Source organism: Notolabrus celidotus, chromosome 13, assembly GCF_009762535.1.
Source record: "Notolabrus celidotus isolate fNotCel1 chromosome 13, fNotCel1.pri, whole genome shotgun sequence".
Taxonomy (NCBI): Eukaryota; Metazoa; Chordata; class Actinopteri; order Labriformes; family Labridae; genus Notolabrus; species Notolabrus celidotus.
The window spans coordinates 31,545,664-31,617,752 of NC_048284.1; the positions used below are offsets into that span (position 1 = coordinate 31,545,664).

The 72,089-nt window shown below is 42.4% G+C and overlaps 1 long non-coding RNA gene across 1 annotated transcript; it reads right to left on the reverse strand.

Moving 5' to 3' along the window:
• Window positions 1-11,965: 11,965 nt before the first annotated feature.
• Window positions 11,966-13,092, reverse strand: LOC117824387. Its single transcript, XR_004633581.1, has 3 exons — window positions 13,038-13,092; window positions 12,889-12,938; window positions 11,966-12,800 (listed from the first exon to the last, which is right to left on the reverse strand). It is a non-coding gene; the product is annotated as an uncharacterized LOC117824387 (long non-coding RNA).
• Window positions 13,093-72,089: the final 58,997 nt, after the last annotated feature.

A 72,089-nucleotide genomic window follows, 5' to 3' on the forward strand; every position in this document is an offset into this window, starting at 1 on the left:
TGATCTGGTGATAACACAGAGTGTTTGATTCTGAAAATTAACCGGATGTTTTCATTTTGTTTTGGTGCCTGACTTCCTGTCCCGCTCCATCTGCTCTGTTGAGATTGATGCATTGTGCTCCAGCATCTGGCAAAAATAGAAGTCTTGTGTATCTGATCCGTAGGGCTCCGACCTGCCGGATCAGAGCTGCAGCCGGAACGCAACAGAGCGGATCCAGTGGAAGTTAACACATTGACTAGAATAGAAGCTCAGAACTGGTGCCGGGATGGATGGAAAACGGACCAGACAGCCGTAACTTCTCTCTCCCTTTTACTATCCACTCCAGGTACAGCACAGCGGAGAAGGCTTTATAATCACACCTCTGTAAGGACTCTAAAACAATAAACTTCAGTTTCAGATGGTGGTGTTTCAGGATGAAAGCTTGATGCTCAGTTTGTTTCAGGTTCTCAGACGCAGGTAGAAAAAAGACTCTCACACTTGCTTCTGTGTTCTCCATATGAAAGGAGAACTTTACTTTGTCACCAACATCACAAGAGAGTGTGTTGTTGTCTGTCTGCTGCATCAGTGTGGATAAACTGCACCAATCTAACAATCTGAGCAAACAGCAACCTTTAACCAAAAATGATATAAAGTAGATGTTAGAGAAATATTTGTTTGCTGTTTTCTTTCCCTGTTCTTAGATATTCAATAAGTCTGTTTTTAAAGATATGAAAGGATGGTCATGGTGTCCTAAGTTGCACTGGTAACCTTCAGACCATTCAGATCACTAAATATCATGAGCCTGATGAGCACTGACATAGAAGGTGAGGAATAATTGATGTTATGGTGTCTTCAAGGCTGCACATTTCCCCTCACAGACTGTGTGAAGCACAGGCATAATCTCAGCAGTGTCATACAACTGTTTCTGTAGAGGTGTTGTGAAGTCAAAGATGGCGGACACTCTACTGTATTTTGTTCTCTCCTCAAGGTTTATATAGGAACCAGTCGATGGTAATACACTGCCCGTCCAAAAAAAAGTTGCACCCTCAAATTTTTTGTTGGACCGCCTTAGCTTTGAGTATGGCACGCAATAACCATGGCATCGTTAGATAAGCTTCTGCAATGTCACAACACTATTTCAGTCCAGAGTTGCATTCATTTTCCGTCAACATTTTGTATTGATGATGGGAGAGTCCCTCTTCTCCAGCACATCCCAGAGAGTCTCAATGGGGCTGAGGTCTGGACCCTGTGGTGGGTAATCGATGGGTGAACACGATGTCTATCACTGTCCCAATCCTGCACCGAAATCCTGGTTCACTCATTTGTCACATCCTGCATCGACTACTGCAACACCCTCCTCACCGGATTCCCCACCAAACTCATCAACAGACAGCAAATAATTCAGAACTCGGCCGCCCGAAAAGCTTTCCACAACCTGGCACCCACTTACCTCTGCGACCTCCTTCATGAATACACTCCCTCCCACTCCCTCCGCTCTACCTCTGCACAACCTCTGCTGGACTGCTAACCATCCCAACGTCACACCTCAGTACCACGGGTGCCAGAGTCTTCAGCTGCTCAGAACCTAGACTCTGGAATTCCTTCCCCCCACTCAGACTCTATCACATCATTCAAATCCCAACTCATAACTCACCTGTTTAAATTAGCATATTCCCTCTTACTGGACACTCTGCACTTCACTTGTTTTTATGTTGATCTTCTATTTTAATGATGTTTTAATGATTACTGCTTTTACTCTCAGTAAGGTGACCTTGGGTGACTTGAAAGGAGCCTCCAAAAAAATGTATTATTATTATTATTATTATTATTATTATTATTATTATTATTATTGTTATTATGTCTCATGCTCCCTGAACCACTCATTCACAATATGAGCCTGATGAATCCTAGCATTGTCATCTTGGAATATGCTCATGCATCAGGGAAGAAAAACTCCACTGATGGAAAGACCTGGCTCAGTACTCAGATAGTCTTCTGACCTCATTCTTTGGGTACGTAACATTGCTGAACCTTGACCTGACCAACTACAGCAACCCCAGATCATAACGCCACCCCCTCATGATGGGTGCATCACTTCATCCGCCTTTCTTTATTCCCTGATGCACCCATCACTCTGGAACAGGGTCAATCTGGACTCGTCAGACCATATGACCTTCTTCTATTGCCCCAGAGTCCAGTCTTTATGCTCCCTAGAACATCTCTTGAGTTGTTTATCTTTGCTTGATGCAGGCCGATAATTTGATCCTTCTGAAACAGATTAACATCCTTTCCACAACCACAGGTTATGTCTTCTGACATGGTTGTTTAAGAAATGAGAAGTTAATCACAATTGTTAAATCCAGGTGGCCACATTTTTTTGACGGGCAGTGTATAATCTCACCTCCACCTGAGAGACCTCCATCAGAACTATGTACGATGTGCTACTATCCCCAAAAAATCTCCATAAGTGGTTTGGTGAGGATCCAACCTGTGCTCTCTGTCCAACTCCAGCGACCCTACAACACATCATTTCAGGGTGTAAGGCCAGCCCCACTCAAAGCTGGTATACCTGGCAGCACAATGAGGTCCTCAATAGCGTGGCGTTGTCTATTGAGAACAAGCCAAGTGCTAACAATGCATTACCCCTCAAAAAAAATCCTCAAAACACAGTATCACTCATCCAAGGTGGACAGGAAAGGCCTGAACCAGGGCACCTCAGCAGGGCCCTCGACTGGAAGATGTTGGGGGATATAAAGCAGTAGTTAACCTTTCCACCTGAAATAGCCCCCACCAACCTTAGGCCAGACCTGGTACTCTGAATGGGGTTTACGTCATAGAGCTAACTGTCCAATGGGAGGACTCTGTGGAAGAAGCCTACGAGCGTAAGAAACTCTGTTACGCAGAGTTGTCAGCAGAAGGAAAACAAACGTGGCTGGAACACCAAAGTCTACCCGGTGGAGATGGAATGCAGAGGATTTGTGGTATTCTTTTGAAAGATCTGGGAAGAACAGAAGCTGATGTGTGTCTAACATGAGTCTGGTCCTGCTGGAGGTTTCTGCCTGTTAAAGGAAGTTTGTCCTTGCCACTGTAACCTGCTAAATGCTGCAAAGTGCTCTGCTCATGGTGGATGAAGATCTTATTCATCATTTGTTGCTGTTCTCCTCTCTGCTGGAATAGTGCTTTTTGGAGGTCTTGATGAAGGCCCAGTTAGGGTAACCGCAGGTTTGAAGTGCTCCCTTGATGTGCAGCTGTTTTCTTTTCTTTCCCTCGGTTCTTGTGGGTACTTTCTGAACCCTATGGTGAAGGGTTGTTATTACCCTTAGTTTGTGTTCCAGAGGACAAGTGTGTCCTGGCTAAAAGATGTGACTCCATCTTGGGTCCAGACAACAGGATGTAGAGAGGGGATATTGGGTTATGTTGTCGCTAGGTCCAGACAGGACTTGTCACTAGGCGAGGGGGACACGGCTGTTGTTAAACCATCAGAAATAAAGGACCTGTCAGTGTGTTAGAGAACACAGTTTTTTGGATATTTGGTGAAAATGATGAATGAGTGATTGGTAAGTCAGAATTGGTGAAAGGATGTGGACTAGTGTTAAATCGCTTTGGATAAAAGCGTCTGCTAAATGACATTGTAAATCAACCAAGTCTTGCTGTCAAGGAAGGAAGGCAAGAAACGTAGGGTTGTGAAGTTGGGGCCCTGTTCCGCTTATTTACTCTGCAGACCACATAGCTCATCACTGTCAATAAACAACTTTGCATCATATATGAAATGCTGACTCCATCTAATGTTAGGCAAATCTAGAAACATGTGAAGAGGTGGAGTTGAGGGCGGAGCCCAGCTGTCTGGCAAACGGCTCATTTTTCATTTAGACCAGAATCCAGTATACAGTATTATCATTATGTTATTTGTTGATTCAAAGGAAGCATTGAAGACATTTTGTTTTCTCTCCATTCTTTGAATCAGTTCAGGCAGCGAGTGAAGACTGACTCACTGTCTCTGGAAACTTCTCTGATCTGATTTAGTTAAGTGTTCAAACTTCCATCGCTGTCTGTGACCTTAAGTTTTCACATGTGAGCCAAACAAAGAGTGTCAGGTTCATGATGATCCTCATTACCTGCTGCACAGGAACTCAGAGCTCTGACGCCGAAGTGGAGACATGCGGTGTGAGGTGTGACTCAGGTTGTTAAACCTCTGGTACATCATTTCACTTCAGTCAGATTCAGATAATAACTCTGTCTCTAAACTTTCTGCTGGAAATGAGTCTGACCTTTCTGTCTCCAGCTGTGCAGACGGATTTGATTGTGGTGGTCTGTGAGGAATATTTAAAGGCTGACGATCATCATCACAACAGACTATGCTACAAAATGTCAAATTAAAACTTCAGATATGTTTTTAGAGTCCTTAGAATTCAAAAAGGTCAGCTTTTAACACAAAGATTAAAGAAATGACTCCTGTCATTACACCGTGGAAACTATCAGAGTCTGTGCCAAAACAAAGTGATCAGTGCATATCGCAAAGATAATCAGATTAAAATGACCTTACACATCTATTAAAAGAGAAAGTTATTGTTTTTTTAACAGCTGAAAAAGATTTTTTTTAAAGAACGTATCGACATATCCCGTGTTTATTTCCTTCTTCTTTCCTTCAGTTCATGTTCATAGAGGGACTGGAGGAAGACTTCTATGTGCCATTCAATGTGTGAAGGTTTTCTTTTTTCAAGTGTTATGACTGTGGGTCATATATTGTAATCAATCTGGTTATCATGCCTCCCTGTGTGGTGTGGTGCTGTTCTCCTTTGTGTGTGTGCTTTCTTGTTTTATCATGTGCTGCAGGTGTCCACTGCCGATTGGATGGAAAGCTGATGGCCCTCAGTTTTAAGAGTGGAACTATAGACTGTATAATAAATGGACGTAGTGTTCCTGGCATCACCCATCTGTTTCTGAAGCGCTGTTTTAGGCCAATCATCATCTTTCCATATTGGAAAGGCTGAACTCAACCTAACATAGACACAATCAGGAAAAAGGCCCAGTAGAGGATGTACTTCCTGCGTCAGCTCAGGAAGTTCAACCTGCCCAAGGAGCTGCTGATCATGTTCTACACCTCCATCATCCAGTCTGTTCTGTGCACCTCCATCACTGTCTGGTTTGGATCTGCAACCAAACTAGACAAACACAGACTGCAACGGACTATAAGGACTATAGAAAAAAATCATCTGTGTCGACCTGCCCCCCATCCAGGACTTGTACCGGTCCAGGGCCAGGAAACGGGCAGGGAGCATCACCACTGACCCCTCACACCCTGGACACAAATTCTTCAGGATCAATACTCTTTGTAAATAAACATATAAATATACAATGTATATATTTTTTATTATTATCACATACTATACTCTTTTAAAGTAAAACAACCTCTGCACTACTCACCACTGCACTATTATCATATCATTTTTTAGCCTGTACATATTAGTCATGCCTATTTGTTGTTCTTTTTTTGTGTTTATAGTTGATGTTATTATTATTATATTTATGTTTTTACTTGTAGGCCTTATTCTCATGCCTTTGCACAAAGAGAGCACAGTTTACCTAAGTCAAATTCCTTGTGTGTTCAAGCATACCTGGCCAATAAAGCTGATTCTGATTCTGATTCTGAACTGCTGTCGAGCTAGTGTGAGGTAAAGAGGCGAGCTTTGAGCCTCCTCTCCAACAGCTACAGTGTTCCCGCCTGTCAGTCAAGTCAGCTGTGACTCTCATTATGGAAAACTCATAATCTTAATATCTTCAAAACTGCAGCGTATGGAAAAAAAAAAAATTCACTCACATTGGTGTGTATGTGGTTTCCGGTACCTCCAGAGCCAGCCTCAAGTGGACTCTCGAGAAACTGCAGTTTTTAACACTTCTGCATTGGCTTCATTTCTTGTGGCTGGAGGTTGCCACTTGAGTGGAACACAGGACAAGTCTTGGCCCCCACCTTCCTTATTTCAAACATGTCAGTGTAGTTGATATGAGTGTTAGATTTTTGTGAATGGAGACCTGTTTTTTAGTTCCGGATATGCCCATATTACCTTGAGCAGTCCGAGCACGGAGGTAGGGGAGAGTTGCCTTTTTCTTTTGTGTATTTGTTTTCTCCTGTTCTGAGGTAGGTAAGGGTTTTGTCTTTTTTTCTAACTATTGTTCTGTGAGTAAGTTAGTATGCTGAACAAGGAGATGTTTTGTGTTTTGTGTTGGCTTTTACTCTCCCTGAAGTTTTGAGTGGAGGCTGATGGCAGGTAAAGAAAGTAAATTATGTACAACTATCTGCTCAACCTGCACAACACAGGTGTTTATGTGTCACCATGGGTTTAAAAGGTCAAACAGATACTGCATGACTGTGGTCTGTCTTACATCAGACTTCCACCAGATGCATGTCCTGTCCGTCTCCGTGCTCTCTCGTCCATCAACACACAGGAGCAGGACCACCGGACAGCTGGAGTCATGTGACCGAGGTTTTCCCGTGGTAATCACTGAATCAAGGATTCTCCTCTCCTCATCCATGTTGTCTTTCTGATCCTCTGAAAACCTCTGACCTGTTGACTCCAGGCCTGGCTCCGCTCATCATGACGGTTTGTTGTTGTAGTTAAGTGAAATACGATCTGGTGATAACACAGTGTTTGATTCTGAAAATTAACCGGATGTTTTCATTTTGTTTTGATGTCTGATTTATTTACTCATTTATAAATAGCCACAAAAATGTAGCCACATTAAACCCTCCACCTTTCTGCTGGTAGCTGCAGGGGAACAATGCCTGCATGTATGATCCATTTCCTGTCTGAAGACCTGTTCCTGCTCAAACAGGGTTTTATGAAAGTATCAGTAGTCTGCAGAGCTCCGGGTAAAATGAAGAGAACCAGCAGACATAAATACCTCTGCAGAGGTCGATTCTCTCCAAAATGAGCCTCAGACGGATGGAGCAGTTCATCTCAGGTGGAGGAGTTCACTGTCTGCAGACACACAGAAAGCAGAGATATAAATAGACTCACAAGAACTCAACCTTTCCTCTGTGCGGAGCAAGGCTGCTGAGTTCTGGGTCAGTGATACAGTCTGACTGCTGACTGTTGAAGACCTGAACCTCCTGTTAGCTCCCGGTTTGTCACGCTTTGAATCCTCACAGAGGTGGACCTTTTTTTTCGTTAAAGAGGAAGATGTTCTTTTTTTTAAAACAGCTCTAGCAACATCACTCTAGAAAGACACCACGCTGCACTGAATTAAAGACTAATTTTAACCCCAAAAAACAAGGCGGTGTTGTTCTACCTCTGCCTAGATCTGTTATTTGTCTGTGTCATGGTGTTCAAATTGTTTAATCAGATTCAACTGAGCGGCAACCTCTAGTCTCAAAATATGAAGCCCATGCGGAAGTGTTAGAAACTGCAGTTCATCGGCACACACTCACAGGGGGTGATTTTTTTTCTGATGCAACAGTTCAGGAGATATTAAGATTTCGAGTTTTTTCCCAAATAAGGACATGACTGACTTGATTGACAGGGGGAAAACTGTAGCTGCTGGCAAGGAGGCTCAAAAGCTTTGAGCCTCCCCCTCTTTCCCTCACACTAGCTGGACAGAAGTTATGTTGAGTTCTGCATTTCCAATATGGCTGCCGCCCACTATCGGCTTCAAAACAGCGCTCAGGAACAGATGTGTGACGTCACGGCTACTGCGTCCATTATTTATACAGTCTATGGTGCCAGCAGCAAACTGAAATTTCTAAACTTAATAAATTGTTTAAAAATTATATTTAAAGTCTAACATTAACATTTAAACGGTCTTGGGGCGGCTGTGGCTCAGTGGGTAGAGTCGGTTGTCTATCAATCGGAAGGTTGGCGGTTCGATCTCAGCTCTGACAGTCACATGTCGAAGTGTCCTTGAGCAAGACACTGAACCCCAAATTGCTCCCTCTGTTGTTCAGAGGTGTGTGAATGTGAATGAATGAGATTAGCTAACACTGATGGTCCCTTACTACATAGCAGCCTCTACCATCAGTGAGTGAATGGGTATAAATGATAGTGATGTGTCGGTCGTGAACGATCCAGCTCTAAGAGCAGGCTCTTTGAAGTGAACGACGGGAGTCAGCTCCTGACAGGGAGACGTTTTTTTTTTTTTCCCTCGTCTTTTTCTGTTTAAGCCTCACGTGATTGGTCAAGACATGGTGGCGTCTTGACCAATCACGTGTCTACATTGAGCAGAACGGGGAGGGGAGGGGTTCCAGACACACACAGCACAGTGAGCACACCAACAGGAGGGAGACAAGAGGGAGAACATGTGCGACACAGAGAACGCACTGGAAAGGTGTATGTATAAATAATATACATACAATCAGAAATTGGACCTTTTTGTCTAATTGTGATGAGTCTTGTTTTTGTACTTTATAAATTAATTTCTGTAGAACTCTGCTCCATGTTGAGAATAAAAATAAAGCCTTTTAAATGATTAACATTTGATATAATGTATGTTTTTTACATTAGTAATTCATTTGACATATAATTTAACATTATTTTAGGTAATACAGTCATTCAAACAAGAAAAAATCTGAGGAGCCACTTGGGAGCCGAAAGAGCCGGCTCTTTGTAGTGAGCCGAGCCAAAAGAACCGGCTCTCTAAAAAGAGCCGGAATTCCCATCACTAATAAATGGGTGAATGTGACGAGTAGTGTAAAAGCGCTTTGAGTGGTCAGACAGACTAGAAAAGCACTATATATGTACAAGTCCATTTACCATTCCATTACCATTTAGATCAATATATAAGCTGAGTCCTCCTCTCTTTCTTCTGAGTTGTAATGCAGACAATGCTGAAGATCAAGTCAGTCATCAGTGCCCGAGTCCAAGCAGAGTCCTAAGTCCTGTTGGATTATGTGGGTGTTTTTGTTATTTCCACTTCAGACGAGTGGCAGTTTATATTTTTCAAATTTTATTTGAGAAAATAAAAATAAAGATATTTATAAAAATGAAAGTCATTAAGGCAAAAATCAATCCAGCAGATTTCAGGGGAGACGCTGATGATGCCAAAAGCAATGTTGATTAAAAAGACTTTGATCAAGTTCAACTCACTTCAAGTGAAACAGGAAAAAAAAAAACTATACAAAGACGAGTAGAAACAAAGTAGGATGCATGATATTTATCGGGAGCCGTTGAAGTGCTCAGCTGGGGGAGGAGAGTTTTACAGACTGATGACTGCTGGGAGGAAAGATGTGCTCAGGCTTTCAGCGCAGCTCTGAGTTTGTAAGTGTGTAATTCAGTGTTTTATGATGTCGCTACATTAGAGCTCAGAGAGTCACAAAAAAGAGAAATAAAATGAAGAATGATAAAGAGAGCAGAATAATATCCTGACTTCTATCCCTCATGACGGATCACACACTCAAAACATCGTCAGTTTTCCATTTAGCAGCTCGACAGCACATCCTGTTACATGCTCCATTGTGTGCTTATTACATAAACTAGGGTCGTTAAATGAAAGGGTTAATTTTGGTTGACTCATACCGATCATATCCATCTACAGCTGCTTTTTTACCCGTACATCTCCCTTTGATCTCTACTCCTCCCATACCTGTCGTGAAGAAGGTCTGCTCACACACTCACACACTCTACTGAACTGTGGGACACACACACACACGCACACACACACACACACACACACGTAAAGAGGCATGCTCACATCCAAACTCTACCTGCATTGACAAGTTGAAACCTTTCGTGTTTGTTTGTAAGAAGTTCCCATGTTTAAGGTGTTTAAGGTGTGTTTCCTCATTAAGATGACATGAGAGCGTTTCCTCAGTTCGTTCAGCAAATTTTTATTTTTATTTTTATTTATTTATTTATTTTTTATTTTATTTATTTTAGTGTTTTTATTACTATTGTTGCATATTGTGTTGTTAGCCTTAGGATTATGGGGTGGGTTCGGGGTCGGGGCTGGGGCTGGGATCTTAATTTATTCTATTTTAAGCTGTTTTTCTTGTACAGCACTTTGTGTTACAATGTCATTGTATGAAAAGCGCTTTATAAATAAAGTCTGATTGATTGATTGATTGATTGATTTACACCACAGGGTCTTTACCCCTTAACTACGTTCTATTCAACCAGAGGAACCAGGGTCTACATTTGGTTCAGGGGTAGTTAATCTCCCCCCTAAAAAGCCCGTGCTAGGAGGTAGTACTTTTCAAAGGTCCTGGGGCTTTCGGGGGGCAGGGCCTGAAATGCTGAACTTGTCTGATTGGTAGATTAACCGCAGTGTTTTTATTCTGCCCTCCGTCCACAATAACATCACACACATCTGTGATTCACTTGATTTCTCTTTCTTTCATTAGTTTTTATTTGTTCTATCTGTTTTGTATGTGTGTGTACTTTTCAAAAGAAGAAGCTGTGATTCTCTTGATTTAGCAGCTTGTAACAGTAGTCTTCTCTCAGCCCACCATGAATGCGTCTCTCCCGGTGTTATGGTTTGAAAAGTGACCCTGTAATCTGGAGACCTTCAGCTGAACGTGACAGTGTAAACAAAAGGCCTATTTTTCTCACATATTGTTCCCAAATTTGTGAACAATATGTGAGAGAAATAGACCTTTACATAGAAAAAGTGTTAGATCTTTGAGTTCAGCTCATGAAAAATGGGTTTCTATTTTTGTGCAGTGTAATTTGGAACACAGTTAAGTCTCCGCCTGCATAGATGCATAACAACCCCAGGTGTTATGCCAACTAAAATACACCAGGATAAAGTCAGGATTAGTTCGACAGGACATCTTTATCTGGTCTTTATTTGTGAACTGAGCTCTGATAACTTTTGAAATATTTGTAAATTTCTGAGGCGTTTTGTTGATTTTAAAGACTCAGTAGAACAAAGCGTTAATGTTTACTGCAAAACAAAGTGCTTATCTTTATTTCAATCCTTCAAAGTGCTCAGCTGTTTTCTATGTTCTGCTCTTATAGACGATTAAAAGACAAACATATGAAAATAGCAGAACAGGACAAGTGAGGAGAGTGACAGGGACTCAACTCAGGCTCACTGTAGCATACACTGAGTCTGTATTTAACTTGTGAGGGAGCAAAGAACTGAATGTTAAATTCTGTTTCCAGTAGATTTTTCTATTCTTCATATTTAACTTATGTTGCAGAAATAATAGATGTAAGAACTTTTTGGAAATATTTAACTAGAGAAGTCTAAAAAATACATGCCAAAGAATTTCCCCCAATAAGTTTGCGTGGATCAAATAACCAAGACTATTTTAGTCTTTAAAGGAGACCAGGAAACTGGAAATGATGTGGAAGACAAGTTTTATTTTCATATATTTATCACTTAATATTTGAAAATAAAGCACCTAAGTGTGAATTAAGTCGACATAGATGTGAGAAAAGAAAAATACATGGACCTGTTAGTGACAGGTAGTGATTCAGTGCTGTGGTCATTTCATCCATGTCAACGTTGATGGTTTGTGACTGTTTAAGTTCACTGAAATGAAAAACACTGTAATGACTGATACCAACGAGACCGGCTTCACTTCGCTCTTGTTTCCAGGCTGTGATGTCACGTTAGTCCCTCCCTTATTTTTATACAATCACAAACCTTCACAGGGACACACACACTCACTCTCACACTACAAGTCTGACATCATTCAGGTCTGTGAGGGTTCAGTGAGATTTAGTAGGGTATGGGTTAAGTTCTGTCTCTGCAGGCACACAGGCGTTTTCTTCCTGTATGTTTCTGAATGCTGTCACCACTCAACTCAGGCCTCGTCCGCATATATAGTGAATTTGTTGATAACATAGTGTGGCAGCACAAGGGTAGGGCAACGCTACCCTGGGAATTTCACCCAGGGAAATGTTAAAGTGCCGAGAAAGGCGCCTTTAAATAAAATTTATTATTATTAAAGACAATTTAACACACTTAAATTACACACTGGTTCGATACATGTATACACAGAGGAGCTTGAGACGAGGTTTACGATAAGACAATTATTTTATTACCATATTCTTAACATGATTCTTTAAAATGATTAGACAAACAAAAAGCATCCATTCATAAATTGGGGGGGGGGGTAGAATGGATGTGGCTGAGGCTCACCAGGTGCGATGGGTTGAGGGGAGGGATCCCAGTGAGAAAAATCAGATTGAAAACACCCCAATCACACGTGAAGAACCTACACACACACACTCATGGAAAACTCAAATGGGGCACACAGCATACAAAGAAGGAGGGAACCACCACCCAGGTCACCAGTGCCACCACCAGGCTCTCAGCCACTGAAAGAAAGAGAAACAAACAAACAGTTAATAGAACTGAAAAACACACTATAACTAAAATCAAAAATAAGCAACTTAAATAACTTATTCAAATGGTAAATCAAGTCAGCAAATGAAAAAGAAAACAATACTAATGGCAGTAACACAAAATACTCAAATCCCAAACCCCCAGAGTCCATTCAGTCCAAATCCAGAAAAGGCGGTAAAATAGTCCCAGCTCGACGGGTTGCCGCAGAAGAAGAGCAGCCGCATGCAGCGGTCCCACGAATCGGTCAGCCTGCCTCAGCGACCCAACAGCTGAAGTGCCCACGCTGGACCCACAGCTGGGTTTACAAGCAGGGCTCCAACCCGAGGCACGTACAAGGCAGGCAGGCAGGCAGGCGAGACGGCTTACAGGCAGGCAGATGGGCAAAGCCAAGCAGTGTCACCAGACACCAATGACTGCAGTACAGCCAAACGGTAGTTCAGGAAACGGAACTAGGCAAAACAAGGGCTCCACAAAACAGGGGCTCTGCAAAACAGCAGTGGATCCCAGCTACCCTCCCAAATCGGCCATAACAGCATCTAAATAGCAGATAAAACAACATCCATCTTAATGAGCGCTTCATGATTAAAAGGCATAAATTAATCAAACGCCATTCGGCGTACATACCAGATCGGCGCTTCACGGCATGAACCAAGGGAGAGGCAAGCTTCCTGCTCCTAAAGCGGGGAGTTGCAATATCGCCAAAGCACAAACAAACTTTGGAGCATGCTGACAAACAATTTACAAAAAGACAACGACGGCTGCTACCAACCTACCTGGGTCGGTGACCACTTGTGGAAGTGAGGCAACAGGATGGGGCTGATCCCCCTACCAAAGAGCAAGTTGGGGCAGACTAGCCTCTGCCCCCCCTCTTATAGGGTGCCCCCAGGCGGCGATAGGCCAGTATTACCCAGAGGTAATAAGTTGCAGGGTTCATCCTGCTACAATAATTACCTCCCCACATAGGTGGAGGTATAGGTCACTGAAAACTGACTTCTTCGACAGCAGCTTCCAGGTGGAGATTTATAAGTGCTCAGTTTTGTCTGTTTTTGTGGAGACAGCAGAAACTGACGTCATTACCTCAAGTGTTTACAGCACTGGTCACATGTGTGTTAATCCGTTCATTATAGGCGTTACTTTAAAAAAAAAAATTTAACATGGACTCAACATTAATCTGAACAGTGATTATCAAAACCCTGAAATTCTGTCAAATGAAGGTTTTCTAGCGTCAACATTTTCATGTTGCCTGACTTCACTGCAGGAACACAGCACTGTGGCAGCAGACAGCATATACACTAAAATGGGGAGTAGCATATGTGTGGTTCTTCAACATCTTGGCTCTAAGATTAGGCTCTTGTTAGACAAACTGGTACCATGCCAATGTTAATATAAGACATACGCTACCAGTCAAAAGTTTGGACAAACCTTCTCATTTGATGTTTTTTATTTGCTTGAATCATTTTCAGCATTGTAGATTAATACTGAAGACATCAAAACTATGAAATAATCTGGTTTTGCCATAATCTGGATTACAACAGCAGTCAAATAGGACTATCCATTGTGCACTTTTGACTGGTAGTGTACGTGAAACTATTAAGGGTAATCTCACTGGAGTGAAACCAAGCAGCAATCTACAGCCGCGAGAATTGAAGACAATGCAGAAGTGTTAAAAACTGCAGTTCCGGGGCTCTGGTGGCCTAGCGGTCTACGCGCCCCACGTTTAGAGGCTACAGTCCTCGTCGTAGAGGTCGCCGGTTCGACTCCCGGCTGGTCAACCATTCACTACATGTCTTCCCCCACTCTCTACGCCCCACATTTCCTGTCTCTCTTCAGCTGTCCCCCCCACAGAAAAAAGCTGGCTGGCTCTGGAAGTACCAAAAAAAACAGATACACTCATTCAAAGAAGCCGATCTTCACAGCAGAAATAAACATGTTTACAGCCTGGTACAAAAAATCAGTGTAGTCTGGATAGCTCATTTTTCTATAAGCACACAGTATGGGGGGTGATTTTTTTCAAAACACTGCAGTTTTTTTGATATTTAGATTACGAGTTTTCCATTATGAGAGGCACAGCTGACTTGATTGACAGGCAGGAACACTGTAGCTGTTGGCTAACAGAAATTAGGTTGAGTTCTACATTTCCAATATGGCTCCCACCCACTTCAAAACAGCACTTCAGAAACAGATGGGTGTGTCACAGTTATCACCTGCCACACCTGCTCAGCCTCTCAGCCCACTACATTTCCACTCCCCTTCGTTTACCTGAACCACACTCTCCTCATTAAGCCAACACAAATCACCTGTTTCTCATTACCTGCTGCCAGTATTTAAGTCCCGGTTTCAGCTCACTCAGTGCCAGATTGTTCTCACTGCAAATGCAAGACTCTCCAGCACTTATCCTCGGACTGATCTCCCGGTTTCGACCCTGCCTGTCCCCGACCTTCCTTCCTCGTTTCTGCCCTGGTAACTACCTCAGCCTTCTGTCCCCGACCAAGAGATTTGCCTGCTCCTCGTCTGTTTCCAGCCTGATCCTCCACACAGCGAAACCAGCATCTCAACAGACATTGTGTGACCGGGTTAGTAAAGACCTGCAAAGACTTGTTACCTGCTGTTTCCTCCGGGCTCCAGTGTGCTGCTTTTGGGTTCACCCTCACAACCGTAACAGGGTGACGTCAGGGATACGTCCATTATTTATACAGTCAGAGTGAAACACAAAGGAAGGACACTCACAGAACTACACAATAAAACAGGAAAGACTTTAAACTTAAAGAACATGACCTCAGGGAAAGACAGTAACTCGGGAGACACGAAACAATCTACTTAGAAACATGAAAGAGAAAATACACACAAGGAGAACAGGGACACAAGATCTCTACATAATCAACTGAACAAGAAAAACTCATGACTACCAGTTTGTTTCCGCTGAACAAGCTCCGAGCTCTGACTCCGTGACAGACCGGATATTGTTGTTACGTAACAAAAACACGGAAGTCTGAAACAGCTCGTTTCACACACATTTACAGAAAGGTGTAGAAATCAGAACAGGGGCAGAATGGATTTTTTTCATTCTTGGGGGGTTTGTAGACATGCCAGGGACACATATTTCAGGTAAAAAACCATTAAAAAGTCAATTTTGCATGATATGTCACCTTTAATTCCTCCTGGTCTCTGTGCTTCAACGGGTAACATCCAACCGTCACATACACATGACATTGGATCCTGACCTGTGTCTTTAACTAATGAATGTGGAGCCACTGTTTATCCCCTTGTTCTGTATCAGAGGTAGGAGCAGTGGATCTGAGGTGATGATCTGCCTTTGAGTCAGCAGGGACGTTAGAGTGAAACAGTGTCTAAGAATAGTAAAGCTGCCATGATTCACAGAGCTCTTACTTCATGGTGATGTTTGAAATGTGGGACCCAAAGTCAGCAGCTAACTGAAGAAACCAAAGCGGTTCATTCTGGAGGGAGGCAGATCCTGTAGCTGTGACAGTCTGAGCGGAGATCAATAAACATGTTATGAAGGGTAAGGGACCGCTGTCGTTGTTCAGGAAGGTAGAGGTGGGAATCATCAATTTTTATTGATCCTGAAACCATTATCCAGCCTCCCTAATGATCACAGTCTTTATTGACTCCACCACAGATACTTCTCTCAGGTTTGGTGGAAAGATGAGATGATACAATGTTTTGAAAATATCTGGTTAAGCTTTTGTTGATCGTGTTTTATTTGCCTGCACCTAATGCAGTCGTCATCTTACTGAGCCGGCCTTGAACACATCATAATGTCACGTCATGTAAGTGGGAGTAGACATTTTTTTCAAGGAAGGAACAGCATTAAGGTTTGATGAATAATGTTGTTGTTAAGGTCGTGTTCCCTCTCTTGCAAGTAATTACTTAGAAAAATTATTTACATTTTGCTTCCTCCTAATCTGTTGCTGTATGTTTTGGTGAAATGATGCCAAACTTTACATCGGACTTTCACCGGGTCTGTCTCTGATCCGCTGTTTTATGGCTCCGTGCTCTCTCGTCCGTCCACACCCATCGGTTGCATTTTCAGAATGCAGCACGGAGCAGGACCTCTGGACAACTGGAGTAATTACTGAATCAAGGATTCCTCCTCCTCCTCTCCTCATCCATGTTGTCTTTCTGGTCCTCTGAAAACCTCTGACCTGTTGACTCCAGGCTCCACTCATCATGACGGTTTGTTGTTGTAGTTAAGTGAAATACGATCTGGTGATAACACAGAGTGTTTGATTCTGAAAATTAACCGGATGTTTCATTTTGTTTTGGTGCCTGACTTCCTGTCCCGCTCCATCTGCTCTGTTAAAATTGATGCGTCTATATATAGAAGTCTTGCGTATCTGATCTGGAGGGCTCCGACCTGCCGGATCAGAGACACAACCAGAATGCAACGGAGTGGATCCTGTGGAAGTTAACACATTGACCAGAATAGAATCAGAGCTGGTGCTGTGACAGATTGGAGAGGGACTGGACACGGATCTGGTGGAAACTGTATAAGTCAAAGGATGTTTGTGTGCATTAGTGCTTTGATTTAGGACCTGACTGGACTCAACAAGACTCTATAGAAGAATGTAACGTCCAACATTTGCATCACTTGACTCATCACTCCTGTCCTCGCTTCTCTTCACTGGCTTCCTGTGCGTTTTAGATTTTACTGACCACTTTTAAAGCTCGCCTGGGTCTCGCCCAGAGCTACATTGCAGAAATGCTAATAAATGATGATCCATCTTGCGGCCTTAGATCCTCAGGTGGGGCATTTTTGGTTGTTCCAAAGTCGAGGCTCAAATCTAAAGGGGATCAAGCTTTCTCCATCAGAGCCCCTCGACTTTGGTAAGACCTCCCTGAGGAGATGAGGCTCGCAGAGTCAGTGACATCTTTTAAACCACTTCTTAAAACCCATTTTTACAGACTCGCTTTTATGTGACTTCCTCCTTCTAACCGCTCTTTCATCTATTTTATTAATATTAAAAGTTTTTATCCAACTAATTTTTGTTTTAAATTGTATTTGATTATTTATTGTTTAATTTATTATTATCATTATTATTATTATTATTTATTTATTTATTTATTTATTTATTCTTTTTCATTTCTTATTTTAATGTTCCTAATTTATTCTTTTCACTTTTTCTAATTTTCCCGATGTGATGTTGTCCTCTCATTCTGAAAACCTCTTTTACTGTCCTGCTTTTATTTTCTTATCCATTTTTATTTTTATTTATTTATGAAAAACCTCTTAAACAATGATTTATTGGTTGGTTGTCACACCACTTAATTCTGTTTAATTAAGTGTATTCTTTTTAACCTCTTGTGTTGTATTCTGTTTTGTTAAAATTCCTCTCCGTCTGTCAAAAGGTTTTCTTTGTTGTTTGAACCATGCTTTGGTTGTGATAGCACTCTGTAAACATTTGTTTTTAAAGGTGCTATATAAATAGCATTGTATTATTATTATTATTATTATTACTTTGAAATGATACAGGTCCAGTAAAGCAGAACCAACCCAGTGGTGAGGCTCTCCTGTATGATATGGGATCTCTCTATGAAAAGAGCTCAGCACATTGGAACCAGAAAGGTGTCATAATGCTAAAGCGATGTCCACAGATCATTTCACTGTCAGATCCTGAACTTACTGTCTCACCTCTCCACAGGGGATGTGCTCTGTTTGGATTTGAGGGATAAATGCTGCAGGAGCCCCAAATGCTTTTGACATCCAGCATCAGTCACAGTGTTGGCCGTCATGGTGGCTACAGTCACTTCAAAGTCACACATTTGTTTCTGAGCGTCACATCTGGCCTCAAGTTTGGCATTTTGGCTGCTTTAGAGAGCAGTGACATACATCGCTTTACCTCTGTGCTGTTTAGAAGGTAGCATCTTGTTCTTCATGGTCCAGACCTGAAAAGTCTTCTGCTCTATTTGACTCTAAATTAGACCACAAGTTACCAGATGAACATCATGCTGTTCTGAAGAGGACCTGAAACGTGACCGTAAAATTGTCAGGAAAACATTGACTAAGAAAATGAATCAGAGGCAGAACCCATATACAGAGGCTATCGATTCCAGCCTCGACCATTTACTGCATGTCTTCCCCTACTCTCCACATTTCCTGTCTCTTTTCATTTGTCCTATCCGATAAAGACGAAATAAAGGCCCAAAAAACACATCTTTGAAATACAAACAAGCGTTGGTTTTTATAAGCTGCTGTCCATTTCTGACATAAAAAATGTTGAACTTTATTGCACGAGCTAACAAAGGAAATGAGCAAATCTTAAAGAGATGGTTACTGTTCAAGTGTCAAAGTTTAAAACAAAGAGTTTCTGTCCATGTTAATCCAGAAGAACCCAGTGGAGTCGCCCCCTGCTGGTCACCAAAGACTGCAGGTTTGGAGCTCTGTTGGCTTTACTTTTAAAACCAAGGAGTCCAAGATGTCCACTTTTTTATTGTCCGAGTAGTGTTTGCAGTTTTTAAAAATGATGCAGACTCAGTTCATTATTTTGGGACAGAGTTAAGCACAAGCGGCAACCTCCGGTCTAAAAATAAGAGTCCAATGGGGAAGTGCTAATAACTGCAGTTCATCGAGGATCCACTTGAGGCTGGCTCCAGGAGTACCGGAAACCACATACACACCAATTCAAAGAAGACGATCTTTACAGCAGAAATAAACATGTTTACAGCCTGGTTCAAGAGACGAGTGTAGTCTGGATAGCTCATTTCTCGATCGCCACACATTGTACGGGGGTGAATTTTTTTCTAATGTGCCAATTCCGAAGATATTAAGATTCCGAGTCTTCCAATGAGAGGCACAGCTGACTTGATTGACAGGTGGGAACACTGTTGCTGTTGGCTAGGAGGCTCAAAGCCCGCCTCTTTATGTCACAATTTCTCAACACCAGCAATATGGCTGCCGCCGACGATTGGCCTCAAAACAGCGCTTCAGAAACAGAACGGTGATCATACGTCCATATTTTATACAGTCTATGGTTCAGCAGCTGGGCATGCAGTAAGTCGACCTAGCTATGACCAAATCTTTTCCTTGAAGGCGCTACGACCGACTCTGTGACTCAAACTCGCACAACACAAACAAACCAAAGCTTTGGACAAGGAAATCAGGGAGGTCTGTGAGCTGAACCATCATTATATATATTTCATAGAGAATTCCCCCTCTCTCTCAGCACTGACAGCTCAGAGCTGACAGCCTCATTTCCATAAAACCTGAGAGCGGTCAGCTCCTGCAGGGCGGGGACAGCTTTGTGTTTCTGACACATGCCGTAGGTTAGAGGAGAGCTCTTTAATTAATTCAAACAGGCCGTACTGGACAAAAGCTTAAAATTAGCCACTGTCTACGTAGCATCCCATCGCGGATTACCGTCGGTGCACTTTCATCAATCATCTTGTAAACAAGACGCTCCTTTTTAAGCTCTGTGATGGTTACTCTTTCAGTTCTAAACCTTAAATAGACCTTACACTCTGACTTTCTGAACATGATCAAAATGTATAAAAGCTACACCCATGTGTAACACTGACGGTCTAAAAGGCTGCTGCTGGAGTACTGACTAGAACCAGGAAGAGAGCACATCTCTCCATTGTTAGCTTCTCAACACTGCCTCCCCATAAAATCTAGACTATAATTTAACACCCTACTTCTGACCTACAAAGCTCTTAATGATCAGACACCTTCATATCTTAAAGAGCTCATAGTGCCCTATTACCCCTCTAGAACACTATGCTCCCAACATGCAGGCCTGCTCATCGTACCTAAAGTCTATAAAGGTAGTATGGGAGGTAGAACCTTAAGTTATAAGGCCCCTCTACTTTGGAATCATCTACCAGTCAGGGTCCAGGAGGCAGACACCTTCTCTACTTTTAAGAGTAGGCTTCAAACTTTCCTTTCTGATAAAGCTTATAGTTAGAGCTGGATCAGGCTTGGACCAGCTCTTAGTTGTGCTGCTATAGGCTTAAACTGCCGGGGGAACTGACACACTGGGATCCTGTCTTTCCCTCTCTCTCTCCTCTCTCTGCCTGTCTCTTACTTTAACTCTTCCTGTCCCATTAAAGTTACTAACCATAGAACTTTCTGGAATCCCTGAGCTCCCTTGTCTCGTAGGTTCCTCTGGATCTCTGCCGGACGTGCCAGACTCCAGATTCTTTGACTTCTACTATCCGTCTCACCACTATCATCTCTCTCTCTCTCTCTCTCTCTCTTCATCTCTATCTATCCCTCTCTCCAACACGGTCTCAGCAGATGTGTGTCTAACATGAGTCTGGTCCTGCTGGAGGTTTCTGCCTGTTAAAGGAAGTTTGTCCTTGCCACTGTAACTTGCTAAATGCTGCAAAGTGCTCTGCTCATGGTGGATTAAGATGAGATCAGACTGAGTCCTGTCTGTAAGATGGAACTGGATCTTATCCTGTCTTGATGTTGGGTCTTTGTTAATAATAGAACATAGAGTACGATCCAGACCTGCTCTGTTTGGAAAGAGTCTGAGGATAACATTTGTTGGGATTTAGCACTATCAAATTAAAGATTGGTTGATCGATTCACACAGCTCTAAGTCAGACTTAAGGTTAAACCCAGGCTTACGCTTAGCTGACTCTGCAGGCATCTTTAATTTAGTTACCTGCTATAACATTCATACACCAACATCCTCTATTGTCACCGTTGCAGTGCAGCTTTTGAACAGACCAGCTCAAATGAGAAACTGAGCGCTCTTCACTTGGTAAAGTCTCTAACTCTGAGCACAGCTGATGAAAACGTGATGAAGACAGCGGTAATGGTAGAATCTGAACCTGAGCTGCAGCACTAACTCTCCTACTGAGCAGCTTCTCTGAGTCATGTGACCTGTCCTCATCTTCTCTTTGAAAAGATAATGTTCCTCTCATCACTTCAACCTCCATCATTATCTTTAATGATGTCTGCAGGATCCGGCTGATGGGAGAAAGTTGTTAGTGCTGCTACATCTGTCTGATTTAATTCAGTTTAACACAAAAAAGCAACTACAAAGGAGAGTTTCAAAAAGTACTGCTGCTAAAAATACCAGCAGTAGTAAAAATTGCACTCACTGGAGGCTGTGTCGACTCTGCTCTTACAGTCAAAATAATTCATTTCACAGACAGAGAGGGGGAGGAAAGGGTTTTAATCTTCCTTTAGCTAGACCTGCCATAACCTCTCCATCATCCTGACTCACAGCAGAGCCTCAAATCAAACAAAGAAATCCAATAGTGCAGTCTATAAAGATTCGGACGGATGGATTGTTACGAAACGCACCAAAAATACCTCTCACTGACGACAGGCCGATGCTGCCTGCATCAGACTGCTCTGTAATCCCCGTCTACACCGAATAAAGCCTTCTAATGAACTCGTTGCATTAGAAACATAATGCTCTGCAGATGGTCCGGCTGGGGAAGAGGTTGCACGGGTTGGCTGCAAACACTCGTGTTAGAGAAAGGGATGAAACTGAAACAAGTCCAGGACTAAGAGATCTGAAAACAGCCTCTTTAGACCGTCTGAGGAATTTCAACTTTCAGATGGGGGTTAGTTAAAGGTGAGACTGGGCAGGGAAAGGTGGTTTATCAAGTACACTAAAGGCTGATTTATACTTCTGCGTTGAATCAACGGCGTACCCTACGCTGGGGGTCAGCGTAGCTCCCGTACCTACGCAGAGGCCTACGCACGTAGCTGACGTGCACCTCCTCCAAAATGTAACTACGCGTAGAATCGACGCGGACCACAAGCCCTGTGATTGGTCCGCTTGGCGGCTTTGTATTTCCCGCATTTACAGCACTTCCGGGATCCCGGACATCGGCCACACATCGGCCGTGTATTTCCTCTCCTCCTCTCTATTCTTCATGTAATCATGTCTGTATGATAAACAGCAACATGTATCAGCTGTAGATTAACATAACACGCTCTGAATCACCATGGAAAAGTAAACAGAGATCGTAGCGGGGCCGGAAGGAGGAGACCGGCTATCAGAGAGACCACACTGCCCTCAGGCGTTTAGGAGGAGAATTGCTGCGCGACACGGACACATCGACACACAAGTATGTGGGGCTCATGTCCGCGTCAGCCCCTGCTGCGCAGGGGAGACGCAGAAGTCTAAATCAGCCTTAAGCCTGAAGGGGGCGCTACTCAGATTTCACCTGCAAAGACTCAAAGTGGACCTCTCATCAACAGCTGATGTTTGATGCATTACAGGACGCTTTGGATTTTAAGGCAAATACAACTACAACTATATACATACATTGTGTGATGATTAACCCTCCTATTATCCTTGGGGTCAATTGGACCCCATTCAATGTTTAACGTCTCTAAATGAATGACTAACATCATTTTTTTTGGCTTCATATCTCATGACTTTTCTTAATTTAATGGGGACAACTGGGAAAATGTAAAATTTAAAATGTTGATATGTTTTAATTTCCTCTAAAATAAATGTACGCATCAGTGTTCCTCTGGGTCAATTTGACCCCAGGCTTTTTTAGCTGTATATAACATCAGAAATATCAACATTTTACACACATTTGTTTTGGATGTTTTAGATGATATTGAAGTCACTATAACCAAGGACGGTTCAACATGTGACTGCAGGAGCTGGGATCGAACCGCCAACCTTTAGATTGAGATATGATATATCCAGCCACCATGTCTCTAAAGACATTCAATGATGGGTCCTGTGTCATGCATTTTGATAACATAGAAACAAGGCAGGGCCAACGAGAGCATGACAAACTCACAGCAGTTTGATGTTCTGTTTTACAAAATGAAGTCCTTCTGAATGCTTTAAATTGTGTTTATGCTCAAAATATATTTTATTTAAAGGGCTATTTAGATAGTCAACAAAAAACATAAAGTACCTGACACATAAATCTGGGTAACAATCAGTTTCTGGAGGTTTAAATTGCTGGGGTCAAATTGACCCCAAGGATAAAAGATGTTGTTAAATTTGAGGGTAACAGGAGGGTTAATATAAGTGTTGTTTTACCACATATATTATTATATAGAGATCATATATATAGACAGATAAAAGTGTAATCAATCAATCAATCTATCTTTATTTATAGGGAGTTTAGTTATATAGTTTACAAACAAAGCCGGTCAATGTCACAACTTTGAACCCTGCTGCTATCATCACCACCGCTCATGGTTTAAGTTTCTTTGTAGAGATCACTTACCTAAAGTTTCTCTCACCTGCTCCGCTCCTTCATCATATTGATGGACAGGATCCAATATGAAAATGTTTAGCATGCTAACCGAAACTTACATTTCCCCATTGTTTACCAATATGATGCTAACAGAAGCTAACGGTTTTACCTCACCTTACGGTCTATGGTGTCAACAAGCAGAAGCTAAATGTGTCTGAACTCTTTTCTGTGGATTGATTTGACATGGCGTGTGATCAGTTTGTCTCTGGTGTTGCTCATGTTAGAGAAAGTTAATAACTGTTGTCAAGGGGTTTTGACAAATCAGAATCAAGCATCTTACACAGCCGGAAGATCAGTAAGAGAGCCGGGTAATAAAGTGAGTTTAGACACCTGTGTTTTTACTGCTTCTGTAGATATAAAGGTGTTTTTCTGTACAGTGTCTTCAACAACATCTCTACTGTGCTGTAACGATTGAAAGATAAACATCTTAGATTAATCAGAGTATTTATGGGTTTAGGAGGAGTTGAAAAGATTCCCTTGGAAACTCAATGATCTCTTCTCCCTGCAATCAAATGTACTCCAGAATATTTTATCACATCTATCAACTTTCAGAGTGAGAGACAATTCATTCAGAGCAGACAACCGAGTCAAAGAGAGAGAGACAAAGAGAGACATCTGTTTGTTCTGAGCGGCTCACCATGAGAAACACCCAAACGTCACATTAATTATTGTGTCAGAACTGTCACTCCACACCTGCCTCTCTGTTTGAATCAAATATTCAAAGAGTCCAACACTCCCTCAGTCTGAGCTTTACCTCAGAGAACAAACACAGAGCTCCCTCAGCTGTCACATTTACTGCTGCCTATTTGTCTCCCTCTGCACACTCGGCTCTAATGAAAAATGCAAGAACTAAAGAGAGTATTTACCAAAGTTATTCTCCAGAATCTATCAGCAGAGTTCTTCTGTCTGCTTATTCAAATAGAAATGTTACAGAACTGAAAAAGAACGGGACACCTGGGCCCTGCTTTCCATTATGAGGCATTTTAAAGTAGAATAACTCTGAGCCTGTGTGGTTTTTGACCGCTAACTACCGGAGCAACTCTGGACAATACTCAGTGCTTAACTGTGTCTCTGCATAATGACCAAAAATATCCTATCCTATATCAATAACATTTTTTGCTTAACTGGTAATAATCTGAGCCTCTCAGTGACAATAACAAGAACTTTTAGTGAAGGTATTTTATTGTTTTGGTCAGATCTGTCTGTTGTAGCTGCCTGCTGTCTGCAGAGGTTTTTCATGGACTCTGTTACGGGTGTGAGGGTGAACCCAAAAGCAGCACACTGGAGCCCGGAGGAAACAGCAGGTAACAGTCTTTACTAACCCGGTCACACAATGTCTGTTGAGAAGCTGGTTTCGCTGTGTGGAGGATCAGGCTGGAAACAGACGAGGAGCAGGCAAATCTCTTGGTCGGGGACAGAAGGCTGAGGTAGTTACCAGGGCAGAAACGAGGAAGGAAGGTCGGGGACAGGCAGGGTCGAAACCGGGAGATCAGTCCGAGGAAAAGTGCTGGAGAGTCTTGCATTTGCAGTGAGAACAATCTGGCACTGAGTGAGCTGAAACCGGGACTTAAATACTGGCAGCAGGTAATGAGAAACAGGTGATTTGTGTTGGCTAAATGAGGAGAGTGTGGTTCAGGTAAACGAAGGGGAGTGGAAATGTAGTGGGCTGAGAGGCTGAGCAGGTGTGGCAGGTGATAACTGTGACAGACTCATTTTAAAACATCAGTAGATGTTAGTCCCTTCATAGAAAAATGTAAATAACAACCGTCTTAACAGCCTTGAAGTCCTGCCTTGTGCACTGATAGACTTAAGCTGTGTCAATCAATTGATCAATCTTTATTTATAAAGCGCCAAATGTTATCTTAGGACTCTTTCCAAACAGAGACGGTCTAGACCGTACTCTATGTTCTATTATTAACAAAGATAGGATAAGATCCAGTCCCATCTTACAGACAGGACTCAGTCTGATCTCATCTTAATCCACCATGAGCAGAGCACTTTGCAGCATTTAGCAAGTTACAGTGGCAAGGACAAACTTCCTTTAACAGGCAGAAACCTCCAGCAGGACCAGACTCATGTTAGACACACATCTGCTGAGACCGTGTTGGAGAGAGGGATGGAGGGAGATGAAGAGAGAGATGACAGTGGTGAGATGGATAGTAGTAGTTGTAGCAGCTGGAGTCTGGCATGTCCACAGCAGCAGAGATCCAGAGGAACCTTCGAGACAAGGGAGCTCAGGGATTCCAGAAAGGTCTATGGTTAGGAACTCTAATGGGACAGGAAGAGATGAAGTAAGTGACAGGCAGACATAGGAGAGAGAGAGGGAAAGACAGGATCCCAGTGTTTCAGTTCCCCTGACAGTCTAAGCCTATAGCAGCTTAACTATAAGAGCTGGTCCAAGCCTGATCCAGCTCTAACTATAAGCTTTATCAAAAAGGAAAGTTTGAAGCCCACAAGTAGAGAGGGTGACTGCCTCCTGGACCCTGACTAGTAGAGGATTCCAAAGGAGAGGTGCCTGATAACTGAAGGCTCAACCTCCCATACTATTATTAGTGGTTAGTGACTTTAGTGGAAAAAGCATCTCCTTATATTTAGGGTCTGCATGACCCAAGGGTCTAAAGGTTTTTTGGATTTGGATCCCCAGACTGTTTCAGCTCCCTGCTTTACAAGCTGAAGGAAACATATCTGTAAGGTACTTTCAACCACACACACCTTTACAATGATAGAATTTTGATTTTATTATTGTTTTTTAATTTTATTTTTTATGAATTAGCCATTAAACTGCTCTCCTCAAAGTCTCCAGACAAAACTACTCATGTTATCATTTGATTTTTGAGCTAGTCTGTGTTTTATGAATATTGAGTACGATCTGAACCTTCTACCCAGAATGTTTTTGTGGATGGAACCCAGCGTCTGTAAAGAGTGATGTTACAGCTGTTTCTCAATTTTAAAAAGTCATCTTCCTTTTAACAACCCTATAGAAAGGATCCCTGCAGACACTTAAAATAAAAGTCTAAACACAAGAACTTTAAGTGAAGGTATTTTGAGTAGACACATTTACCTCCAGGCGTTTGGTCCCAGACAGAGTCTTTATGACAGATGACTGTGGAGGGATTCTATCAACCAATTCAAAGACATCTGGAGTCATTTAAAAGGAAAACATGTAAAAACAGATAAATGAATAAATAATCAAACATTGACCAAGTTTAAGGTGGAATTAACCTTGGCTTCTTTTTTCAAATGTTGGATTCTCTAAATCAAACTCTTCATTCACTTTGTAACAACAACATCAACAGTTTTTCTTGTTCCCTCGTTTCAGAGACTCAACAGTCCTCCATCGTCCTCGTGTCTGCACGCCTGATCACTCTTGATTGCCAGATTTACTTGAAATAATGAATTCAATGTATTTCTACCCTCAACACCCCCTCCTCCTCTCCTCCCTGCAGACCCTGAGAGGACACATTATGATCAGATGCACAGCACGCAGCAGTTCTAAATATAACCTAAATGTTTACTCTGGGAACGACATGTTGTCGTCGTCGTGGTTGTGGTTGTTCTCTTGCCGGTGAGCCACATTTGAATGAATCTGTTCATCGTAGATCATAAACATCTTTTAGCAGCATACGTTTATTAAACACGGTTATGTTGTCACTTCTTCACGAGTGATATAATGCAGAAAACACTTTATTTAGACCACTACTCAAATCACATTTCACGGCTCAAACAATGACATGTTTGACCAGAGACTCTCTGGAGCTGAGGTCGAGTGCAGAATGATTTTCAAACAGTTTAAATATTAAAGTTGTAGAGCATCTGGTGAACACAGGAACATAGGAACATGTCAACACTGAGTTCTGGATGAATAAACCAGAGAACAAACTGTCCAACGCCAACTAATTGTCATAAGTTGCTTTTGTTTTTGTGATGTATTTTCCATGTTGTTCTCCTTCTTAGATTTACAATTTATTTTGCAAGTTTCCTAAGTCCTCCTTGTGGTTTTTGGTACCTTGTTTTCCCTCCCTTTGTTCTACCCTATGTCCTACCCTGTGTTCCGGTTACAAGTAAGTTTTTTCTTTATCTTAGTTTTAGTTATTAAATATGTTTTATCTTGAATCTGCATTTTGGGTCCTGCACCTTTTTTCCCTTTCCCTGAACTGTGACAGAAGAGAGGAAACACAGAGACAACATACACACTGGGTAACAAGAAATGAGACACAGGTGAGGACAACTAGGCCCAGGTGATGACAATCAAAAAGAAAAGCTTATGAAACATTGCGAAAAACAAGCAATGGCCCATAGGAAAAGATATTTAGAGACAAGATCTCAAAAGTGTTTCATTTCTGTCTCCTAGACAACAATGAGATCTGTTTGAAAGCAAAATGAGACTATAGCTTATGTCTTCTGTTTCTCATTCTTGCCTCCAGAAAAAAAGTTTCAAAAAGTCTCAGCTTAGTCTCCCTTTCAGTTCAAAAGGAGATCTGGTCAAAATCTGAAATGATTCTCAGGTATTTCTCAAGTGTTGTGACTCCTTTTGAGCTCAGGTGGAGAAATCAGGGAGCTCTCTCAATTGTCTCAATCTAACCTCATCCATTTTTTTTTTGTCAGACTCAGTTTTCGTGTCTCAAGTTGAGCTCAGATGGAGCAAAGAAAGAGCCTGAGCTCATCTTTTCATGAACATTTATAGTGCCCTGCAAAATTAACATTTCAATGTAACTGTCCACAAACTTACAATTCTCATTAGAACATTTGAACCACTCCAGATCACCTATTTAGATGTCAAATGATCTCTTCTTTGACTTCACAGTATGGTCCTTCCTTTACAAGTCTGTTTGGAACAAAACAACTTCACAAAGATTTAGTGGATTTGAGAGAAATTGCAAAAGATAGAGATTTCATACCAGGTATGACAGACCATTTATTTAAAATATGGGCCGCAAAAGGGCTGACCAGATTTAGCCAGATTATTACAATTAAAGGGATGGATTCTTTTGGGTGCTGGTGGTCTAGCGGTCTAAGCGCCCCACATACAGAGGTTACAGACTTTTTGTCGCAGGGGTAGCGGGTTCTATTCCCGGCCAGTCGACCATTTCCTGCATGTCTTCCCCCGCTCACTACTCCCCACATTTCCTGTCTCTCTTCAGCTGTCCTGTCAAATAAAGACAAAAAGGCCCAAAAATATATTTAAAGAAGAGAAGAAAATGAGCCATTAATGAGATCTCTCATTTAAGTCTCAAATAAGACTCATGTCAAGGTCTCAACTATTTATCCTAGTGAATTTTAGGAGAAACTAACAAGAAACCAATGAGAACAATTTGAAACTTGAATGAGGCTGAAGTGAGAATCTCAATTTTGTCTCCAGAGACTTAGAAGAGAAAGCCTTGAGCAGTAACATTTTCCTCTGGGGGGATTGTATCTGTAGCTTGTTGCTTTGGCCCTAAGACACAGAAACACTTTGAGGAACATGCATCCACACCAAGTGGCAACCTCCGGCTGTGAGAATTGAAGCCAAAAAACTGAACTTTGGACTACACTGAATTTATAGAACATCTTTAGTTTGCCTACTTGTCTGTCATTTGTTGTTTATGTTGAACATTTTCAGTGTACATACACTACCAGTCAAAAGTTTGGACACACCTTCTCATTCAATGTTTTTTATTTATCTTAATTATTTTTGTAGATTAATACTGAAGACATCAAAACTATGAAATAATCTGGTTTTACCATAATCTGGATTACAACAGTAGTCAAATAGGGCTATCCATTGTGTACTAACCCTACCTCTGAACAACACAACTGATGGTCTCAAACACATTAAGAAGGCAAGTCATTCTACAAATGAACTCTTGACAAGGCTCATGTTCATTAGAAACCATTCCAGGAGACCACTTCATGAAGCAGACTGAGAGAATACCAAGAGTGTGCAAAGCTGTCATGAAGGAAAAAGGGGGCTACTTTACAGAATCTAAAATATAAAACATATTCTGCTTTGTTTAACACTTTTTTGTTCATTCAATAATTCCATATATGTTCTTTCATAGTTTTGATGTCTTCAGTATTAATCTACAGTGTTTACAATCATTAAAATAAATACAAACCCTTGACTGAGAAGGTGTTTACAAACTTTTGAGTAGTGTATTAAAGGAGTAATACAATATAACATATTTTCCTCATGTTGTGAGGGCCTCATGAAGTATTTAAAATAGCTTTTGAACTTCTGATTTAAAGTTAAGTTTACCACACCTGTGTACATTTCCGTTTGTTCGACCGTGCAAAAGTAAAAATAATAATGTATCTTCTGTTAGGTCTTTAAAAAATCTTGAATTTAATTTCAAAAAGTTTGTAGGAACCCTGCAACGGGAAATGAAGGTATAGTCTGAAGCCACAAAACTTGATTTTATTGTTTTTGATGAATTCTTATGAGATCTGTGCATATCATATTTTATTCACTTTTCCACCACTGCAGTGTTGAACCGAATGCTCTCTTACATTATTGGGTTGAATGGTGAATGGACTCAACCTTTATAAGATCACTCAAAGATGTCACATTCATACAGTGATGGCAGATACTCAGAGGCCAACAGATTTTAACCAAGCTCATTCACACATTCATACCCCGCTGACCTTTCCACCCTGAGAGATTCAGGCTGCAGCCTTCCCCACTTTGATTTGTTGACTGCAGGAGCTGAAGGCCAAACCTCTGACCTTCTGGTTGAGTGATGAATAACTGGACCACTGAGCAACAGCGGCACCACAACGTTCACATGGAGAGTCGTAACATTAGATTCAAACATGCTCACCCAGAAAGGATTAAATTCAACATTTGGATAGTTTTTATTTGGATCAAAAATATCTTTGGACAAATAATTAAATCATAAAGTTTTGATGGACAAACACCCTCCAATCAGTTTAGAGTAAATACATCAGACCCAGGAGGTGGACCGTGTTCGTCCCTCCTCACTCTGAGTCTGATAGAGAAATCACTCCAGTTGTTTAGAGGAAATATCATTACATTTGCTCTAATTAACTCCAGAGTTCCCAATTACACAGTTGTCTGTATTCAAGCTTGGTTTTATTATGCATAACGCCTGCGCTCACTCTCTTCGTATAATGTGAGCAAATGAGTTAATGCTGCAATTCCATTATAAGGCAGAAAGTTTGCAATTAATTAAAACCAATTCACAATGTTACCATTCAGTGAAAACAGCAGACAGAGAAAGCACTGAAGCACCGAGAGCTGTGCAGATGATTTATTATTCCAGCATTACGCTACAAGTCTGGATTTTTTTCACTCAATTTTAAATCCCTTCGCTTTGGCTTCTCAAAAGGATGTCGGGGTGCACAGACCTGGTTTTAAAAACGCTGCTCCCTTGTCAACTTAGCTACAAATTAACAAACAGACAGTGTAAAGTCTCTCTGGTGAGAGTCTCTAGGCTGGTACAAAACAAACATATTGATCCAGTCATCCAGTTTCATCCAGTGTGTTCTGTTTCTAGAAGACTGACATGCCAAGAGAACCAAAGAGAGGGCTGGTGGTCTGTTGCAACAGCTCTGTAGAAGATGTGTCTGAAGTTAGGTGTCAAATCCACACTCAACCAGAGCTGGAAATTAGCCAGGTTGTAACCTCAATTGTGCCAACATGTTGGTTGCACCATATAAACATTGATCGTATCGACTAATAGGAAACTAAGAGCTGGGACTAATGGCCAACAGGCTGATGACTGAAAATAATGTCTGTTAAATGCGGTTGTTATCCCATAGGAAAATAAATTTAGAGAGGAGGTCTCAAAAGTGTTTCATTTCTGTCTCCTAGACAACAATGAGATCTGTTTGAAAGCAAAATGAGACTATAGCTTATGTCTCCTGTTTCTCATTCTTGCCTCCAGAAAAAAAGTTGCAAAAAGTCTCAGCTTAGTCTCCCTTTCAGTTCAAAAGGAGATCTGGTCAGAATCTGAAATGATTCTCAGGTATTTCTCAAGTTTTGTGACTCCTTTTGAGCTCAGGTGGAGAAATCAGGGAGCTCTCTCAATTGTCTGGTGGCCTAGTGGACTAAGCGCCCCACATACAGAGGCTACAGTCCTCGTCGTAGGGGTCGCCGGTTTGATTCCCGGACGGTCAACCATTTCCTGCATGTCTTCCCCCCACTCACTACTCCCCACATTTCCTGTCTCTCTTCAGCTGTCCTGTCAAATAAAGGCCAAAAATATATTTAAAAAGGGAGAAGAAAATTAGCCATTAATGAGATCTCTCATTTAAGTCTCAAATAAGACTCATGTCATGGTCTCAACTATTTCTCCTAGTGAATTTTAGGAGAAACTAATGAGAACAATTTGAAACTTGAATGAGGCTGAAGTGAGAATCTCAATTTTGTGACTAAGAAGAGAAAGCTTTGAGCAGTAAAATTTTCCTCTGGGATCCGGCTCTCTTCATTTTGGTTATGAGGAGATCAGTTGTGATTCTGTGTCCGGCGGGACAGTACGACTCTGCAAGTTACGGACTTTAGAGCAGTGAAAGGGACTGATTATTTATAATAATCCCTCCTAATTTAAATAGTAAGACCCAACACTGTTTACCATGTATGTTAAGTTACATAAGTACACACAGACAGAGAGAGAGAGTAGATCAAACCTAACTGGCCGCATATAAAATGTAAATGTTTGAAGTGTTTGCCGTGTGTTTTTGTTGATTGTTACTGTTCTGGTTTTTGTTTTTAACTCTGTAAAGCACTTTGAATTTCTCTTTGTACGAATGATGCTTTATAAATAAACTTGCCTTGCCTTACTGATCATCCGGCTGTGTAAGATGCTTGATTCTGATTCGTCAAAACCTCTTGACGAAAGTTATTAACTTTCACTAACATGAGAAACAACAGAGTCAAACTGATCACACGTCATGTCAAATCAATCCACAGAAAAGAGTTCAGACACATTTAGCTTCTGCTTGTTGACACCATAGACCGTAAGGTGAGGTAAAACCGTTAGCTTCCATTAGCATTATATTGGTAAACAATGTGGCTACGTTAGTTTCAGTTAGCATGCTAAACATTTTCATCTTGGATCCTGTCCATCAATATGATGAAGGAGTGGAGCAGGTGAGAGAAACTTTAGGTTAGCGATCTCTACAAAGAAAATTAAACCATGAGCGGTGGTGATGATAGCAGCAGGGTTCAAAGCTTTGACATTAGTTTCTTTTTAAAGGTGTGTGAACTGCAGAGCTCAGAGAAGAAGGAGAGCTGAATGAGGACAGTTTCATGTTCAATCCACCGCAACAGGCAGAGAAGAATCCATCACCATGGAACGATCACTGACGAGGAATCACTGGGACTATTTATAAAAACTGTAAACATAAATCACTTTAGATCAATAAAATAACATTTTAATCAATGTTTTTACTTAATGAACAATCAGCCATATAAAGAGATGTAAGACGTGATAATCCAATATGATAAGGTGATAACTACAGCCTCCAACCTTTATCTACATCTAGAGTGACATAACAGAGAGTCCAGTGGGGAAATGTTTACAACCTCGTACTGCTCTGCACACTGCAGATTTTTCTACTTGTCGTCACTTTCTGGGTTCTGAAACAATCTGGACCTTTGTAGTGAAGGATTGAGGCCTGTTTCCATCTGTCACGCTGTGAGTCTGCTGCCAACAGGTGGTTGATTCTCTGTATCACTACTCGTATAAAAACAAAAGCAGGCATACAAATCAAAGTCATGCATTTCTGAGGGATGGAATCTATTGTAGAGAACAGCTGGTAAACCCTCTGCTCCTCCTCACCCTCCAAGTTATCCCATCTTTTGAAACAGTGCATGATGACAACAGGTATTTTACGGAGGACTACATCTACTAACAATGGTGGGAGGTTTAAATCTGAACTCCTGCCTACATTGGAAGTCTCAGCTTGTACAACCTCTGAATGTAGTTGGTGCATAAAGTCTGTCTCAAATTAGAAATTACATTCAGACTAGATAACGTTTGAGCTCATGCAGAGCTGGTGCAGATGGTTCCTTTAGATGTTTAAGAGGACTGAGTGGATCCAGAGCTCCCTCTGGCTGTCTGATTTTCCAGCGACATGTCCATGACCTCAGAGATGAGTTAAAAATGAGATCCTATAAGATCATTGAAGGGGTGGCGGAAGAGAGAAGTGCAGTGGGTTACCATGATTAGGTTCAGTTCACTTCTCAAGCTTCAACCTCAATTAAGATTTAATGGACTTACCCGCTCCTCTGTGCGGCTCTTAAATTCTGAATGCTCCGGCTGGTGACCCAAAATGAGCCAAGAGACGTGCTCACAGCCCGGGAGAGACTTCTATCCCAGCAACAGTTCTGTTAAGAAAAACAAGCACAGCTGCTTCATCAGCTCATGCTAGGATGGAAACAAGGGGACAAGGATGACTATGTGCATCCTAAACATGCTCAACAGTGCCGTCCTAGCTCTGGCAGAACTCCACCAGGCCGGCTCCTTCTGTTGGGCCTCCTGTTTATCTGGCGTGGAGTAGGTTTGGAAGACAGCTGCAGACTTTGCTAGTTGCTCTGGTCAGTCTTTCCCATCTATCTTGTCTTGTTCCCCAGTTATGTCGCCTCCATATGATGAATGGTGCCCTCCAGCCTGGCCGAAATGGCCTACAACAGACACCAGCTCTCTGTGCAGTAACTCAGTCTGATTCTTTTTGACTCTGTCAACCACGTCAAGAGTTGAAGGAGCACCACTGTTACCCCACCCCTAGGCCAGGGAAAGATGGACATGTTCAGTAGGATGTACTGCCTCTCTGGTAGAAGTCCTCTTGATAAACCCAGAAACCCCCAGAGGAATCATAACTCTGGTCTGGTCTGGGAATGTTTAGGGAGAAGAAGAAGAAAATGAAGAGGAAGAAGATGCAGCTGTAAAACGTTGCTGGGAGAAGGATGTCTGACCTGCTTCAACCTCTTACTCTCCAACCTTGTCCAGACTCTTTGGTAGAAAATAAATGGAGTTATGGATGATAAACCTTGTGTTTGTTAATGACTAAGGAGCCCCTGGGATCGATAACCATTAGTAAGACCATTTAAAACATTCTTGCATTGTTGTCATTTCTGTGACGTCCTCAGAGGCTCCATTTCTCAAATGGGATAGACACTACCAGTCCAAAGTTTGGAAACACCTTCTCATTCAATGGTTTGTATTTATTTTAATTATTTGAAACACTGTAGATTAATGCCAAAGACATATGGAATTATTGAATGAACAACAAAGTGTTAAACAAAGCAGAATCTGTTTTATATTTTAGATTCTGTAAAGTAGCCCCCCTTTTTCCTTCATGACAGCTTTGCACACTCTTGGTATTCTCTCAGTCTGCTTCATGAAGTGGTCTCCTGGAATGGTTTCTAATTAACATGAGCCTTGTCAAGAGTTCATTTGTAGAATGACTTGCCTTCTTAATTACAAAAATTACAATACATACAAAACTCAGCTGCACGCCTCCTCACTCACTCCCGCTCCAGAGACCACATCACCCCAGTCCTCCAGAACCTCCATTGGCTTCCCATCCCCTCAAGAATTCAGTACAAGATCCTCCTCATCACCTACAAAGCCCTCCACAATCTAGCTCCCTCCTACCTCACCGACCTTCTGCAGCCATACAATCCCTCCCGCAACCTCCGCTCCACCAACGCCAACCTCCTCACCCCTCTCACCAAACTCAAGCACCGAACCTGGGGGGACAGGGCCTTCTCTGTCGCTGCCCCCACCCTCTGGAACTCTCTCCCCCAACACCTCAGATTCTCTCCCTCACTCACCAAATTCAAATCCGGACTCAAAACACACCTATTTACAAAGGCTTTTAAACTATAATTGATTGTTTTTTTTCTTGTTTTGTTTTATTTTGCTGCCTTGCTCTACTTTGCTTTTTTTTTTGCACTGTTTTCCTTTGCTTTTCTATTGTATAATTTTATCTTATTTTCCTGTAAAGCGCTTGGAGAATCTTTTAAAGCGCTTTTATAAATAAAATGTATTATTATTATTATTATTATTATTATTATTATTAATAATAATAATAATAATGTGTTTGAGACCATCAGCTGTGTTGTTCAGAGGTAGGGTTAGCACACAATGGATATCCCTATTTGACTACTGTTGTAATCCAGATTATGGCAAAACCAGATTATTTCATATTTTTTATGTCTTCAGTATTAATCTACAATGTTGAAAATAATTTAAATAAATAAAAAACATTGAATGAGAAGGTGTGTCCAAACTTTTGACAGGTAGTGTATATTTGTTCTTGAGCTGTCTCAAGGATCTCCTGCATTTGGTCATGCCTCAAGGACCTTTACAAGAAGCTGTACACAACACCCTCCTCATGTATCTGTGTGAAGAAATGTTGCAAGCAACATGGTAACCCTAACTGATCTGTGTGCAACTCCATAAACTGTTGACTAAAAGGCATCTTGGACTGTATTGAAGACCTATTGATTCTTTAGAGAATGAGAAAGAGTTTTGTTAAGCTAACCTTCCTTTTCTCCTAAGAGTGGACTTTCACAGACAGATAATGAAGGTTCACAACTACAACACTACTTTGGAGACAGTGAATGGCCACTTCTTCTTTGTCATGATACATGGTGGGAAACTGCTGTGGCTCTCTGTTGGGCTGTGCAAGATTGAATCGGGGTTGCACCAAGCTACAACCTCCGGCCGCGAAAATTGAAGCCAATGCAGAAGTGTTAAAAACTGCAGTTCCTCAAGTGTCCACTAGTAATAATAATAATAATAATAATAATACATTGTATTTAAAGGCGCCTTTATCGGCACTCAAGGACACCGCACAGATAGAAATATATATATACACGAATTCACATTAAAGGAAACAAAATCAGAGTCAGAAATGAAAACAATATAAACTAACAAGGGGTAAGAAAAAAATAGAAACAATAACAAAATGACAGAGCAATTGGAGTCAGACGGAGTAAGCAGTTTTGAACAGATATGTTTTGAGTTGTGATTTGAAATGGGGGAAAGAATCTGTGTTTCTGAGTTGAGGTGGCCATGAGTTCCAGAGACGGGGAGCAGAGCGGCTGAATGCTCGGCTCCCCATAGTACCAGAAACCACATACACACCCATTCAAAGAGATAATCTTTACAGTAGATAAACATGTTTACAGCCTGGTTCAAAAAATGAGTGTAGTCTGAATAGCTAATTTCTCTATCGAAACACTGTACGGGGGTGAATTTTTTCATAATTCAGCAGTTTCCAAGATATTAAGATTACAAGTTTTCCATAATGAGAGGCACACCTGACTTGACTTACAGGTGGGAACACTGCAGCTGTTGGCGAGGAGGCTCAAAGCCTGCCACTTTACCTCACATTAGCTTAGAAGTTAGGTTGAGTTCAGTATTTCCATTGCCGACTGGCTTCAGAAACAGATGGGTGACGTCATGGAATCTACGTCCATTATTTATACAGTCTGTGGTTCGTGCTTCTCTGTTCTTAAGCTGCAGATTGACTCTGTACTTTGGCCTCTCTCTTCAGTATTTCAATGGGAAGGTTGATCAAAGTTGACCACAGTGATGCCTCCAAAATGTATATTCTTTAATAACTGCAACACAGTCATTACAAATGAGGCACGTTGGTTTTGGGTTTGGCGTTGGCAGTGAAACAAAGAAATACATTTCAGGCAGGGTTAAACTGTTGGTTTGTGGCATCTATTTTTGGCTTTAATGTGGACAACGTTTATGAAAGCAAAGAGACCGAGCATGGTCTGAATGTTTGAACATGACTACTTCTATAAAAGGTCAGATCTGTACCAATGTCAGATCATGTGCAACTCTCAGCAAGATATGGACTGAGGTAAGATGGCTCACTTGCGAGCCTCTTTTGTGCACAAAGTGGTCTTCAGTTTCTTTTTTCATGTATTGGATTCATGTTGGCTGGTCGGATTGGGTCCACTATTACCTTTTTTCAACTAACGCGAACCGGATTGTATTTCCGGGCTGGTGCTCGAGCTGGTTCGGAGCTGGATGAACTTGCAAACCAACATGGCACCCATTTGTTTTGACCGCCTTTCCCAACTGCGCTAGCGCAAATTTTCCCTCACAACAACGATGGCAAACAACGGCAGCTTGTGTCCTCGGCCAACCACTGCTTTGCCTTGGAATTCTTTAGTCTTTTTTTTTCTTTTCGCTGCAGGAAAATGGCGGAAACACATTTGGTTTGTGTTTTTGATCAGCCCCTGACGTAAGCGATTCACGGTTCTAGACCAGCAAAGAGTTTGAGCCGCTCTGGAACCGGTTTTCCCAGCCGGGAGCCGGTTCCCTCCCAGTCGAAACACGAAAAACCGGTTCTCAATTGAGCGCTGGCTCCGAACCGGCCCTGAAACTGCCATGGTCAAAAAGGGGTATCTAAGGTTCCCTCTGTGAGTTAGACCCAGGGGCCGCTAAATTGAATGGCCCAGATCTACAACATCAAACCCTTTTATCAATGTCACTGAAGAAATGGAATGACAGCAGTGATCTCTCACCTCTTTCTTGTGTCCAGTCGCTGGTTGGACTATAACTGACCAGCTTGCACTATCGTTGTTTTTGCTGGCTGCTCCGGAGCCCTGTAATATTGCTGCTGCCCTCAGAGGCCAAATAGTCATCAGACGATAACCAATGGGTTCTGAGATTGCTCACTAAGTGTTATTGTTTCCTCATCAACACTTAATTAATTTGCCCTTTGGACAAACAGAGGCCTGCAGGGGCTGAAGCCAAACTCTTGGATTAAACGACCTGTGGGTCGGTTAAAAGAGCTGCACATGAGCAGTTTCTGCCTCACTGTCAAACCTTTGCCAGATGACACAATATCACAATCGCAATCATGTAACTGACTGCAGCCTCAGAGCCAGAACATACTCATACACATCATTAGTCCCAGCTCTCAGATTATATAAAGAGCACTCAAGCTAAAATGTGGAAATAATCAGCAAATGGCTAAAATATTGATGTTATCTATGTCCTGTCCAGATCCAAACAGCAGGGCACAGGACCCTGGAGGATGAAGGATGTGTGTGTGAGTGTGTGTTTGTTGATTTGTGCTTTTGATGTGCGTGTGCGTGCGTGCGTGTGCGTGTGCGTGTGCGTGTGTGTGTGTGTGTGTGTGTGTGTGTTGGTTGGGGGAAGGGGGCAGGTTGCCCAGCACATCACACAATCACCACACCATCTGTCACTGCAGAGGAAACCTGGGCCAGCTCTGCTCGGCTATACTGCTCTGTGATCTACACGTGTGTCCATGCGGGGCCGTGCACATGTGATCATTGCAGACAGATGTTCATCCTTTCTTTAGTGACGTCAGCCGACAGCAGATAAAAGGCCTGGAATGCAGATTAACCCTACAATTATTTCCCTGTAATTCTGTAGAATTGCTTCAACAGAGTCAATCTGGAGATATGATGACATGGTCTTCTGTCCATTACCCTGCATGCTACAACTTATTGTCCCTCTGCAGTCATGACACATGCTCAGTTTGTTCAGAAGGTTAGATTTGTGCACGTGGAAATGAGACTGGATGAGACTTTGTGTCGTTCAGTGTTCCTTTATATTCCTTTAGTGCTTCTGAATTAAAGATCTTTTGTTTTCTGAGACTATGAAGGAGTCTTTTGATTTAAAATGATTCTTCTTCAGACATAAATCACTTCCACTCGCTTAATGCTCCAATACAGTCTGTCCTCTCACCAGTTTTATATTTACATACTGATATGAAGTTATATCTTTTCACAGTGCTGACAAGGGTTTACTACTGTTAGCAGGTAGTTATGGGTAATGAGTGATGAGTTTAAGCTTTTGTGGTTACAGAGGTGGATAGAATCATGGCACAAGCAAAGCGAAAATGGTCTGGAGCCAGTGTTGTTTTTGGCAGCTATCTTAGTTTTAGTCTTAGTCTTTGGATGAAAATGCTTATTAGTTTTAGTCACATTTCAGTCATTTCTATGTGACAGTTTCTCCAGTTTTAGTCGACTAAAACCAAAAAACGTTTTAGTCTAGTTTTATTCAGTTTTAGTAAAAAAAATAAAAAAATAAAAAAAGGATTAGTCTTTTCACAAATTAATTACTGGAAATGATATTAAATCTGGTATTGTTTATTGTTAGAATAAACAATATCAGATGTATTATACACAATTTGTTCTTTCTCATAGGCTAGGCTTATGTTAAGATAAAGGCAAATGAAGCATGAATTAATATGAAAGAGGGTTTATTTATCTACTTGAATTACAGTTGTAAACTTACTAAATACTTTGCCTTGCAGTCTTGTAAGTGTTCACCACAACTACTTAACAACATCCTGCCAAACAAGTGTTTTCAGTTTAAAGCATGTTTGGATGTGAACCAGCTGACTGCACACAGAGGAGACGCTCAGCTGGGGGCTGCGGCTGAGTGACAGGTCTCTTTTTTTCTCTGCCACCGTACTGATTATGACTCAGTTGCGCTCCCGGCTGACACCTGACCACGTAAACATTCTAATTTTTCTCAATAAGAACAAGTAGACAGAAAACTGGACACTGAGTCTAAAATATGATTCTGTTCAGTTGTCCTGTTGCAGTAAATCCACATGTTGTCTGGGTCTTCACTGACTCTGTGTCTGCTGAGATTATTTATGAGCCTGCTCTTCATGTTGATATTCAGCGTGTTGATTATTTTTTACATTTCAGTATGATGCGTAGATATTTAATACTATCAGTTATATACAATGTGTTATGAAGGTAGAAACAGTAGCAAGGCAGGTTCTGCACAACACCTGACGTTGCGCATCATCTTCTATTTTATAGCAGATTACTCGCACAATAGGCAGAAATGTCATGCATTTTGAACATCTTGATAGACCACTAACTAACATTTTCGTCCAGTCTCGTCTCGTCTCGTCACCGAGAACTCACACACGTCTCATCATGTTTTCGTCATCAAAGAGCCATATTTAGCTTGTCACCATCTCGTTATCGTCATGAAAAAAAGGGGCGTCAACGAAATAATTTCGTCATCGTCATCGTTGACGAAAACAACACTGTCTGGAGCTGACAACTTTTTAACTGTAGACTTTAAAATAAAGTCAAATGGACAAATTCCACCAGATCCGTGTCAGGTCTGTCTCCGATCCGTCACAGCACCGGATCTGATAGGTTTCTATTCTAGTCAATGTGTTAACTTCCACTGGATCCACTCTGTCGGGTTCCGGCTTCGTCTCTGATCCGGCAGGTCGGAGTCCTCCGGATCAGATACACAAGAATTCTATTTTTGCCGGATGCCGGAGCACGACGCATCAATCTCAACAGAGTAGATGGAGCGGGACAGATGTCTCTGCTGGAGTTCACCGATGTGTTTATTTTCCTCCTCCACCAAGACCTCCAACTCCATGTCTTCAAACTTCCTTTTTCATTTACAGCCACTCTGCTCTCTCAAACTCTCAATAGTGACAGCCAGTAGCACACGCAAAATCCTCATTGAAATAGGGCGGTCCGCACCACTTTTTCACTTGTTATCAATTGCACACACAAGCATAGTAGATCGGCCGCAGCACGCCCATTAATAGCAGGTGCAATATTTTAGTTTGCACACGCAATTTTGTGCTCATTATTTGGGATCTTAGTAGATCAGGCCCCAAGTTTGAAATCAAACCTGACTCAGATTGAAATTATATCTCATTGTGTATTTAATTTATCTACAGACTAAAATAGAACAACATAATTCAATCCAAGAGATCAACAGACTGGATGTAGGCACTTTTTATCAAAAGTCTTATGGCCCATTGGCAAGGCCACCAGAGATCAGTAATAAATGATGCACGTGTCCATTTTTACAAACTTTAGTTTTCATGTCTGTGCCAAGGAAGTCAGCAGCTAAGGCACCACTCTGCGTGGAGGTAAATCAGGGCCTAGAGAAGGGACACATTTATATCACTGTGGGGACCTGGCGTGTTCGGAGCTCTCTGGATCAGAGACGCAAGACTTTTATTTTTGTCAGATGCTGGCGCATGACGCATCAACTCAACAGAGCAGATGGAGAGGGACAGGAAGTCAGGCACCAAAACAAAATGAAAACATCCGGTTAATTTTCAGAATAAAACACTCTGTGTTATCACCAGATCGTATTTCACTTAACTACAACAACAAACTCATGATGAGTGGAGCCAGGGCTGGAGTTAACAGGTCAGAGGTTTTCAGAGGACCAGAAAGACAACATGGATGAGGAGAGGAGGGGGAGAATCCTTGATTTAGTAATTACCACAGGAAAACCTCAGTCACATGACTCCAGCTGTAAGGCGGTCCTGCTAAGTGCTGCGTTCTGAAAACTCAGCCAGTGGGTGTTGACAGACGAGAGAGCATGGAGCCAGACCGCAACGGATCGGTGGAAGTTGGTGAAAAGTTTAACAAAGCTCAAATCCACCAACCCTTAAACCACTGGCAAAGCTTAAGGGAGGCCTATTAGAGACTGAAAGTGAGGAAGGCAGTAGTAGTTCAGACTCACCTGTTAAATATTGCATATGTAAAAAAGCTGATGTGTAGCTTTATTGTTTTTTCATTGAGACTCACAAAAACACTCAGAATAAATTGCCTGCACCTCCTCTACATGTTGTTTTTGCATTTTCTCGTTCTGGTCACCATTGAAGAGTCTCAGCTGTGTTGGTGCGTGAGTTTTTTGCAGGATGAAACCTGACGAGTGTACATGGTGCAATAAATGAAAGGAGAGATTTTACTTTGAAAAGTCGAGACAAGCTGATAAAGCAGCTGGTGTTCTGTTGACTGAGCTGAAGTCTGACTGCAGGTGTCAGAGCGTATCTCAAGGTGATCAGAGCTTTTCAGAACTTGTTCATGTGCTGCTGTAGATACAGTGACTTCCTGTCAGAGCGGCCACATCTCCTCCTCTTTATTCCAGGCCTGACACACAGCTTTGAAGCTTATCGGTTTGAAAATACTTCTGCGTGTGGCATCACTTCAGACTTTGTGTCGGGGAAACAGATCTGCACCCAGAACCCAGGAGACGGGGCTGTGGTTTATACTCCTCGAGCCCTGAAAGGTCTTTTGATGTCTGCTGGGCCAAACCATCAATCCAAACACCGCAACACAAACGTGCATTTCTCTGAGAGCGAGGAGACGCCTCTGTGGGGTTTTGGAGCTCTGATTAACGTCTGAGTACAGAAAAGGCGTCAGTCCTTGTGCAGTACAGACTGAGTCACAGACAGACTCGCTGCTTTACATCACACAGAATACGCTAAAGGTGGGAATGACATTTCTTTGACGCACACGCAGCTGCCTCCTCCTCCTCCTCTTCTTCCTATGAATAGAGGATGTCAGTGTGGGCCTGAGAGCAGCAGCAAACAGCAGCAAACAGCAGCAAACAGCAGCGTTTGTCTGATTTAAAGCTTTAATCCTCGCACATCTGGAACCACGGCATCAATCTGCAGCAGAGTCACACTGTGCTGTCTGTCTGTCGGTCTGTCTGTCGTTTAAACGCAGAGCACAGGTGTGAACATCAGCAGTAACAGACAGCTCTCAAGGTCTGGAGGAGAGTTACATCATCATCATGACAACACATTAGACAACTGCTGTGCAATTCAGAACCCATCAGCTGACCAAGGTAAAACAAAGAGAAGAAACACTGCTGCCAGAAACAGCAGCAGAGAGCGTAGAGAGCCTCACTAGCAGCACCTACAGGCTGACACTTTTACTACAACCTTATGTTGCACAAGAGGAAAGAGCAGTTTTTTTTTTTTTAAATGATCTTTCTGGTTAATAAAGACCTGAACTTTCTTATCTATTCTTTTCTTCATAACTTCTATAAGTTAGATGCCAGCTGTAGACAACCTGCAGGATCCTGTTTTTACCCCGTTACCTTTAAAGGTGACATATCACGCTTTTTTCATCAATATATATTGGTCTAAGAGGTCCCCAAAACATGTCTTTAAAGTTTATGCTCAAAAAAACACTTTGAAATCAGATTTTGGCATGCCTGAAAAGCCCTCTTCTTCAGTCCTCCTCAGAACACTCTGTTTTCTCTCTGACCACGCCCCCTCAGGAAGTGGATGTGCCTCGGCTCTCCGGCACGTTGATCTAATGTTTACATGTTGGCTGAATATACACGGCTGCTCAGAGATCACGTTACTTCAACCCTCTGAATCTGATCCAGAATCTGATCCTGACGGAGAGGCGCCTGCAGCAGGACCTTTCTGAAGGATTGGTCACAGATTTAGTGTTTCTTGTTGTTTTATTTATCAGTATGTCGACGTGTGTCTTGGTACACAGCTACGAACATGTAGCTATGTGGCTATGCTAACTAGCGCTAGCACTTATCCATGATAAATAAAAATCATCCACTAGATCTTCAAATCTGCAGACGTGGGGAGTAAAACCGACCTCTGCCAGAAAGGCAGCAGGACCTTTCTGAAGGATTGGTCAAGGATTTAGTGTTTCTTGTTGTTTTATTTGTCAGTATGTCGACATGTGTCTTGGAACACAGCTACAGCTACAGCTACAGCTACAGCTATGAACATGTAGCTATGTGGCTATGCTAATTAGCGCTAGCACTTTTCCATGACAAATAAAAATCATCCACTAGATCTTCAAATCTGCAGACGTGGGGAGTAAAACCGACCTTTGTGTTTATTAAGACAGCCTACAACTAGCATGCCTCCCTCCTGAGCTCCTTGTTAGCACACATGTGTGCAGGTAATGAAAAACAGAGGAGGGTTCAGTATTATTTTATACAGTCTATGGGCTGAATAAGCTCCGAGCTCTGACTCCGTGACAGACCGGATATTGTTGATACGTAACAAAAACACGGAAGTCTGAAACGGCTCTTTTCACACACATTTACAGAAAGGTGGAGAAATCAGAACAGGGGCAGAATGGATTTTTTTAATTCTCGGGGGGTTTGTAGACATGCCAGGGAAACATCTTTCAGGTAGAGAACCATTAAAAAGTCCATTTTGCATGATATGTCACCTTTAAAGCTCCTGTGAGAAGTTTTAACTGACAGTCTCTTTGGGCACCAGGTGGACCAAACTGAACAATAAAACACACTGATTAAAGTTAAGTGACAATTTTTATTAAAAAACAACTTTTTATTCATTTTTGACAGATTTTTCTAGGTGAACAACATCCAATATAATCTGTCAGTACAAATCCATACAGCCATTCCATTGTAATGATGACAATGCACAAGAGAACAAAAAGAAACAGAAAAGAATTAGGATTTTGCGATGAATGAGATGTACAGTCATGGAAAAAAACTATTAGTTCGCCCTTGTTTTCTTCAATTTCTTGTTCATTTTAATGCTTGGTACCACTAAAGGTATATTACCTGAAGAATACAATGAGAACGACAAAACATGCAGCTGATTAAATAAAACTTTGTGTCCTGTTTGACATGCTTAAGCTTAATCTATTCCCAGAGTATATAAGAGGCTATTTCATGTCATAAGCAGCACTGCACATACAAAGGCCTAGAGTGGTTTCTTGCTTACATTCAAGCCTCAGCACAACTCAGAAGTTGTCAGCTCTCACATAATGCCTAAAACAAAAACATTGTGAAGCCACAAAGGCAGCCATCTTGGCACTGCTGGTAATTGGCATGAGTGAGAGACAGGTAGCCAAAAAAACTGAAGTTCAGTCAGACAACTCACGTTTAAATTGTTTATTGTAGCAGCAAATACATATTCATGTTTGGCGCCCAGGCTCCGGCCTCATCACTCTCTGCAGATAAGTTTACATGCAGACTTTGAGGAGTGATGAGCAAAACATACTAAACACCCCCGGAGCCTGCAGGTGGAAGCTGGGGAGGCGGCGGGGAAGAAGAAAATATCAGCAATGGCATGCAGCAGCAGAGGGAGAGATGGGAGATTTTTCCCCTCTTTAAATAGACCGCCAATTTGAGAGGCAGAGGGCAGGATTGGATGATGGATATGAGAGTGGGACATGTGACGTGTATGGCATTGCAGCTCAAGTTGTCTGCCTGAACTAGCTCGCAGGCGTCGCCCCATATCTCGAAGAAAGCCGTTCATAACACTAAGAAAAAGCAAGCCTAACATGGTACTAGCAAACTGCTAGCTGGTCGAGGCAGGAAACGTCTTTCTATCCCATGAGATGACCGTGCAATCATCCGTTCTGTGTCAGGAAGCGTCGTCAGACCTCCAGGGACCTTAAAGATGAGTGGGCACTGTCGTGAAATGTGACTTGTTCGGCAAGGACAGTTGGAAACCGACTTCTTGAAGCTGGTCTGAAGTCACACAGGGCATGGAAGAAGCCCTTCATCAACGAAAGGCAGAGGAAGGCCCGGTTACTCTTTGCTAGGGATCACAAGGATTGGACTGTTGATGATTAGGCTAAGGTTCTCTCCAGTGATGAATCCAATTTTAAGTTGAGGCCCACTCCAGCGAACTTACTGGTTATGAGGAAGCCCGGAGAAGTCTACAAACTAGAATGTCTTGCCCCTCGAGTAAAACTGAAGATGAATAAAACTAGAAAACTCAAACTTCAACGTTGCAGAGGAATAATAAATCAACCACTGAGATATTTCAAAGAGGAGTAAGAGGAGTTTTTACCTTCCTCTCAGCATGCAAACATTGATTTAAGGAGGAATTAAAATGTAGGTTAAGCACGTTAATGTTTTAAAGTTGAACTCATGAACTGAGTCTCTTCAGACCTCAAGCATCATCAGGATTGGGCTGCAGGTAAGAATTATTATTTTTCCTTCAATTACTTTGTTTGGGAGAAACAGTAATACACAAAAGACAGAATAAGACAGGTCCCTCAAAAGAGCAATAAAATGTTTCTCTTTCTACAAAATGAAATGTTTACTGATTATTTGCATCGAGACTTTTTAGTAATCCAGAAGTTCCAGGACTTGTTTGAGCCCTAGTCAAGATACTCCTCAAACTGGGGGTTCTAACAAATCAAACATACTGATAGTGTTGTAGTCAAGACCACATTAACCAAGACCAAGAAATGTCAGAGACCAGAGTGCACCGAGACCAAGACAAGACCAAGACATTTAGAGATCATGTGCACCGAGACCCAGACAAGACCAAGACATTTAGAGATCATGACCGAGTCAAGACAAAGACCAGGGCAGAGCAAGACCGAGTCAAGACCAAGACATTTAGGGATCATGACCGAGTCAAGACAAAGACCGAGGCAGGGCGAAACCGGGACAAGACCAAGACATTTAGGGATCAAGACCAAGTAAAGACCAAGACCAAGGCAGAGCAAGACCGAGTCAAGACCAAGACATTTAGGGATCAAGACCGAGTCAAGACCACGACATTTAGGGAACGAGTCCGAGTCAAGACCTGGACCCAGGCAGGACGAGACCAAGGCATTTAGCGATCGATACAGAGTCAAGACCGAGGCATGGCAAGACGGATACAAGACCAAGACATTTTGGGATCAAGACCAAGGTAAAACCAAGACTGAGGCAGGGCAAGACTGAGACTAGACCAAGACATTTAGGGATCAACACCAAGTCAAGACCAAGGCCGGGGCAGGGCAAGATTGAGAAAAGACCAAGACATTTAGGGATCAAGACCAAGTCAAGACCAAGAAGGGCAGGGCAAGATTGGCACAAGACCAAGACTAAGCCAGGGCAAGACCGTGAAAAGACCAAGACATTTAGGGATTGAGTCTGAGTCATGACCAAGGCAGGGCGAGACTGAGACAAGACCAAGAAATGTAGCGATCGAGATTGAGTCAAGACAAAGGCTGAGGCTGCGCAAGACCAAGACCTTAAATAAGTGGTCTGAAGAGCAAGACCAATCTCGAGTACCACAGCCCTACTGATAAGTATAGATTATCAAAATGAATAGAACTTAAACACACACAGATCTGAGAGCCAGTTCATTATTTAATCTCCAAATCTGTTCAACTAATCATGTGCAGGTGGCGGCCATCTTTCGGGGAGCATGACTGTCCTTTAATCCTCAGTCCAGTAGTCCCAGTAAGAGTGAGTTTGTGGGATTATTGATCAGAATGACTCAAACTGAACAATCAAAGTTCCTTCAGAGTGTCGACGAATGTTGATTTCATGTGATTGAGTAGATTCTGGTGTTGTTTTTGGATCTCGAGCAGACCACAAAGTATTGGAGGAGAAATTGAAAAGTCAGTCCACGCTATTTCAGGCCCTGCAGGGTTTTCAGGTGTGAAGTGTGAATGAGAAGCAGAGCCCTGTCGTTTATCCTCTCTGTGTAAAGAGATGACGTCTGTGACAGTGATGAAAAATAACAGAGTGATTGAAAAATGAACTGTGAGTACTCCAGACTGCTGAACGTCATATACTCGACTAACAGAGTGAAACTCAGAGGAGTCTGAGGCTTTCAGCTGCTCTCTTGAAGTTCCTGTTGATCGGAGGAGGAGCTCAGAAACATCCGGCTTATTATTTTCACTGATCTGAACTCTGTTTGAAGAAGCTGCGGTTAGTAAATCTTTTATTAATCTCAGTGAATCTGAATGAATCCTGTTATGTAAAGCTCTGACTGTGGAGTCACTGATGTATGGAGTCTGGCAGCTGTCAGGAGTTATAATCTAAGCTCATTTTTCAGAACAACTTTTTATTTAATTATCGTCCAGAAATTTACAGAATAATGTCTGAATTGATGTGAATGATGAAGAACTGCAGATCCTGAGTTAGAATGTTGTTGTCTTTAAAGGTGACATATCACGCTTTTTTCATCAATATATATTGGTCTAAGAGGTCCCCAAAACATGTCTTTAAAGTTTATGCTCAAAAAAACACTTTGAAATCAGATTTTGGCATGCCTGAAAAACCCTCTTCTTCAGTCCTCCTCAGAACACTCTGTTTTCTCTCTGACCACGCCCCCTCAGGAAGTGGATGTGCATCGGCTGTCCAGCACTTTGATCTAATGTTTACATGTTGGCTGAATATACACGGCTGCTCAGAGATCACGTTACTTCAACCCTCTGAATCTGATCCAGAATCTGATCCTGACGGAGAGGCGCCTGCAGCAGGACCTTTCTGAAGGATTTGTCACAGATTTAGTGTTTCTTGTTGTTTTATTTGTCAGTATGTCGACGTGTGTCTTGGTACACAGCTACAGCTACATCTATGAACATGTAGCTATGTGGCTATGCTAATTAGCGCTAGCACTTATCCATGACAAATAAAAATCATCCACTAGATCTTCAAATCTGCAGACGTGGGGAGTAAAACCTACCTCTGCCAGAAAGGCAGCAGGACCTTTTCTGAAGGATTGGTCACAGATTCTGTGTTTCTTGTTGCTTTAATTTGTCAGTATGTAGACGTGTTTCCTGGTACACAGCTACAGCTACGGCATGTAGCTATGCTAACTAGCGCTAGCACTTATCCATGATAAATAAAAATCATCCACTAGATCTTCAAATCTGCAGACGTGGGGAGTAAAACCGACCGTTGTGTTTATTAAGACAGCCTACAACTAGCATGCCACCCTCCTAAGCTCCTTGTTAGCACACATTTGTGCAGGTAATGAAAAACGGAGGGGGGATTCAGTATTATTTTATACAGTCTATGGGCTGAACAAGCTCTGAGCTCTGACTCCGTGACAGACCGGATATTGTTGTTACGTAACAAAAACACGGAAGTCTGAAACGGCTCGTTTCACACACATTTACAGAAAGATGGAGAAATCAAAACAGGGGCAGAATGGATTTTTTTCATTCTCGGGGGGTTTGTAGACATGCCAGGGACACATATTTCAGGTAGAGAACCATTAAAAAGTCCATTTTGCATGATATGTCACCTTTAACATCGATAGATACAGTGAGACACTCTCTCACTTTGAGAGTGTACGTAAGGCCTCAGACATTACCGTTTTAAAGCAACGTTTTGGTCCATTGTTCCACATGTTTGCAAAGACTCATGTAGATTCTGCTGTTTACTAAATAAGCAGCATGTTGGCCCCGCCCCCTAATTAAAGCTAAGAAAACATACAGGGATGAAGAAGAAGAGTTTCTCTGAAAGAAAAGACCTGCTGCTTTCTGCTGCACTTCTTTATTGTGCTTTGGAGCTGTTAAGTGTTCATCTCGGCAGCTATTTTTTAATCTCATCGTTAGGAGAAAATGTCTTAAAGTTTCACTCTCAGTTGAGCCTTTTTGCTAATGATAATGTAAGGTTAGCAGGTGGTTATGGGAAATACAATCCCAGCAGAGTGAGACCCCTTCATGTTGGGGTCTTGTCTCACCCTGTCAGGATTCTATTTCCCATAACCACCTGCTAACCATACATTATCCTGCTTACTACCCAGCTATACACATTTGTAAAAACATTGATTAAAGATTATTTTATTGACTTAAATGATTTATGTTTACAGTTTTTAAAAAAGGTCCCAGTGATTTGTCGTCAGTTAGCGGTGGGTAGCGTTGTTGCCTCACAGCAAGAAGGTTCCTGGTTTGAGTCCCCGGTTGGGAGGTGTCTTTCTGTGTGGAGTTTGCATGTTCTCCCCGTGGATGCATGGGTTCTCTCCGGCTTCCTCCCACCGTCCAAAAACATGCCCACCAGGTTAATTGATCACTCTAAATTGCCAGTAGGTGTGAGGCATGAATGGTTGTCTGTCTCTCCATGTTTGCCCTGTGATAGGTTGGCGTCCCTGCTTTTGCCCGATGTCAGCTGGGATAGGCTCCAGCCCCCCGCGACCCCGAACAGGATAAGCGGTTCATAAGAAGTTTGATCTATTCCAAGATGATGGAGTGGATGGGATTGATTTGACATGACGTGTGATCAGTTTGACTCTGGTGTTGCTCAAGTTAGTGAAAGTTAATAACTGTCATCAAGGGGTTTTGACCAATCTGTAACGGGTTGAGTTAGGACCCACAAGCAGTATCGGAAGCCAAGAGATCAGTTGGTAATGACCTTTATTTAACAGTTCATCAATAGACACGGGCAACAGGTGAATAGTCTCTCTACCTCGAACACAGGTAGGGAATCGAGTCTCTTGGGGCTTGATGACAGCCTGACGAATTGAGCACCGGTGACAGACAGATACCGGAGGGAGTTGAAGAACAGACTCACTCGTACTCCGCAGGAGGACAGGACGCCAAACGGCCACAAGGACGGACAGGCAGAACCCCGGAAGGGCGAAGGCAGAACTCGTAGTCAGGGACAGAAGGCGTAGGTGTTTTCCTGGGAAGCGGCGAGGAGGGATGGTCACGGGCAGGCAGGGTCGGCAACGGGAGATCAGTTCGGAGAAGAACGCTGGAAAGTCTTGCATGAGGTCAAAGAACAATCTAGCGAGGAGTGGAGAGTGGTTGCTGCTTATATACCGGCTTGATTGCGGATGAGGAGCAGGTGAGTGTGCAGGTGAACCGGGTTGCCTGATGAGGGGGTGTGGCTGGCCAGCAGAGTGGAGCAGAGGCAAGGAGAGTGGAAAACTACTGACAGAGGGGAGGAGGTGAGCAGACTGTGACACAATCAAGATCAAGCATCTCTGTGATAGGTTGGCGACCTGTCCAGGGTGTACCCTGCCTTTCGCCCGAAGCCAGCTGGGATAGGCTCCAGCCCCCCATGACCCCTAACGGGATAAGCGGTCAAGATAATGGATGGATGGATGGATGGATCAAGCATCTTACACAGCCTGAAGATCAGCACGAAAGGCGGGTAATAAATGATTATATATAAATCACAATAAATTGATTATTGATCTTTACAAAGCCTTCTTTCTTCTGTCACTGTGTTCATTTATATTTTCTTAATCTTCAATTTAAAGTGCATGAACACATGTATTTATAATGAAAAAGGTTGCGTAGCACTAACTGTGCCTGTGTCACTGACATGCACTGGTCACTCGTGAAAATGTAAGGGTTATTTAAGGTAAAGGTTTGTTACCATCTCTACCAGCTGCCCCTTGAAGCATCTGTAAGGGGGAAGCGAAACATCAGTGTACAGTTTTTTTTCAACTGTCTTGTTGCATGAACATGTTATTCATTGTACTTGACTTAATTTTCACCGTGCTTGTTTGAATTATTAACGTTTATCTCAGCCCTTGTATCCATCACGCCTTCACACAGAGGGCCCAACTTGAAAGGCCCCCCACATGTCTTTGGCCGCCGAGCAGCCGTCCCTCTGTGGATCAGGGTTTCTGTAGAGCTGCGACTCCACAGCTGCAGTGGTCCCTGCAGGCTGTGAATTAATTTCTGTAGAGTTAAACACAGGTTAAAGTCTGTGTCGACATGGAAATGGCCTCGCTTCATTGATAAAAGAGACAAAGAGTCTACAGCGTGGATCCTCTGAATTCATTACTTCCTAAAACGTTCTGCATAAATGCATGAGGAAGCATCATCTGTATTCATCACAGAGTCACTGTATTTGGCCGGCCGACAACATTACATTTATATCTTCTCCCTGAAGTGTTTTACTCCATGTTAGGAGCAATCAATATGGATTATTAGAATTAATGCTCTTTTCATGGAAATCAGCGGCTGTGCTCACCATCAGGACTCACACTCTGACTGTCTCCTTCAAATGTTTTCACATTCAGCTCATCTCCGTCCATTTCATCACAGCCCTTAAGTCTGGGTCGAGTCCAAGCCAAAGACCAGTCAGAGCAGAGTCCCCATTATCGGTATTTATCAAAAGGAGGACGGCTGTTCCCCTCACAGTCTGAACCTGGACTGACTGTGAGGGACCTTTTTGATTTCATTTAATACATTCAGATTCTCACCACTGACTGTGAAGCCCAAATATTTAGAGCTCCCCCTGCTGACGGGCTCATTGTGCTGATTCATGTCTCAATGCTCTTTTTTTCTGAGAAGTTTGAATTTGTTTGATTTTAAAACTGATTGACAGCTCTGTTGACAATTGAGAGCTCCAGCAGGGTTCTGAACCACATTATCGGAGTAGGACCTACCTCAGGGATCTTTCATATTTTATCAGTAAGTTTAAAGCATGTTTTGGAGTCCACCTAGTGTACCTGACTTGGTTGCACCAGTGTAACATGTCAGGGACTAGGGTGGCAGTCTTTTGGCCTCATATCTCTCAATGGGCAGCAATGAAGACATGTTGTTTATTCGCTACACAGTCATTGGTTTGACTGAAACTACCAGCATGTTTGAGTCATTCCATTATCAGTGAAGTCACAGTGGTGTGGATTGTATGTTAGTGCATACCATTACCAGTCTAATTGTTGTAATACTGCTACAGTACCAAGTAGTGCCTCAAGACAGTGCCGCCTTGGTCTAATTATAAAGAGAAGATAAGATTAGACAATATATACTTTATTGATCCCCCATTGATACCCTCTGAGATCGCAGTTGTTGTTCCTCTCTGGCTGAGAGAGGACTCTCGTTTCATGACAAGATGGAGTAAGCTGTGCCTATTTTCTGTATTTGTCAAGTGTGATTTATGAATATATAATATGTATAGCATTATAAGGTTGACTGTTTATTTCTGTGTAGTGTAGAGATCCCCACTGTGTCATCTTGAAGCTTTCTGATGCTACCTCGCTATCTCGATTGATTGCTAACCACTAAGGGCCCAATCTACTAAAGGTTTGCGTGTATAAAAACATGTGCAAACTTGATAGCGCACGCAAAGCAGATTTACCAACCGGGAGCACCGAGGATTGTGTCTGTCAAATGAGCAAAATAGCACTCGCTATCCATTTAGCGTGTTTGCCTTCATGAATATGCAGAATAAATGTAGATCATCAGAACGCGCAAAATACTGGGAGGAGGAGATGCAAATGTAATCATTTAGCACACGCAATGTGATCTATCAAACCGGAAGCAGATAGCGTGCAGTGTTTTTGTGTCTATATTTAGCACGTTTGAAAGGCAGGTGCAAACTGGCACAGCGTTATGCACAAACGGCAGTCGCAAAAAGGAGACATGCCATATCACCTATGGAGAACTCCTTGCAACCATACACTGTAAATCTTGCAACACTGCATTTTCTTGTAATAAAAAAATAATAAAACAACACAAATTCAAAGCAGTTCAGCACCACGGATAGCGACCGCATCATTCTGACATCCACTTTAACTATTTCAACTAATGAGAGCACAGTAGGTCACTGTATCAACAGATATAAAGTTTGGTAAAATTGACACAGCGGCCCACATGTTCACGAACAAACAACAAATCAATATGAAGTACTCGGCCTACTCACCACTGTTTGGACGAGCCTTAAGCTCCGCTGACTTGTCCATGATGCGCTGCATGTCCGTTTTCTTTGATCTGTCATTCTCAATAAATAACATGACATGTCCACTCTGTCCCACCGTGCTCCTCAAGGAGTTTTTAATTAGTTTTAACTTGGAGAATGAGGGCTCAGAAGTTGTGCAGAAGAGACGGGAAGAGTAAAAAATACCAGGAGGGCGCAAACCTCACTTCTGGGTGGTTGACAATGAGCATTTTTGCCAGATCCCTAACAGACTGTTGCTTTGGTATCTGGTCCCTGAAAGAGGTCCTAAAAGAAAGTAGTTGGCCAGCAAAGCTGGGGGCGATGTCCCGACTGTAGTGCTCAGTAAGAATCAGCGCCAAACCGTGGAGAAGCATCCATACGGATCACAGATCAACGATGATCCGTTGCACCACTAATATTACTGGTTAATTCTGATTCATGTAGCAGCATCTCTGGTTTTGTAACAACACATGCTCAGATGAACCCTGCCCTGTACCAAGTTAGTGAGCTTCTACACCTTTGGCTGGCCATAAAAACAATGACCCATTAGGTTAGTCCTGCTCATTTTTATTATTTTTTTTCCATAAAGTAAAGAAAACATTGTTGAACCTCAATAAAATTCAGTTTGAAGATCTCTCCCACAGGGCTGCATGGTGGTGCAGTGGGTAGCGCTGTTGCCTCACAGCTAGAAGATTCCTGGTTCAAATCCCTGGCCGGTCAGGTGCCTTTCTGTGTGGAGTTTGCATGTTCTCCCCATGCATGCGTGGGTTCTCTCCGGGTTCTCTTCCTCCTGTTTACCAGGTTAATTGGTCACTCTAATTTGCCCGTAGGTGTGAGTGTATGCCTGAATGGTTGTCTGTCTCTCTGTGTTAGCCTTGTGATTGGTTGCCTTCCGCCCGAAGCCTGGGATAGGCTCCAGCCCCCCGTGACCCCTAACGGGATAAGCGGTCAAGATAATGGATGGATGGATGGATGGATCTCCCCCACAGAGAGGAGAGGCAGAATGAGCAGGTCGCATGCAGCCCTGGGAAATCTCTCAGTGTAGTTTACTATTAATGCAGAAATGTGATGAATGTTGGAGGGAGTTGAAAAGTGATGCTGCTGCTTACAGTAACAATAGCTTTAATTTAAAGTGCTAAAAAAAGAGAGACTTCATCCTGCAAACACTGTTTACACCTGCAGCTCTACGTTCTGCATTTAGAGAGTGATGACCGCAAAGAAAGAAAAGAAAGGGCAGAGAAAGAAGGAGAAGTCAGTGTTTGACATAGAAGTTAAATTACATTCCTTCACCCAAAAGTTGAAAAAGGACAAAAGCCAGGCGTAAGATTCTGACGGAGCACTCACAAAACTTTACAGGACAATAAAACATCTTTTCAATTACCAAAAAGTCTGCAGCTCAGCAGCTTTTTCTGCCTGGGCTGCATCTCAAAGCCAATAATGTGATTGTCCTGATGTCAAGACACACACACACAAACACTCACACACACCCACACACACACACATACATTATTATCCAGTATTATCCACCTTTATGTTGGAGCTGGTCAGAGGAGGATTGGTTCAGAGCCTTCACATTAAATCTGATTCTGAAACTGTTTCTCCTCCTGATGAATTTCAGTGCTGTGACTATCTGACATAATTACGACTGATTCCTAGTTTTGCAGTAAAGGTCCATAATGTTCCATGTTTCAGGTCTGAATCACTGAGAGGAACAAGCTTTTAAAACATCTCCAGTAGATGCTTCAGTCTGCTGCAGTGAAACCGGCTGTAATGGCTGCAGTGTGATCCTTTAAAGTTCTTGTTTTTGTCACTGACAGGCTCAGATTGATATTCTTGGTGATTCAGAAGAGATTCCTACAGAGGGGGACCTTTTTTTGTTAGAGAGGAAGAGGATTTTTGAGCAGCTTATCCCGTTTGGGACAGGGGCCGGAGACTATCCAAGCTGACATCGGGCGGAAGGCAGAGTACCAGCAAACTTTGAGAGATAATTTAGGTTAATTTAGAGTGACTAATTAACCTGGTGTGGATGTTTTTTGGACTCAGGGAGGATCTGGAGAGAACCCAAGCATGCATGGGGAGAATATGCACACTGCCCAGAAAGGCACTCCTCGACCGCGACTGGGGATTCGAATCAGGAGCCTTCTTGCTGTGAGGCAACAGCGCCACCGTGCAGCCCACTGCCAGAATCCATTCATCCATCCATCTTCCTCCGCTCAGCTGGATCCGGGTCTCAGCAGGGAAGCCCAGACACTCCTCTCCCCGGCCACTTCCCCCAGCTCTTCTGCGAGGATACCGAGGCGTTCCCAGGCCAGCTGAGAGATATAATCTCACCAGCGTGTCCTGGGTCTACCTGTGGCCTCATCCCAGACAGACATGCCCAAAACACCTCCCCAGGGAGACGTCCGGGAGACTCTATTGATTAAACAATAAATTTAACTCACAGAAAACAGCAGCTGCTCGTCTACCTCTACCTTGATTGGTCAGTTTATTATCTGTTTCATTGTGTAGCTTTTTTTTTTTTTTTTTACTTTGTTCAGAGTCAGCAAAACATTTCTGTCCCAAACAAAAAGTGGAAAAAGACTAACCAGGCCGAGCTGCAGTCAATCTCAGATCCCATCTAAGGGCCATCGTCTGAAAGCGATATATCCTCTTTGAAAGATGAACAACTTTCAGGACTTCCTGAAGCCAAGAGTTAAAATAAATAACTTCTGTTCAAGATGTTCTTTCTGTTCTTTCTCTTTGTTTACCGTCAAACTCCATTTGAGAAGTGAGAGTGGACCCATTGAATCACCCAATACCACAATTCACCCACTGAATATTATCCCACTCACAACCCAGCTATACCAACTAAAAATGAACAAGTTGACTCAAATATTGATTTAATGATGATTTTAGGAGTTTAATAATGAGTTGTTAATTCAGCTTAAAAGTAGTCCCTCAGATTACACAGTCTGCAGTGCTTTGATTCCAACATTGTATTCGTATCAACCAACCTGCTGATTGAATTAACAGTAAACATGACTTAACTCAAAGTAATGTCAAACATTGGTCTGCTTATCTATTATAAATGACATTAAACTGTACATTTACATATATGGTAGAGTCAGACATGATACTTTCTAGTCTCTCTTTTAACTGAGTTTTATTCTTATAACAGTTTCATTTCTCCTTACTTTACTTTATTTATGATCTAGTTCAAATTTTAGTCACTTCTTATTTATTTTATTTTGTTTATTTATTTAAAGTATAGCATCTTATTTTCTTTTAATGATTTAATATTTTAGTGCTTTATTATCTCAGAAATGTATTTTATTTTGGTGAGTTTCATTTCCTGTTTTGCGTCTTAAAGGTGACATATCACGCTTTTTTCATCAATATATATTGGTCTAAGAGGTCCCCAAAACATGTCTTTAAAGTTTATGCTCAGAAAAACACTTTGAAATCAGATTTTGGCATGCCTGAAAAACCCTCTTCTTCAGCCCTCCTCAGAACAGTCTGTTTTCTCTCTGACCACGCCCCCTCGGGAAGTGGGTGTGGCCTCGGCTGTCCAGCATGTTGATCTAATGTTTACATGTTGGCTGAATATACACGGCTGCTCAGAGATCACGTTACTTCAACCCTCTGAATCTGATCCTGACGGAGAGGCGCCTGTAGCAGGACCTTTCTGAAGGATTGGTCATAGATTTAGTGTTTCTTGCTGTTTTATTTGTCAGTATGTCGACGTGTGTCTTGGTACACAGCTACAGCTACGACATGTAGCTATGTGGCTATGCTAACTAGCGCTAGCATTTATCCATGATAAATAAAAATCATCCACTAGATCTTCAAATCTGCAGACTTGGGGAGTAAAACCGACCTCTGCCAGAAAGGCAGCGGGACCTTTTCTGAAGGATTGGTCACAGATTTAGTGTTTCTTGTTGTTTTATTTGTCAGTATGTAGACGTGTGTCTTGGTACACAGCTACAGCTACGACATGTAGCTATGTAGCTATGCTAACTAGCGCTAGCATTTATCCATGATAAATAAAAATCATCCAGTAGATCTTCAAATCTGCAGACGTGGGGAGTAAAACCGACCTTTGTGTTTATTAAGACAGCCTACAACTAGCATGCCTCCCTCCTAAGCTCCTTGTTAGCACACGTGTGTGCAGGTAATGAAAAACAGAGGAGGGATTCAGTATTATTTTATACAGTCTATGGGCTGAACAAGCTCCGAGCTCTGACTCTGTGACAGACCGGATATTGTTGTTACGTAACAAAAAAACTGAAGTCTGAAACGGCTCGTTTTACACACATTTACAGAAAGGTGGAGAAATCAGAACAGGGGCAGAATGGATTTTTTTCATTCTCGGGGGGTTTGTAGACATGCCAGGGACACATATTTCAGGTAGAGAACCATTAGAAAGTCAATTTTGCATGATATGTCACCTTTAACATCTTATTTTACCTCCAGTATTTCCTCATGAGGATATCCACTTATTTTTTATTTTTCATTTATTTATTTTATTGGATTATACTACCTGTTCCAAAAATGGAAAACATTCACAAAAATCTGTGAATGGAGATAAGACAGGAGAAGATGAGCAACTCTCTTTTTTCTGCAAAGTGAATGTAATTTTTTATTTGTGTAAGTTTGGTGGCTTCTTGACACAGAGGGAACCTCATTACAAGTTTGAGGAAACACTTGAAGCAGCTTACTCAAAGGGGGTCAGATATGCAATCATCAAAAAGCACACCTTGCTTGTGTTGCGAGGAGGCTAAGACCTTTTATTTCCTCCTCTTTTGCATGGCTGTGATTACCAAAAGCATGTAAGTGGCTGTACATTTTAGGGCCCTGCATGTGCACACTTTACATACCTGCTAATTCATGAACAAAACGCAGTGTAGAAGTGTTTTCCTGTGTCTCTAATACCTGTACCCAGGGTGGAGGATCAGACCCGTAAATGCAGAGGTTGTAGAAGTAAGATAAATACATTCCTGCAGCTTTGACACGTTCAAATTGAAAAGTCTGCTCTGATGTTCCCTCAGCTTGCCTTGAAACATTTTAATAGCCGTCCTTGTCCTTCAAAGCTATGATTGATTCTCTTTTTTTATTCCTCAGTCTGAGCCGTGCTTCAGTCCTGCAGCTTGTTTCAGTGGTTCCCTGTAAACTGAATAGACTTTAACAGCCCAGCTTTCCTAACTCTCGTCTCTCCAGCTGTGAAGATAAAGAGGCAATCACAGGCGACGAAGAGGGGGAAGCTTCATAAAGCACCTCAAGGAAATGTGAGGTGATCAAACTTCACCTCTAAAACACCAGAACAACGTCCGGGACTCACTCATTTACCGGCCACCTGCTGAGATTCTCTTTGTTTGTTTGTTTGTTTGTTTTACCACAGCTGCTGGAAAACATAAAGACCACAGAGCTGTGAGAGTGCCAAAACAGAAAGGACACACAACAAGCAAAGGGAACACTCAACACCATCGCTTTCTCAAGCTCCTGTCATCCTCCAGTCGACAGACACACATCACTTCACATAAACCCCACAGAGTCAGTTTGTGTCCACAGACGACACTGGATTTATAATGAGCATCATTATAATGCTGTTAATACACCAGCTGTTATTACACCATGCTGTTAGCATCAAACAATGTGGACCTCAAATCTAAGACCACCCCCACCTTTTAAGATGCATTTTAAGAAAAAAAAAAAAGTTCATATTAAAGTTTTGTGAAGTCAAAAGATAACAGTGTTAGAAAAGCTGACTTCACCAAACTCCTTGTATTCTAGAAACAAAGAAGTGGAGCTAAGGCTAGAGATCAGCCTCATAGTAGATAAAGAGCTCATAGTGCCCTATCACCCCTCTAGAACACTACGCTCCCAACATGAAGGCCTGCTCATTGTACCTAAAGTCTCCTAAAGTAGTATGGGAGGTAGAACCTTCAGTTATCAGGCCCCTCTCCTTTGGAATCATCTACCAGTCAGGGTCTGGAAGGCAGACACCCTCTCTACTTTTAAGAGTAGGCTTCAAACTTTCCTTTATGATAAAGCTTATAGTTAGAGCTGGATCAGGCTTGGACCAGCTCTTAGTTATGCTGCTATAGGATAGACTGCAGAGGGAACTGACCCACTGTGATCCTATCTCACCCCATTCCCCCCAACCCCATCCCTTACTTTAACTCTACTTGTCCCATTAAAGTTACTAATCATAGACCTTTCTGGAGTCCCTGAGCTACCTTGTCTCATAGGTTCCTCTGAGCTGCTGTAGACGTCCTCCTGCTGTGGATGTTCCAGACTCCAGCTGATACTCCAGCAGCAACAGCTTCTACTACCCGTCTCATCACTAACACCACTCCCTCTCTCTCTTAGTCTCCTCTATCCCTCTTTCCAGACCCAACTCAGTCGAGGCAGATGTGTGTCTAACATGAGTCTGGTTCTGCTCGAGGTTTCTGCCTGTTAAAGGAAGTTTTTCCTCTGTGCTGTAACTAGCTAAATACTGCGATGTGCAGTGCTCATGGTGGATTAAGGTGGGGTAAGACTGAGTCTTACCCTGTCTTGATGTTGGGTCTCTGTTCATAATTTGACATAGAGTGGTCTAGACCTGCTCTGTTTGTAAAAGCGTCTAGAGATAATGTTTGTTGTGATTTTGCACTATACAAATAAAGATTGATTGATTAATTGATTGATTGATTGATTGATTGATTGATTGATTGATTGATTGATTGATTGATTGATTGATTGACTACATTGACTGCATTGACTAGAAAAGAAACCGATCAGATCTGGTGCTGTTACGGACCGGATATGGACCGGACGCTGCAAGCATATTGAAAATGCAAAGTAAAAAACAAACAGAAAATGTGCAAACAAACAAACAAATAAACAAACATATAAAGCTTCACTTCTATCTGTAACATTTCTGAGGTGCAGCCCATTTCCTCTCCTGTGAAGTCTTTGGTTGTTGCAGGTGACTTGAGAAAATATTGTTTCTACCCCTCACTCCACTCTGACTTCAAAACGTTTGGTGATCTCAGAGTAATGACACAGTTTGGTGTAAATATTGATACTTCACTGTCTTTGCTCACATGAAGGCTCCACCGTTTGTCCGCTCTGAGCTCTCTGACTCCTGCAGACTGAAGAGTGAGATCCACCTGCTCCTCTCAGTCCAACCCAAGCAGCCATCAGGGATCAGCTGTGTTCACTGTCAGTTGTCTCTAATGACCCCTCACCTCAGCACTGTCTGTGTTTATTGATCAGGTGAAGGATGTCAAGGCTGCCAGGACTCTGATAAGACCCGTCCGACTCATAAACACCCGTCCAATCAGGAGCAGAGATAAGGCCACAGAGGGCAGTAACTTAGTCAAAGGTCTTAAAACGTCGTCTGCCTGCTTTCCATCTGGTTAGATAAGACCGAGCAGAGAGCTGTGATTGGTGAGGAAGTTATGAGCAATTCTGGTCTGTCATATCAAACCTTTTACTGGCTTATTTACTGTCATTTTCACACAGGAGGAAGAGATCAAACGACAGGCTGAGCTGAGCAGTAAACACAAGGGGAGCTTCTTGTTATGTGGATACATCAATGAGGAGAGGAAGCGGAGAACTATTCGGTTAACAGCCTGCTGGCGAAGGAGATGATTTACCTTTTAATGTCTTACTGTGCCACAAAAAACTTCCATCAGGGGATGTGTTGGAAGAACAGGCTCATTGTAAGTGAAGTGGTTTCATCATGCATGATTTTAATGTGTTTCATCTCCTCGTTTTAATCATCCAGTTTGTGTTAAGGTGTGATTTTATTGTTTTTGTTGCAGGATTTCAAGTTGAAATGGTTTTATAGTTACTTCAGGCCACAACGTATCCAATCTAGCGCTAATGTCCTGCACCTGTAGAGCTCTCTGCCTGTTCATCAGCGAGGGCGATGGGTTTGGTAGGGCTCGCCAGGTGGGACTGCAGGACACACAGCAAGATGGAAGATATAGCGGGAGAGACGGTCGAGAGCGAGTGACGGCACTAGAGATGGGATTTATGGCTCTTTGAAAGGAGCCTGATCTTGTGGATCTGTTCCTTTCAAAGAGCCGTTTACAGGACTCATTATCATATTTATTTATTTTGAAGAAGCCAGTCTGGTGGAGACTCTTTTTATCTGGGACATAATCACTGGGAGGAATGGTAGGGTAAGATTTAGATCAGAATCATTCCAACTTAGACATCCCACCAATATATATTCCATTGGTGATATCTGAGTTTGATGATTCTGAAATATTGATAAAAAATTTCAGCTGGGAATGGCAGCGTGGCAATGTGGACTAGATTTGGATGTCAGATCTGCATTCGTTGTGCACAAGGTGGCGCCACCCCCTCTGACAGTGATCACTATTTTGGATTTGCATATCGCACCACATGGTACTCTGCTGCGCTCCTCCCCTTGTGCCTGTTCTCTGTCTGTCACTCAGTGGAGTAGTGGAGGAGGAGCTTATGTGTGCATGAGTGTTAAACAGCGATAACAAAATAACAGCTCGCAACTGGGAATCAGCTCCCATCGTTTGTGTTGAAGAACCGGTCAATAGATTTGGTTTGTTCTTGAATGTCAAAATTCTAGACTGCACACAGCGGGGTTATCCCTATGTTCCCACAATTCTAGGACATTTTCAAAATTAGGACTGCAAACTATGGTTTGCGTCCAGTTGCTGCCCTTCATTCAACTGATCTGACCGGAAGCTAGTCAATGCGAGGCCTCTGTGCTACTAAGGTTAATTTGTGGATTGGCCCTGCCGCCTCCGCCCTCCCCCCGCTCCAGCCCGCCGGTTGGTGGGCTCTGGTCCTGGTCCTGACCAGCTGCCTGGTTGTCTGCTCCTGGTGCTGGGCCCCCTCGGCCCTGGTGGCTCCTTTGGCTCTGTCTTGGGGGGCTGTGGGGGTGGTGTTGTGGAGGTGTTCCTTGGGGGGGGCTGCGGGATCTCTCCCCCCTCGCCCCCCTTTCCTCCTGCTGGGTGACCTGGGGGTCGCCCTGGGTGCTCCGGCGGTACCTGTTTGCTTCCGGTCTGGGTCCTTGGCTTGTCCCCTGGCCTGGGTCTCCCGTGGCGGGTTGGGTCCGGTCTGACTGCTCTTGCGGCCCGGGTGCTGGGCTGAACCGCTTGGCTGATCTGATCCAAGTGGTATCATCTGCACCAGTGGTGGTCTCGTTAAACAAATAGAACACAGCACGGCGGCAACCCTCTGCGACCCAAGCTTCAGTAATGATTGTGGACACTAAGGGTTGCTTAATCATTAGTATCACCCCACAGAGTTTTTTTGGCGTCATGGTGAGATAGTCCCTCTCCGTCTAAGTGTCTTAGGTCTCTCTCTCCTTCTCTTTCCCTGCCCCTTTGTATATCCTTATGTAATCTTTCTTTTACTTTCTCTTTTTTTTTTTTTTGGCCCTCCTAGGTGTGCACGCCCTCTTTTACAGAACATGATATTAGCTGTCAATAAAAGATAGGCCAGAGTTCTAAGAGGGATGGTTATGGTCGCATGCACACAGTCACAAGCACAGAAGAAAAATGTTTTCTTTCTTTTCTTTTGCTGCAAGAATAAATTGCATTAATATTTGACAGTTTGTGACATGACACAAACCAGAAATATATATGCACACAAGAGTAAAAAGAAAAAAAGAGAAATAAAAAAATAAATAAAGAAATAAATAATAAAAAAATGAAAATAAAAAACAGAAAAAAAAAAAAGGACTGCAAAATATGCAAAATATGGTTTGCTTCCAGTTGCTGCCCTTCATTCAACTGATCTGACTGGAAGCTGGTAAATGCGAGGCCTCTGTGCTACTAAGGTTAATTTGTTTATTTAGAAGGACAATGTGCACTTACATTAAATGTTTGCAATAAAAATAGAGATGGGCGCACCAGATTTAGCTACCTTCCATCTGTAGTCCATTGCTACTGGATAATAGGTTGGGAGTTATTGGCTACCAAATTGGGAGAAAGGGGATAAAATCTGATGCAAATTTATGATAAAGGAAATGTGGGAACATAGGGCCTAGTTTGAAAAAAATCTTAGAAATGTGGGAACATAGGCACGCTCCCCACACAGCGAGACAGAGCCCAAGAACAGAAGCGGAGAACCAATAACGGTCCATCGGGTTAATACTAACACAACAGAGTTAGCACTTTTACGAGGAGGCAGCTTGCAGAAGTAAGCAAGTCTAGAGTGTTATGATGCGACACAACTGCAATGGCAGAATGAGGAGCTCTGCCTGGGCTGTAAGTAACTGAACGACTTAGTAACACTCTGGCAACTGTAAAACATAGGCCCAAATAAACAGATATGTCGGTACATAGTATGTAGCAGCTGTTTGTTTAAAAGAAGCCGTGCTATATAGAAAGCAACACTCATTTTGGATGTGTAACATTACATTTTTAGTCTGGTGTGCAATTATGAAGCAATTCAAGCTGCTGTCTGTGCATGAGTAGTGATAAACTCTAAAGTTACAGTGATATTTGGACATACAGCGTTAAATTACATATAATCATAATAGTGACACAAACCTTTATCTTCCGTTGCTTAGCGCCGCTCGAGTGGCTGCTTGTTGCAGCAGCTCTCTCTGTTCGTTGTTCTTTTTTCGACTTTTTTTCATATCTGTTTAGTTCTCTTTGTATTTGGAACTTTACATGTCTTTTAATGACTCATTTGTTGGCCATGGACACCAAACTGGCATCGTTTGCAGTGGTGTTTTTACTATTTTTGTTCCTGTGTGTGTCCGGAGATCCTACGTGTAACCATGGTAACATTATTTACATATGAGATCAGCTGTTAGCAGCCCGTAACATGTTGATGCTAAACTATGCTAGGCCCAAGTTCCCTGCGAGCTGAGGAGAAGGAGGCAAGGATGACATGCTGGTATTGAGGTGCACGCTAAGAAAAGACGACATCGACCTGTCCTTCCACCCACCGTTATGGGGAATGTAAGCTCTATCTACGATGAAGATATGGTGGACGAGCTAACCCAGCACCAGAGGGAATACTGGCAGAGTAGCATCATGCTAACAGAGCTAACACCGGACACGAACGCCACATTGGAAGGATTTCACCTGCTGTGGGCGGACAGGATACAGGAGAGCAAGACTGAACTAACTGGTGGAGAAGGCCAGCTCAGTCCTGGACCCTGTGGAGGGGGTGGCTGACAGGAGAATTATGGCCAAGCTGTCGTCTCAGATGAACATTTCTTTTCTATATATATTCTTGTTGGAATTCTTGTACTGTACACCTTCTTGTTTGCTGCTGTAACTCCATGAAATTCCTCGTTGTGGGACGAATAAAGGAGTATCTTAGTATCCCTTGTCTTATTAAAATCATGTCCCTCTTGTCACATGTTTTTTTTACATCATTAATCCATTTTGTCACTGGAGCCCCATTCACCACTCACCACTGTCACCTGTACTCTCAGCTGAACTGGCCCTCACTCCACTCTCGCAGACAAACACACTGGTTTCTATTCATTTAAAAATCTCTCACTGGTAAAACCCTGTTATATCTACAGTCACTAATCAAACTTCACAGCACAAACCGTAGCCTGCGCTCAACTAGCCTTATCAAACTCATCCCACCCAAAGCCCGGACCTCCTTTGGTCGCACCTCCTTCCAGTTTTCCGCTGCAAATGACTGGAATCACCTGCAACAATCCCTAAAGCTGACCTCTCTCATTCCACTCTCCACTTTCAAAAACCTAATACACCCCATAACTCAACATCACTGCACGTGCTTTTAAATTGCTTTTAAGTTGTTCACTGCTTTCATATTGTTGTATTGTATTGTTCTGAAACTAGGTTTCTATGTATGTCCTCTCTGGTTTTTGTTTTGTCTTTTATTTATTGTCATGCCACCTGTGTTGCCTTCTCACCCAGGTCGTTATTGGAAATGAGAATTGGTTCTCAATTAACTCACCTGGTTAAATAAAGGATAAATAAATAAATAGCTTTGTCTAAAAATATCTGCTGAGAAAGTTAACAGGTCTTTCTTTATGTTTATGAGATATAAGAGCGCACGTTTAGAGAGCAAAGATGTCTTTTCAGGTGTTTTTTTTCCAACATGGCTGAATCACGGGCACTTTAATCCGAGTCAGAGACAATTGTTCAACAGAGTGATTCTGTTATTTCTTGTGTCTGTAAAGAAGGATCAAGGCTCTTTAACCACTGCTGCTATAAACAGTTTTATTAACCTTTGAATAGAAGCCCAGGTTTATATGTTGGTCTTAATGAATAGAAATTGATCTGTTTATGATAGCAGTGTATATCACCTCTTTGTCCTCTGGACCTCTATTCACATCTCTTTGTGTCCTCAGCTTTTATTTGAATCATGCTCGTCCTTCAGTCCTTCTCTTCAGCTCTTGTTTTCTTTCTGTGCAGATGACTATCAAAGCCTCATACACATTTATAGCGCCAGATCACAAAAGATGACCTCCTTGAACTGTCCAAGATCATGTTAAAGTCTGTCCACGCATCAGTCAGAGGATGTAACATAAAAAGAAACAGGCCGTTCGTGTTTGAAGACAGCGAGGTCTTTGTAGATGTGATGAAATGTCAGCTGCTTCTCAATGAGGATCAGAGTCTCACCTCGTAAAGCTCTGCAGCACGTGTTCCTCACCGTGTTGTTCTAGTTCCTATTGTACAATGTTAATTGGATCGACCAATCACATAACAGCAGGCTTTTCTGTATGCAAGAGAAACCGTCAGTGTGGAGAGCAAAAGCAGGAAACATACACAGCACTGTAATAACCTCCAACTTCTTTCAACAGTACTCTTATTTCTCTCTATGAACAGATATCTGCTTGCAGTGCAGCTAATGATGTGTTCTCGATCAAACACTGAGACACCGATCAGTGTTAAGATTTCCTGAGCTCCTTGAATGCATCAGATATGACTGAATCAAACTCCATTCAACAAACAAGCATGCTAATAGCTGGTTTCTTCGCCTCTTGAGGGCAAACCTGACAAAGCTTGACTTTGACTTCCTGCATCATGATGTTTTTAATTCTTAAGACAGCTTAAAGTGAAGAGTTTTTTTGAAGTCAGGTTTTATGAGCTACATATTAATAAATGCACAAGCCGCGATGGATGCCGCTACGCTCGGCCTCATTAATGCGAAAGTGCAGCATGCAACAACATGCAAGCTAGGCTGCAGTGTTGTGCTTGCAAATAGTGCAAAAACAAACTTGGCTTTCTCATGGTAAAGTAAAGTGATGAAACATTTCTCAGCAGATTGTACACGTAATCTGAGATGAGTGCTCGAGTTGGGGTATCTCGATACAAGTAAAATTACTCCGCAGACTTGGCCCTGTATGCAGATTACTATAGCCTAGCTTGTGTGCTGTCTCTCCCGGCAGTATCTCATTAAAGGGGCCAAGCTGAGCGCCATCTGTTGTGGCCATAGACTGTATAAATAAAGGACGTAGTATCCGTGACGTCACCCATCTGTTCCTGAGCGCTGTTTTGAAGCCAATCATCGGGGGGAGACATATTGGAAATGCTGAACTCAACCAGGCATAGTGTGACGTAAAGAGGCAGGGTTTGAGCCTCCAAGCCAACAGCTGTGTTTCCACCCGGGAGTCAAGTCAGTCATGTCCTTATTTGGGCAAAAACTCATAATCTTAATATCCTTGTAATCTTAAAAAAATTCACCCCCCATACAGTGTGCCGATAGAGAAATTATCTATGCCGGCTGAAGCCGGTTTTTGTCCCAGGCTGTAAACATGTTTATTAATGCTGCAAATATCGTCTTCTTTGAATTGGTGTGTATGTGGTTTCCGGTGTTTCTGGAGTCAGCCTCAAGTGGATGCTCGATGAATTGCAGTTTATAACACTTCTGCATGGGCTTCATATTTTGAGACCAGAGGTTGCTGCTTGGGCAGAACTGATCCCGTCTGCTGAAACCGTAGCCTAGCTTGCTTGTTGATTCTCATTAAAGAGGCCGAGCTGAGCGGCATCCATAGTGGCTTCTACAATTACAATTAAATCAAGTAACTCATACAAACCCACTTCAGAAAAGCTGAACTATCCCTTTAACAGCTTTTTTATCCGATAAGATTTCATCATTCGAATATTTATATTCACATAATTACCTGAGAATTCATCGGACAGATATAAACTGCATGGCACAGGTTTAAAGACACAAGTATTCCCTTTGAAATGAAAGATCTGGTTCCCTCTACCTTGAGTAGTCGTTAGGCTCACTGCTGTACCTCAAACATGGGCGATGAGTACGCTGGATTAAATCTTTAAACAGCAGATTTAACTCTGTTTCCCTGTTCCTGATCTCCTCTCTGTGATCAGTGCTGGTTCATCCTCGCATCTCTCCTCCTGACATTCAGCTGATTCATTAGCAGCAGATGGAAAATGCCTCTGACAGCTGAAACTTCTTACTGACACTTTTTATGAGGGATGCTTATGAACCAGATATTTAAATCATGTTACTAATGTTCCCTCTCTGTCTCCTCGCTGCCACAAATTCAGCTGGTGTCACATCCAAACCATCCATCGAGGACCATATCGTCCTGCTGTCATACATCCAGCTACGCTCTTAATTAAAAAGTGTCATTGTGACATTTACAAAGTCTGTCAGGTGGAGAATCACATTCCCTGCCCACTGAACACTAATATTCCTTTTCAAAGGTCTGATGACACGTTTAAGTGTCAGGGGATGTTGTTTTATCGTGGTGCTGTTTCTTTTGGCTCACCACAGACGACTTCCTTACCTTTATCAGACATTATTGTTTCCCTTTAGCATGTCTGAAGGAGGGCAGTAAGGTGATATAACAAATACTCGCTACTAAAACTGCAGTTCCGTGAGTATCCACTTGAGGCTGTCTCTTAAAGTGAGTCAGTCCCCACGGAGCCCCATGTAAACACTTTACAGCAGAAATAAACATGTTTACAGTCTGGTACAGAAACAGCTTCAGTCTCTACACCTCCTTTGACCATTCATAAAAACTGAGTTCTTAAATAACTGACCTGTCGAAATTATGTTAAGGCTTAAAGCTTTGTATCATTATTAGGGGCGTGGCCTCTGTGAGTGACAGGTGGGCGATGCTGGCTGTCTGCTGTCTCAGTGAATCTGTCTGCACCTCAACTATCAATGCTACGGTAGTGTTTACAGAACAGATCAGTACTGGAAAGAGCGACACACACTGAGTAGAAATGTTACACGTTACTGAACCCAGTGGACGTCTTCGAGCAGTACTGTCTTGGTGTGCAGTTTATTGTGCTTATAAACCATCCAAGGAGTCTGAGCTTCAGTTTTTACACTCAGTGAACTCTTTGTATTAACTTCATATGTTAGCAGTAGCTTGTTCAGTGTTTGTCATACATTAAATTTTTGGTGTCAGTCTGGATTCTTGTGAGCTTTTCCTCAGAGACAAGAAGACCATTTTACACTCCTGACAGACAAATAAAATCTCATTGTGTGGGGATATGTAATTATTGCCTTGCTAATTAGCCAGGTAATGGACTAGCCTCATGTTCAGGCTGCTAAAGCCTGGTTTATACTTCTGCGTCCCCTACACAGCAGGGGTTGACGCGTACATGAGCACCACATGCTTGTGCGTTGATGTGTCCGTATCATGCAGCAATACACCGCCGAGACGCTTGAGGGCAGTGCGGTCTCTCTGATAGCCAGTCGCCTGTTTCCGGCCCCACTACGATCTCTGTTTACTTTTCCACAGCAATTCAGAGCGTGTTATGTTAATCTACAGCTGATACATGTTGTTGATTATCATACAGACATGATTACATGAAGAGTAGAGAGGAGGAGATGAAATACACGGCCGATTTGCGTTCGATGTCCGGGATCCCGGAAGTGCTGTAAATGCGGGAAACACAATGTCGCCAAGAAGACCAATCACAGGGCTTGCGGTCCGCGTCGGCTCTACGGGTAGTTAGATTTTGGAGGAGGTGCACGTCCGCTACATGCGTAGGCCTCTGCGTAGGTACGGGAGCTACGCGGACCTCCGGCGTATGCTACGCCGTCGATTCAACGCAGAAGTATCAATCAGCCTTTTGCTTCCTTAACCTAGCATTTTTTAACCCCTCCCTCTTTAGCTCAACCTGTTTTTCCAATAAGGTCACCAACAACCTCTAGTAAACCACCATGGCAAAGACACAACTCACACCTCGCCAAAGGCGGACCCACTATAAACATAATATTGATTTAAAAAGACTTCCCTTGTCTCGTATACACAAGAGCCTTAAGTATTACTCACATTCCAAGCATGTGTCCCTTCTTCCTTTAAGGACAAAGGTGACACAGCTTTGGACTTCATTCACACAAGTTTATATCATTTTGCACAAAGGGATGTATGTATATGGTGGAGTCACCTTAACCTCATTTGAGTGGTTATTGTCTTAGTCTTATCTAACATCAGACTTCCACCAAATCAATCAAAAGGACCGCAGGATGACTGGAGTCATGTGACCAAAGTCTTCCTGCGATAATTACTGAATCAAGGATTCTCCTCCTCCATGTTGTCTTTATGGTCCTCTGAAAACCTCTGACCTGTTGACTCCAGCCGTCATGCTCCGGATCCAGTGGAAGTTAACACATTGACTAGAATAAAAACTGGATGCAAATCAGATGCAGTGCTGTGACGGATCGGAGACGGACCGGACAAGGATCTGGTGGAATTTGGTCGTAAGAGTCTTCATGTGTATTTGTCAAGCCTCCTGAGAAACCCTGTACCACTCCACATGGCTGCACTCAAGTCTATGATTTAGGAGCAGGGTTCACTGGCAGGTTTTTTGTACAGTGACTATTTTCGGCACCACTGGAGTTTAGTGCACAGATCATTATCAACATAGAGACTCTCTGCTAGAATTGTTTGTCACAGTTTAGCTTCTAGAACTCTGCACAACTGGTCAATATCACTTCTCCCTCACCTACCAATCAAAATCAAGAAGGGGTAGGGCCTCAAATATAAACTATTTTAATAACTGAGGCAGAGATGAGACTGTCCTAGGTTTATCTCATGCAAACAGACTGTACAGTGTAGAGTTGCTGCTCCTGCAAGGACACACTGCCCTTTCTTTGTTTTTATGTTGTCTTTGTAAAATTGTGTTGAATAAAAGTAAATATTAAACACAGAGAAATTGAAAAGAGGGAGCAGGTCAAGACCAAGGGCAGGAGAAGTGCTTCTGGAGAACTTCTGTTACCAAGCAACACTAAGCGCAAGGGAGGTCAACATTAACGTCAGAGCAGAAAAAACATCAGTGCACACGCAGCCTGACAGAGAAAATGACGATTATATAAAGCCTCTGGAAACGTAAATTGAATTTTTAAAATTGAATGTGTAATCAAGCTTCAACAAAAATCTGAGTGAAAATAAACATCAATGAAAAGACTGTTCAAAAACAGCTTATTTTACAGGTCAGAGCATTTATCAGGACTGTGTGGGCGTGGCCTAACTCTTTGATTGACAGGTCAAGAGAGAGTTCACAGCCTGCATGTTTGAGCCGTCTGACTCTGAATCTAAAGACATCAAAACTCCAGAATTTAAAATTATTCATTTCAAGTGGTCTCTGAGTGCTGAGTCACAAAATACTTCAGAATCAGGACTTCTATCATTAATTAGTTTTATCACTCCGTAGTTTCCGGGGCATATGGACCATGGGACGCCCGGAGCAGAGGAGGCTGAAGTGTAGTATGTGCACCAGGGTCTAGTTAGCCAGAAAAAATACCAAATATAAATAACCATATTGCTCATAATTTAAGCTGGGGGGTTTTCCCTTTAAACCACATGTGAAAAAGTGGACTACTCTTATATTTGGAGTCTACACTGTTAAATACCAACATTTGTTCATGACTGTGCCGTGAAGCAGCAGATTTTTTTGAGTGTCACCCAAACGCCACACGGAACACAGAAAACAGTCGGACCTGAATGCTCAATAACATCAGGAGAACGATTCTCCACTGATGACGGACACGTGTAACCACAGCTCCTACTTTGACAAGTTTACAGAAGGTTATGATCATATGTTTTATGAAGAGTTTAATCAAGTTTAGCCTCCCGGCATGATGAGATATGATTATCAAAACAAACTCGGCAATGGCCAATGTCCATAGTGCTTAAAGGGGAGAGATAGCATGCACGTGGATTATTCCCTTGAGCGCAGTGTTCAGAGGACATTACCAAACATTCACCCATTACTTGCACGTGGAATTCAGAGTGGAGTCCGGTGCAGAGCTGGTGCAGAGGGGCACGGAGGACACCGGACAGACATGGCAGGTCACGCCAGTTGGCCCCGGACCAGAGGAGACTCAGGTTAGTAGTGATGGGAATTCCGGCTCTTTTTAGAGAGCCGGTTCTTTTGGCTCGGCTCACTACAAAGAGCCGGCTCTTTCGGCTCCCAAGTGGCTCCTCAGATTTTTTCTTGTTTAAATGACTGTATTACCTAAAATAATGTTAAATTATATGTAAAATGAATTACTAATGTAAAAAACATACATTATATGAAATGTTTATCATTTAAAAGGCTTTATTTATATTCTCAACACGGAGCAGAG